Below are 72,089 nucleotides of genomic sequence, written 5' to 3'. Positions count from 1 at the left end.
TTGCCATCTTATTCTTTGGGTCTGGTCTTACTGTGTATTTAGGAACCCAGTTCAACATCTCAGAAGGATTAGACAGTCTTTTTCTCTTTTCTAAACCATTGTGACATCATTATTTAACTGTGATATACCCAATATAAAAGAAAAAAAAAAAGATGTATTGGAGTAATTGCATTGTAGACCTTCAGTTTGATGGTCAGTCTAATACTTCTCCCACACTTTCTTTTGGATTCTCCCAAATACTGAGCTAACTCTGGCAATGTAGCAGCCAGGTGATGCTGTGGATAGAACACTGGCCTTGGATTCAGGAGGACAGGAGTTTGAATCCAGCCTCAGACACTTGACTCTTACTAGTTGTGTGACCTTGGGCAAATTCCTTAACCCCAATTGCCTCACAGCCATGACCATCTATAGTCATCCTGATCCATATCTGGCCACTGGACCCAGATAATTCTGTCATGGCATCATCTCCTTGATATCATGTTCTTCTTTGAGAATAAAGAACAAATAGTATTATTGCTATTTATATAATTATTTTTAAAATTTATATAATTCTTTTAATGTAATTTATATATACTTTATACATTTACAAACATTTTATATATTTGTATATATGCATATATTTTTATAAATATGTATATATTTCATATACATTTATATATTATATATATTTATATATTTATTATCATGTCCTAGATTTAAATAAAAGACCAAGTCAACTCAAATTTCAATAGATGGTCCTTGAATGTCATACAGATATTGGATAAAAATGAATTAAATGGCAATACTTTCTATCACATATAAGTTGATGCTTTTTTATTTGTTTTTGCATCAATTCATTCAAGTAATAGGTTAACTTAAAATGTGTTGTGGAAATTGAAACATTATTATTGTTTGCATTTTGTATATAAATAAACAATTTTAGTAGGAATTGAAATTACTTGATCCCTGTAACAAAGGTGAAATAAAAAATTCAGTTCCTATCCATGCTACCTTCCAACAGGAAATATTACATTTCCTTCTTTTAATGAAATGACAATTTGTAACACTTTGAAGACGACAGTATCTTCTTTCTATAATCCCATTACTATTCATGGTAAGGCTCTCTGAATATTAAAAATAGTAATACTCCCTTGTTACATCTACCTGGGCAAGTGCTCCTTTAGCAGTGTATCAGATAAACTCATGCATTGTTATCAATATTTAAATGAATATATTTTCTGCTTTCTCAATAACTAATCCTTAACTACAAGTTAGAAAAATATTGTAATTTTCAGTATTAGTTGTCTAAAGCAAAATGATCTATTAATATTTCTAGGCACTATCAAAAAGATTATGAATTGACAGAAATAAATTAATGTCAGCATTTCATTTTTATTAACTGGTAGATATATACTTTGGCATGGCAAATCTACTCAGTGATAATGAAAACCTATCCTGATTATATTAACAATTACCTACTGATCATGTATTTTGTGAAAGATGTTAAAGTCATAAGGAGAATTAAGACAGTATTTCCACTCTCAGTGTTTTTATAATCTATTGGCATTAAAATAAAAATGAATGGAATATTAGTTATTAAGGTATGTTATGAATCAGCAGTAAAGAATGTAAATTTCATAGAAATTCAGACAAAGATGAGATCACCTGGTTTGGGGAGATAAGGAAAAGTTATAAATTCTCAGAACATGGGCAATTTGAACTGATTTGGAAGAGAAGGATTCACACAAAGTATGTACATTTCTACCTTCTAAGTGTCAACTAGAATATCACACATACATGATTGTATACGAGGTATCAGCAAAATTATACATATATATGTGTGTGTGTGTGCGTGTGTGTATACATATGTTTGAATGTGTGTTTCTGTGACTTTGCGTATACAAATTCATATGTATACATATATAATATGTACATATTATATATGTATATATATTTGCTTTGGTATATATATTCATTCATATGTGATAATATATGAATATGCATGTGGATAATGTTGATTTTAGTAATTATGAATGATTTATTCACATATGCAAACTTGCAAAGTCAATGAACAGCTAATATATATCCACATATATGCTATCTGAAAATTTATTCAGCATACTATCTATGTATTTAACCCAGTCATGGGTAAAATTTGTAAATAATCCAGGTTTAAGAGGAGACTCTTAGAAAATGTACATAATTATAGACCTTTTGCCAAATTACCATCGAATCGTTTATAAATGGTCAGTTAGAAAGTTAGATCTATTCAATATTTCTTTTTTTTTTTTTTTTGTAAGGCAAACAGGGTTAAGTGGCTTGCCCAAGGCCACACAGCTAGGTAATTATTAAGTGTCCGAGACTGGATTTGAACCCAGGTACTCCTGACTCCAAGGCCAGTGCTTTATCCACTATACCACCTAGTAGGCCTATTCAATATTTCTTAATCCATATTTAATCCTTATAAATGTGTAGGTATATTTCATGAAAACCTTTGTCAATGGCTAAGATTTGAAACTAAATGTGAATTAGTGATAACTCAAAGGTGATTATTTTTGGTTAATAAAGTAGAGATTTGTCTTAAGGTAGAGAGTTTATACTTTTCATCTTTAAGGATATTATCAGGAGCACAGAGTAGAATTTGGGTGGATGATAAAATTGGGCATTATTTTTTTCAAGTGATTCTGGGTCCCCTCTCATGGAGGCCTCTATTTAGAGACTAGATGACTGTAACTTTTGTTTAGAGCATGGGGATGGTTAACTACTGAAATCTGCAACAATCAGTTTTGTTACTCTATGATCTAATTCTACCAATTTATTTTTCAAAGGCAGAAACAAGAACACAGCTTTGAATTCACTATCTTCACAAATTGAAAAGAAAGACATGTCAGGAAAAAATTTCACTGTCATGGAATTTATTCTTCTTGGATTTTCAGACCTTCCTAATCTCCAGGGATTTCTCTTTGGTGTCTTTTTGATCATTTACATGAGCATCCTGTTAGGAAATGGTCTTATCATTATTGTAACCAAGGTTGATACAGCTCTTCAAACAACTATGTATTTTTTTCTTGGAAATTTTTCCTTTGTGGAAATCTGCTACACTTCTGTCACTCTTCCAAGAATGTTGATGGATCTTTTGACACAGAATAGGCATATTTCTATGGCAGCTTGTGCTGTCCAGCTTTGTTTCTTTCTTATTCTTGTTGTAACAGAATGCTTACTCCTGGCTGTAATGGCTTATGACCGCTATGTGGCCATCTGTAAGCCTCTGTACTATCCAGTCATCATGAACCAAAAGTTATGTGTCCAGCTAGTCTTTGGCTCCTGGATCACTGGGATCCCAGTGGTGATAGGGCAGACCTATCAGATTTTTTCTCTGCCATTCTGTGGTTCTAATAAACTCAACCATGTTTTCTGTGACATGCCCCCAGTAGTGAAGTTGACCTGTGGAAACACATTTGTAAATCAATTCTCAGTCTATGCTGATGCTGTTATCTTTGCTTTGATTCCCTTTCTTTTGATAGTTATGTCCTATGTCAAAATTGTCATGACCATCCTAAAGCTGTCATCAACCAGTGGAAAATATAAGGTATTCTCCACTTGCTCTTCTCACCTTATAGTTGTCATCTTATTTTTTGGTTCTGGTCTTATTGTGTATTTCAGACCCAAATCCAGTAACTCAGAAGGATCTGACAAAGTTTTTTCTCTGTTCTACACCATTGTGACACCAATGTTTAACCCTGTAATATACACATTAAGAAACAAAGATGTGATTGGAGCATTGAGGAAAATAACACTCAAATGGAAAGAATCTTGAAACAAATCAATGAAATTATGAATCCTAGTTTCTTCTTTATTTTGTAAAACAATTCACATAGGAATCTAAGTCCAATCTTCTCATTTGAATACCTTGGACAGTCTCATTATTGTCTTCTTGTATCTCAAAATGCTTGCATTAGTTTAATATGTAGAATGATGTCTTCTATGATTATTTAACTTAAAAGATAAAGTTAGAAAATCTTTGATGAAAGATATCAACACAGAATTATCTGTAATGATATTGTTATTTCTATAGCACTCACAAAATTCAGATTTGAATTTTTTTTTAAAAGGGGAATAACTGAAATCATTGCCTTTTGTCAATCTCCAATGATAAATATGCTTTTTTAAATTTAAGTATTATATTTTATACTACTCATTTCTGAATATAAATAACATTTTGCTCACCAAATAAACCTTCATTTCAAAATATCTAACAGCAACAAATAGAATATGACCACATCATTTCACCAAAAATGCAACACTAAAAGGTCAGTATTGTGGGGAAAAAAGTTTGATGTATTTCCTTTTTTCTTCAAAGTCAGGATAGTCCATTAAAAATACATATACTAAGATTGATTGTGTTGTCCTTTTTTGAGTATATTATTGTCATTATATATCTTCTTACCTGATTCTGCTTACTGTACTCTGATCTAATTGTTTATATTCCAGAATTTCTTCAAATTATTCATATGATGGATTGCTTTATATTAATACAGAAATGCTGCTATTATTGTTTTGGAATAATAACGATGTAATAAGGACAGATTATAGATGATGATGATGATGATGATGATGATGATGACGTCAATAGATAGCTAGATAACTAAGATAATATAGAAAAATAGCTAAATAAAATATTTGAAATAGTTATTACACCACAGGAAATGGTGAAAAATATTGGGTAGCTAGATGCTATGGTACATAGAGTGTTGGCCATAGACTCAGGAAGATTTTCTTTCCATACATACACACAAACATCTACTGATTATTAAAAATAGCCCTGCCTTACTATTCAACACAAGGATGTTAGGTATGAGGCGTGTGATGACTTTTAAAGTAGTTTATCCCATATCAAACAAATGTTCACTAACAAATTAAATATCTGAGTGCAAGGTTTCAAATTACATAACCATTATCTTTTGATTATTCTGTTTCCTCTAGGTTTATTTTTCCTCTCATGGTTCACTCTTTTGTGATCAAAGGGATTGTTCTCAGATTATGCAATAATGAATGAAGTCGTATAGTATCCGGAAATTACTCTCACTCTTTCCTTTAGCAAATGAAAATAATAAAAAAAAAAAACTTTGACTCTTTGACTCTGTGATGTACTTCATGAAATATTATCTAATGCATTTTACTGACTTCCTGCACTAGAGGTCTGTTGAATGAATTGCTTAAAGGCAATTATATCGATAATCTCACCATGTTCTCCAAGCTGTCTTGTTTGTAGTTGATGAGATAATAGAATATTAGATTTATAACTGGAAAGAACCTCAGAAACCATTTGGTATGTGTATTATTTATTCGAGAGATTGGTGACCCATAGAAGCTATGACTGACTCAGTTCACACAGGAAATAATTTCAAAAGGTCAATTTAGATTCAGTTCTGAAGGCAAATTGAGCTCTGTTTTCCAAAATGAATGCTATTTTTAATATATGAAATATATTAATATACAAATCATCAATATTTAATATTAAAATTTAAAATATCTATTTTAAAATTTAAAAATACATAAAAACAAAGGGCATAATTACTCCACCTTTTGTAATGATAGATCGATAGGTAGATAGATAGATAGGCTTGGAATGTAAATTTCATAAAACTTCAAGTAGTAGAATCCTATTTTCGTGACTGAGATATCATTATTTTTTAAAAATTTATCAAAATACACTGCAAGCTGCTCATATTATGATAAAATAAAGCTTTTTTTCCAAGATCATTTTCCTTGCCAGTGGTCAATTTTTTATTATTAAAAATTTTATCATTAAAAATGGAAGCATCCATTTTTAGAATTTTCTTTATTATCCCTTATCTGCTGAGAACTCTCCTTGTATATTAAAAATATTTCTTGGAAAATGCTGATCTTGACAAAAAAAAGAACTTTTCATACTTGGAACTGTAGGTAAGAAATTCATTCTTAGAATTGTAAGTATCAAATTTCTTTGACTTCAATGGAGATTAACAAAAATAAAGTCTTTGATGGTATTCCTATATGCCAATTCTTTCATTGCAAGGAATGGGAAAACTGAAACATCTTTCAAATTCATTAAAAAAAGAATCAGACTCTAAATAAAAGTTCATTGGTTTAAATATAATCATTATTGCAAGGAATACAACTTCAAATATAACATATTAACAGTTCAAATTATTTGCTATCATTTGATACTACCATATATGTTATTTTTTTCAATTTTATGTTGGCCTCATTCTCAAAATTAAAACTTTCTCTCATTGAGTTCCTCTTCATTCTTTATTTCTATGCAGTCCTAACTACCAACAGATCAGAATATCTTCCTTTGAATAATCTTCAAACAAATATTAGCTTATGCATCCGATGTAGTACAAATATGGGACACCAGCATTCAATTTCTACCAAGAGCCATTAGCACCTCTTCATGAATATTTAGTTTTAGAGATTTGTATGAGCTATTGATACTATGCTTTTCCCCAAAGTGTTGAAGCAGTTACAACTGAGGAAGATCTTGCATTCCTGACGCTGATTCCACCTCTATATTCATCAAATTCTGTTTTCTTTTATGCTACCACATAATTCTATAATATGATTCTCTCTACCTTACTCCAGACATAAATTTTAGTGAATGACTAAATTGTCATTGATGACTCATATTGTGACATCTCCTATTTCCACTGACATATCACTTGATTTTTACCATTTAAGTCTAATGCTCATGAAAAGGGACATATGCCTTATGGATGCCATAGTAAGAGATTCTCACAATATTCATGTCCAGAAGCAAGATACCAAGGCTTTGCTTGGGTTAATTATTGCAGACCATAACATGCATGTTTATTACCTGAACTTTCTTCAACCAATTCCATCATTAATTTTTTTATATGGAGAGATTTCACAAAACCTTTACTGATAATTTGAATGAAGATTCAAATATAACATTTTGTACTCAAATCTATTGCTTATTTCATAACAAAGAACCATTTTGCCTCACAGATCTTTATATCTATTTAAGCTATTCTTTGTTAAAATGTATATACTTTAACAATAGTTAAAACAAAGAACAGAGAGTACTCAAATCATCTGTGAGGTAAGGAAATAACAAATATTGAATTGGTGGATCTAATGATGAGCAACTAAAGCTACACATTCCATGACATTTGGACCATTCAAAATGAACCTAAAGAGCTGTGGAATGTTATAGCAAAAGTTCTGACTTGTCAAGCAAGTCAATTCCTAAGAGAACTTTAGCAAAATTTGGAGCCTTATGGAATACTCTTGAATTAATACTCACTGCCTCAAAGCTGAACTTTAGGTTGATAAAGGATTGGTTTAAAATGTTTTAAACATGCACAGAAAGATATATGCTTTGTTAAAGTTTATATTGTATATAATATATTTTAACAATTGTCTTTGAGATTTAAAAAAGCATTAAAAGATACATATTTTTTGCAAATAACTTGGCCAATAGCAAGATATCCTTATTAAGTAACATTTTCTCCCTTTCTCCTAAATTGATTTTATATAATATTTGTGTATGAGAAAGTTTCTAAGCAACAATATTCTCTGCTGAATATGCAATCCTAGTCATTCCAATGTTCTCCTTTAGAATTATGTATCTATTTCTTGGGAAACATGTCCCTCAAGTGAATGCTGCTCCCTTCCCATCACTGTTTTGAAACTGATAGGATTTTTGTTTAATTACTTAGCCTCTGTTTATTTTTCAGTATTTATATATAAATATTTTATTTGTTTTCCAATTATACACAATAATAATTTCAGTATATATATATATATATATATATATATATATATATATATATAATTGGAAGATTTTGAATTTTACAATTTTTCCCCAATCCTCCCATCCTTCCCCTCTCCCCCACAGAAGGCAATCTGATCATCTTTACATTGTTTCCATGCTATGCATTGATTAAACTTCAATGTATTGAGAGAAAAAAAGGATATCCTTGAGGATGAAATAAAATAGTAGATTAGGCAAATTTTGTAGTACATAAGACAACATTTAAAAAAATGAAAGTAAACTTTCTTTGTTCTTTCTCTGTATAAAGATGACATAATCCACCCCAGATGCCCTTAAATTATCCCTGATTACTGCACTGATAGAATGAGCAAGTCCATTAAGGTTTGTTCATCACACCCATTTTACTCTTAGTGCACAATGTTCTTCTGGTTCTGCTCATTTCACTCAGCATGGGTTCAATACAACTCTTTCCAGCCTTCTTTGAAATTCTATGCCATCTGATTTTAATAGAAAAATAGTGTTCCATAACATACATATACCACAGTTTGTTCAACCATTCCCCAATTGGTGGACATCACTTGATTTCCAAATCTTTGCCACCACAAATAGAGTTGCTCTGAATATTTTTGTATAGGTGATGATTTACCCTTTTTCAAAATCTCTTCAGAGTATAGATTCAGTAGTGATATTGTTGGATCAAAGGGTATGCACAATTTTATTGTCCTTTGGGCATCCAAATTGCTATTCAGAAAGGCTGCATCAGCTCCATCAAAAATGTATTAGTGTCCCAGATTTCCCATGGCCCTTCCAACAATTTATCATTGTCCTTTCTGGTCATACTGGCCAATCTGAAAGGTGTGGGGTGGTACTTCAGTGATGCTTTAATTTGCATTTCTCTAATCAGTAATGATTTAGAATAGTTTTTCATATGATTTTAGATTTACTCATCTGCAAATTGTCTTTGCATAGACTTTGATTATTTGTCAATTAGGGAATGTTTTCTTTTTTTCCTAAATTTGATTCAGTTCTCTATATATTTTAGAAATGAGTCATTTGCCAGAAATGCTAGTTGTAAAATTTTTTCCCAATTTACTACATTTCTTTTGATCTTGGTTACAATGGTTTTGTTTGTGCAAAACCTTTTTAAATTAATACAATCAAAATTATCCAATTTTTATGTCATTCTCTAATTCTTCCTTGGTCATAAATTCCTCCCTTTTCCATAGAGATAATAGGTAAACTATTCCATGTTCTCATAGTTTTCTTATAATATTGTCTTTTATGTCTAAATGCTACACCTATATTGATCTTATCTTGTTATAGGGTATGAGATGTTCATCTAATCCTCATTTCTACCATATTCTCATTCAATTTTCCTAACATTTTTTTATCTAAGAGTGAGTTCCTGTCCCAGAAGCTGGACTCTTTTTTTTTTCTTATCAAATAGCAGATTGCTATAATCATTTCCTGTTGTTTCTTTCACAACTCATCTATTTCACTGATCCACTGCTCTATTCCTTACCCATTTCCAGAGAGTTTTGATGACTGATAACCTGGTAAGCCATCATCTTTTGCACTTTTTTCATGAAATCCTTTTATATTCTTGACTTTTTGGTCCTCCATATGAATTGTTACAATTTTTTCTAGTTTATTAAAATAATTTTTTAAAATTTATAATTAAAAGAGTAGTTTAGGTAGAATTACCACTTTCATTATCTTAGTTTTATATATATCCTTGAGCAGTTAACATTTGCCTATCTATATATATATATAAAATATATTATATATATAATTTTATTTGCTTGAAAAGTGTTTTATAACTGTTTTCTGAGTGTTTTGCATGTAGTCTTCCATGCATTTTATGTTATCTGAAATTTTAAATGAAATTTCTCTTTCTAGCTCTTGTTGCTATATCTTGGTAGTAATATGCAGAAATGTTGTGGATTTATATCAATTTATTTCATATCCTGTAACTCTGCTAAAGTTACTAATTTTTTCCAGTATTTTTAGATGATTTTTTAGGGTTCTCTAGGTATACTAACATGTCATCTTCAAAGGGTGTTTTGTTTCTTCCTTCCCAAAATCTTAATTCTTTCAATTTATTTTTCTTCTCTTATAGCTGAAGCTAACATTTGTAATACAATATTGAATAGTAATGGTGATAATGGGCAACCTACCCCCTCCCCTTAATGTTACTGAGAATGCCTCTAGCTTATCCCCTTTGCATTAAAGGCTTGTTTATGCTTTCAGATAGATCCTGCTTATCATTCTAAGGAACAGTCCATTTATTCCTACACTCTCTAGTGTTTTAGTAGGAATGGGTGCTGTATTTTTGTCATATTTGTCAGATTTTTTCAGGATTTACTGAGATAATCTTATGATTTCTATTAGGTTCATTATTGACATAGTCAATTTTACTGACAGTTTTCGTAATATTGAACTAACCCTGCCTTCCTGGAAGTTTGATCATAACGTATTATCCTAGTGATAACTTACTGTAATCACATTGCTAAAATTTCATTTAAGATTTTTCTATCCATATTCTTTAGAGAAATTGATCTATAATCTTCTTTTTCTGTCTTGACTCTTCCTGGTTTAGGTATCAGCACAATATTCGTGACATAGAAGAAATTAGGCAGAGTGTCATCTTCACCTATGTTTCCAAAGAATTTATATAGAATTGGAGCCACTTGTTCCTTAAATGTTTGATAGAATTCACTTGTGAATCCATCTGGCCCTGGACATATTTTCTTAGGGAATTCATTAATGTTGAGCTGTTCTGATGAATGAGAGAGGAATATAGTGTATGATAGTACTTTCCAACTCAGAGATGACAGGTACTCTAAGACTATGTGAAAGATTGTTGTTCCAAGGAATTGAATATAATCATTCAGTAGTTCCATTATTTTTAACAAGAACTGGTCAAGAAATAGCATTCAACCCACGTTAAAGTGTTTTTTCACAATAATCTTGTGAGGCAAGCAACTAGTCACTTGATAATGATTAAATTGCAAAGTATTTACAAGAACCTGAAAAATGCTCAACACACCTTATTAATATAAGAAATACAAAAAAAAACCCTTGAGGTTGCACTTAGAGAAAAAATGCGACCATTTTGGAGGGACTGTGAAAGATAGTCAAACATGTATAATGTTAGTGGTTATGCAAATTGATATTTGAACTATTTGAAATTATGCAAATTAAATTGTTAAGATGTCCATAAGTTTTGAATCAGAGTCTCCACTACTGTGCTTATAATACAAGGAAGCTATGGAAAAGCAAAGAAAGTCCTCCTATTCTTAAAAAATAATTTCACAACACTTTTTTGATAACTAAGTATTAGAAACAAAAGAGATGATCATCAATTGAGAAAAGATCAAACAAATTACCTTCAAAAATGGAATGGAATAACATATGCTTTAATCAGTGAATGTGATGAAAGATGGAAAGGTTTACAAGAACTAATGCCGAATGAAATTAATCGACAACAACAACAAAAAACTATCCACAGTCTGTTTCCTAAAGAAATCATAAAAAGGGCAAAAGAGGGCATCTGTACAAAAGTAGTTATATTAAGTTATGATATATGACTATCATAATATATAATGCTAAACAAAATGATGATCAGGAAAATTTCAAAAAAAGTCCTGTAAAGATTTAAATGGAAAGTTGCTGAGTACAATAAGCAGAACTAGGAGAACCCTGCTCATTTTAGCAGTAACATTGCAAAATGAAGAACTATGGTATACTTAGCTTAGCTTCTCTCAGCAATATAGTGAGCCAAAACAATTCCAAAAGACTCAAATTCTAATCAAATGCAGAGAAGAATTATGGAGTCTGAATTCATATCAAATATATTATTTTTAATTTTTTCTCGTGATTTTTCCTATGGTTCTGATTATTATTTCATATTGTGGCTGAAGTATAAATATGTTTAATAAGATTCCACATAGATAGTTTAACAATGTGTTGGTGAAATAAATGTAATTATAGCAGTAAAAAAAACATGATGGGAGAAAGGAAAATAGAATTTGGAGAGGAAAAGAGAAAGAATAAAATTAGGGGCTGGTAGAAGGAAAGGCACATAAAAACCTAGAACAGTGCTGACTGCCAAATAGAAGGAAAAAGTAAAACCAAAACATAGCCTTGTTCTATGATCAATGGATCAAATAAGGAAGATCAATAGTATTTAACCTTAATTTATCCAATAATTTCTCATTTTTTAAAGTTCAATCAACAATTATTTATTATGCTTCTATTTTTCCAAGCATTGTTTGAGTATAAGGAAAACATAGAAAAGTTTTAAAAAAACTCCTACAGTCAAAGAGGTCACAGTTTAATAAGGGCCATGATGAATAAATATGTACACAGCAAAATTGAAAATTAATGGGAAACAATGTCACGGGAAATTCATAAGGATTTAGGAAAATTAGGAAAAACTTCCTGCAGAAACTGGCACTTGCAAAATTCTGTTCACTGATTGGGGAAAAAAATGGAAATAACATTTTGACAATCCTCTCTTTTTCTCTATAGCATTTATTTGTGGAATGAATCACTAAATATGATCCATTTCCTATGCTTAGGTGTAGTCCACTGGAGGAATTTGAATTATGAAAAGACAAATCACTAAAGTAAAAAAGGACATGGAGTTGTTGGTATATGGTCAATGGCTTCAGATTAGTTAATGATGGTCTTTGGAGAACACTTTGGAATTCTTCAGCTTATTTCTCCTGGATGATATCCTTCTCATTGATCAGTGTGACTTGAATAGCACTGACTAGTTGAGATGTGCCAAAATTATTTGCCAGTAATTATGCTTCAAGGCATTTCAGATACTTTGGATTCTTGGTATCAGCCTAAAACTGAATTTCATCTGTCTCCTTACTGATTCAAGAATCCTGCATCATTTTCAGCTTTTCTTAAAATCTAATGAGATAGATAACATGGAAACAAAATTATACAAAGCAGGATAGATAGACAATAAATTGGAAATAAATAAAAGAGGGAAGAAATTAGAATTAATAGAGGTTGGGAAGGCTTCCAAAGAAAATGGGAAATTTAAAAAAAAAGTTCCGGGAGGTAAGTAAATGCAGTAGAGGAAGGAAAGAATCTCAGTTCTAGGGGCTAGGCAGAGAAAAAGGCCATTCTCAAAGGGATGGAGTATCAGTATGAAAGGAACAAAGAAAATATATTAGGATGAAAAGAACAAAAAGTGTGGAAACATAGGATGTTCCTTGATTATGAAAAACTGACAGTCAAATAGCATTTTGTATTTGTTCCTTGACGCAAGAGGAAGCCACTTGAGTTTATTGAGTAGGGGTGTGAGTGACATATTATGACCTATGTTATAGGAAAAAAAAATCACTTTAATGGGGGCAGCTAGGTGGTGCAGTAGATAGAGCACCAGCCCTGGAGTCAGGAGTACCTGAGTTCAAATCTGGCCTCAGACACTTAATAATTACCAACTGTGTAGCTTTGGGCAAGCCACTTATCCCCATTTGCCTTGCAACAACCTAATAAAAATCACTTTAATGACTCAATGAAGGGTAGATTAGAATAGTGAGAGAGAGGATTCAAGAAGATTCTGCTATTGCAATAATCCTGTAATGACATTGATGGTGCAGTTGTGAAATGATCCACTCATTCTGGAGAACAATTTGTATCTATGCACAAAGTGAATATATATAATAAATGGCTATAAAATTGTGCATACCCTTTGAGCCAGCAATATAACTGCTAGATCTGTACCCCAAAGATATTAGAAAAAAGAGCGAAAAGATCTCCACATACATTGTGATAGTAAAGAACTGAAAATGCTTTTTTTTTGGTTTGTTTTGTTGTTATTTTTTAGGTTGTTGCAAGGCAAATGGGGTTTAGTGACTTGCCCAAGACCACACAGCTAGGTAATTATTAAGTGTCTGAGACCGAATTTGAACCCAGGTACTCCTGACTCCAGGGCCGGTGCTTTATCCACTACACCACCTAGCCGCCCAAGAACTGAAAATTGAAAATATATTCTTTATCAGGCAATGACTGAAAAGTTGTGGTATATAAAAGTATTGTAATGCTATTTTAATTGGTATTTTATTTTATTTTTCAGTTTCATCATATGAAAGTTTTTTAAACATTTATCCACAGTCATATACATATTCATTCCTTCCACCCTCCCTTTCCACTCCCCCACCCCTCAGCAGCATACAGTTTAGTACACATTTGTGTTTAACATTTTTATGGAGTAGTTATTTTTGGAATGAGGAATTAGTTTTAAGGGAGAAGAAAAACTGTGAGGTAGGAAATAAGAACATAAGAGAATTTTTGAAAAATTTAAGGTAGTGGTCATTCATGTTCTCTAGGCTTTTGTTTTCTTTTGTTTTTCTTCCTCTGGATAGCATTGTCCATAGAATGTAGTCCTAGTTCTCTGAATTTCTGAGAGGAGTTGCATTCATCCAGGTAAATCAACTCATGATTTTTTTAATTAATCTGTACAATGTTCTCTTGGTTCTGCTCCCTTTACTCAGCATTAGTTCCTGTAATTCATTCCAAGCTTCTCTAGAGTCCAACCATTAATAGTTTCTTTTAGAACAATAGTACTCAATATCATTTATATATCATAACTTGTTCAGCCATTACCCAACTCATGGGCATCCCCTCAGTTTTCAATTCTTTGCCACTACAGAAAAACTGCTATGAAATATTTTGGAATATGTGAGAGTTTTTACCATTTTTTAATGGTTTCATCAGGATATAGGCCTAAAATTGTTATTTCTGGGTCAAAGAGAATGACCAGTTTTATTGATCTTTAGGAAAAGTTCCATCTTGCTCTACAGATTGGTTGGATTAGATCATAACTCCACCAACATTGCATTAATGTAGCAAATCTTCCACAACCTTTCCAATATTAATTGTTTCCCCTTGCTGTCATCTTAACCAGTCTGACAGATGTGAAAGGAACTTCATAGTTTTCTTTTTTTTTTTGGTTTATTTATTTTATATAATTACAATAATTTTTTTGCGAGAGTAAACATAAACCCCCTTTTCCCAAAAAAGAGGAGAAACCTCAGGAATAGTGAGAGAGAAAAAAATGTACTCCAGTCTGTGTTCAGATTCTAATGATTCTGCATCTGGGATGAATTGCCTTCTTTATCATCAACAACGAAGTTGCTTCAATATTTTCCCCCATACATTCTATTTTTTTGCAAGGCAATGGGGTTAAGTGGCTTGCCCAAGGCCATACAGCTAGGTAATTATTAAGTTTCTGAGGCCAGATTTGAACTCAAGTACTCCTGACTCCAGGGCGGATGCTCTATCCACTGGGCAACCAAGCTGCCCCACCATAGTTTGTATTACAAGCTGTATTTTCCTCCATTCTATTCCTTCCCACTCTCATTTATTCTATTATCTCTCTCCTTTCACACTGTCCCTTTTCAAAAATGTGTTGTATCTGAGTACCCTCTCCCACAATCTTCCCTCACCCATTCCCCCCTTCACTCCCCCCATACTCCCTCATCCCATCCCTTTCCTCCCATTTTTCTCTAGAATAAGATGGATTTCTTATACCCTATCATGTGTGTGTGTTATTCCCTCTCTGAACCATTTCTGATGAGAATGAAGGCTCACTCATTCCCCTCACCTTCCCACTTAAAAAGCTTTTTCTTGACTCTTATATGAAATATCTTAGCCCCTTCTTCCTCTCCTTTCTCTTCCTCCCAGTACTTTCCTTTATCACCAATTAACTCCATCTTTTTACCATAATGTATCATTATGTTCAACTCCTTCATGTGTCTTGTCTATCTATGCTCCTTCTAACTGCTCTTATAAATGAGAAAGTTCATGCAAGTTATCACTATCTTCTTCCCATGCAGGAATACAAACCATTCAACATCATTAAGTTCCACATAGTTAGTCTTTCTGATCTGCCCTTTCTATGGTTTACCTGAGTCCTGTAATTGGAGATCAAACTTTCTGTTCAGCTTTTGAGGGAAGTTTGAAAATATCTTGTTTCATTGAAAGTCCATCTTTTCCCATGAAACAGGATGTTCAGTTTTGCTGGGTAGTTGATTCTCGGTTTTAAACGAAGTTCTTCTGCCTTCCAGAATATCATAGTCCATGACCTAAAAGCCCTTAATATAGATGCTGCCAGATCCTGTGTCAGAACCTGACTTTAGAGTGATGGTACTTGAATTGTTTGTTTATGACAGCTTTTTTCCCTGACTGTATTTTTCTCTTTGACTTGGGGAATCTTGGAATTTGGCTATAATATTCCTGGAAGCTTTTCTTTTGGCATCTCTTTAAGGAGGTAATTGGTGCATTCCCTCAATTTCTATATTACACTTGCTTCTAGGATCTCAGGGTAATTTTTCTGTATTATTTATTGAAAATAAAGTCTGGCCTCTTTTATTGGGCCTGACTTTCAGGTAGCCCAATAATATTTAAATTATCTCTTCTGGACCTGTTTCCAAGGTCAGTTTTTTTTCCAGTGAGATATTTCACATTTTCTTTTAATTTTAATTTGGAATGGTTTTATTTATTCTTGATTTCTCACAAAGTTAACAGCTTCCTTTAGTTCCCTTCTATATTTGAAGGAGTTATTTTCTTCAGAAAGCTTTTCATCTCCTTTTCCAGCTGGCCTATTCTGTTTTTAAGTTATTCTTCTCCTCATTTGCCTTTTGTGTTTTTTTTTCATTTGGCCTAAACTGGTTTTTAACTTTATTTTCTTCAGCAGTTTTTTGTATTTTTTTCAATAAGCTGCTTATTTGTCTTTTATGATTTATCTGCATCACTCTCATTTTTCCTCCCAATTTTTCCTCTACCTCCCTCAATTGCTCTTCAAAGGCTTTTTGGAGCTCATCCATAGCCTGAACCTATTTTCTATTTCTTTTAGAGTTTTACAGAAGCTTCAGTTTTGTCATCTTCTGAATTTTCCATGGGACCAAAGTAATTATCTGTGGTCAGATTCTTCCTTTTACTTTTGTTTTCTCATTACCTCAAGTCTATGACTGATTTACTGCACTTCCAAGGATTTAGGAGGGTTTTGGGACAACCCCTATTGATCTTAATTCCTCCAAGGTCTTATGAGAGGCTTTGACTGCTCTCTTGTCTGTGCTTTGGTATATGGATGACCACAGGCCCTTGCCTCTGTCCTGAAACTGTGAGGAGGATCCCTACTCCACTATGATGATATGGGAGCCAAAACTGCAAACTGGATTTTGTTGTGTAAAAATATATGAGTCCTGCCCCAGGGAGAATAGAGAGGCCTCTGCAGTCTCTCCAGGCTCTGGAAGTGCAGGCTGGCTTCTCCCCCACTGCAGGTTCTCTCCACAGGACTGCTCTGAGGCTGGTGGTCACTCTGCACTAAGTCTGGTGAGGCAGAGTTCTTTCACCACTGCTTCAAGCTGTTCCCTGTGATCCCTGGGCAGGGAGGTCTGGAAACTACCCGCCCCCCCAGGCCAGAGACCAAGGCTCTCCCTCCAAGGATCTAGGCACTCAGCCACCCGTGGCTGCAACTTTTTCCAGCCCCTGGTCCTGGTAAAACAGATTTTTCCTAAGGAAATTCTAAGTTGTTTTGGATATGGAAATTGTATGACTCTGTTCCCGAGGGTTCTGCCCCTCTAAATTTTGGCTAGAGTCATAATTTGATGGCTTTTGGAATTTTGGGGGGAATGAGTTTTTGGGAATTCTGGGAATTCCTGTCCTCTTGCCTCTGCCCCCATAGTTTTCTTTAAATTGCAGTTCTCTAATTAGTATTCATTTGAAGTATTTTTTCAAATGATCAGATATATATATATATATATATATATATATATATATATATATATATATACACAGACAGACATATCTTTAATTTATTCTTTTGAAAACTGTCTGTTCACATTTCACATTATTTGACCATTGAATGATTTGTGACTTTATATATTTCATTCAGTTCTCTACATCTTTTAGAAATGAGACCTTTATCAGAACACCCTAACTATGAAAATTGTTTCCCACTTTTCTGTTTTCTTTCTAATTTTGGCAGCATTGGTTTGATTTGTGCAAAAATTTTTCAATTTACTATTTTCAAAATCATCCATTGTGTAAAATATTTATTCTGTTTCTTGCTTGGTCATAAATTTCTCCTCACTCCAAAGATCAGACAGATAAAGCATTTCTCTTTTTTAATTTTTTTTGCAAGGCAGATGTGGTTAAGTGGCTTGCCCAAGGCCACACAGCTAGGTAATAATTAAGTGTCTGAGACCGGATTTGAACCCAGGTACTCCTGACTCCAGGGCTGGTGTTTTATCCACTGCGCCACCTAGCTGCCCTGATAAAGCATTTCTTGATCTTTTAATTTTTCTATGGTATCGTCCTTCATGTCTAACTTCTATAGCCTTTTTGTTCTTATTTTAGTGTAGGTAATGAGATCTAAAAAAATTTGTACTTAGTTTTTGCCATATTATTGTATATAAGAAATTATAAGCAGATGAATATCAGAAAAAAAATCACGGAAAGACTTGGATGAAGGGATACTTCATGAAATGAGCCAATCAGGAGGATCCTGTACCCGTAATAGCAATATTGTGTGTTGATCAACTATGATAAGTTATAGCTCTTTACAGAAAAATAGTGATCAATGACAATTACAAAAGACTTTCGATGGAAAATTCCCTCCCCATCCAGATAGAAAACTATTTTTACTTTTTAAAAACATTTTTCTTTCCTGTGGTTTTTCCATTTTGTTCTGATTTGTCTTTTATAAAAAATATGGAAATAGTATATATATACTTATAAATATACTCATATATATGCATGTATAAAAATTAATCTAGTTATTAGTTGTTGAAGATTTGTCCTAGTGTAGTGACCATTTCAAGTAACTAATTGTATGAATTTGAGAGATCTTGCAAAGGTAAAATCATGAGATGCAGTGAAAATTAGAATATGACTCTTAGGTACGAGTTTGATGAAGTGGGAGGATGGTGTTGTCCTTTACAATAAAACATTGAAAAGCTTTATGTAATAAAGAATAGTGATTTCTATTTTGGACTTAATGAGTTTGTCTACTGGATATCCAAGTAAAAATCAATAGTGTCAAAACCTGCAAAGATGTTAAAGAGAATTCGGTTTGAGAAAATCTCTTTGGTGTCTAACAGTTATTAGTTGCTTTGACAAGAGAGGTTTGGTGAAGGGTGAGACTGAAGAGGGAAAACTGTGTGGTAGATGGTGAGGAATGGAATTTGAATGATGACCTACAGGAACTCAAATCATTGGATGCAAAAATGATGACCAGTATAAGACATCTCTTTACTGAGGAGGTACCAGCATTCTTTTATCATCAAAGGAACATAAAATGAGAAGATGGTTAGCCTAAAGACATGGAGAAGTTTATTTTTCTTTATACCACAATCATTTATATAATATCTCTAGCAAGTTATTTTAATGTAACTATATCCATTTGTTGATAGATTCATATACTTTATTTTTTATTAATCAATTTATTTATTTATTTTCAGCCATATGTACATGTATATTTTTAAGTTACAAAAATTCCTTCCATCCTCCCTCCCCACCCCCATCCCTTCAAGAGTGAACTGTTGGGTGAGCATTGTTTATACATATATTTAATAAATATGCGTACATATTAGTCATTTTTGGTATGAGGAATTAGGAATAAGGGAAGTGATACATAAGAATTAATTTAATAAAGTGTTTATCAGATTCTGAAAGGTTGGTTATCCTTTTTTGGTTTTGTTTTGTTTTTCTTCCTCTGGATGGGAATAACATGATCCATATTCCATCCAAAATATCAACACTAAGATTACACATATTGCCAGCACCAGAGGTGAGAACTCAGGTTAAATCCATGTTGTTCCTGCAGGCTGACAAAATAGAACTTGAAAAACTCATGAGATTATCTTTCTTCTTGGTACATACCTGATGAAATTTATGAAATACTCTTATTCATTCATTCACTATTGCATCTGTCTTTTTCTTTGGAAATCAGAACAAGGGTTCTTGAAAAGATTTCCTTTTTATTTACATGGCACTGAGTTTTATCTTGTACTTTTAAATTCAACATATTAATGAAAAAATTATAAAATTGCCTCTATGAAGATAACAAACTGATTTTTTTTTTTCTAAACTATGACAATGCCATCATTTCAAACAGAGTCATCTCATAAATGTTCTTGAGATACTTTGGGAATGTCCTGTGGGGGAGAGTTTCAAGGGTTCATGTGCTTTCCAATTTGTGTGAATGGTATGAATATGTCAGAACAGTGAAGTTACTAAGTTCTAAATAGTTTATTCATGAAGATGAAAGTAAAATAAAAGATCTGGTTATTTCCAAGAAGCTTATAAATCCGATCTAAAAGTATCTTCATATGATTTCTTAATTCATTTAATTGTATTCTTTGCTAAACTATTTTACTTATATCTTCAAAGTAGTATTATAACATCACCTATTTACTGCTCTACAAAAGATAAACTAGGCAAAATATTCTCTGAATTCCTCCTCTAATTTTCAATATTTCATCTAAAGAAATGTCTAAAATGAACTAAAAAACATATCAAGGGATGATTAAGGAATTCTAGCATACATGAAAGGTATGACAAAAATTAATCTGTTAAATAATATTTTTTAATCATGAACAATTCCAATAAATAATAGAAAATATAATCAGACCAAACAAAATACAAGAATATTTGATATAAGTTTAAAGTAGAACTCAATGATATTCAAATATCCCTAAAACTTTATTTAAATAGTAAAAGAGATAATGGAATAAATATAAGCAGATATTTGGATGGTCCTACTTTTTTTTCTTTCTGATAATAATATTAGAAGAGATATTAACAATTAGAAGAAGAATTCAGAGAACTTGTGTCCATTTTGCGATAGGTAATTACAATCTCTCATTGACTTCAGGTTGAAGTTGGAGTCATTATCTTAGAAACTATTATTAGTATTGTCATCATTTATTTGACTTTTGTAGACACAACATGACTCTAGTCTAGAATGGGGCTGTCAAAATTGTGGCCCCACAGGACAATTTTCTGTGTTTAATTGTGATTTTATTAAATGATTTAGTAAAGAAAGTTGAAAGAACACAGATCTCTCACTAAAATGGCATATCAATACATATCAAATACACTCTCTATTGCTTCCATAAAAACTTTTAAATGGAAAGTTGAACTACTCTGGTCTAGATTATTGAGGTGATATTTTCAGTGACCTCATGCTTCTTTTGGAAGCAATCAAGATTAAGGGGTTTGCTCAGGTTCAAATAGCTATTGAGATTGTATATGAATTTAGGAATTCCTGCAATTTAGGATGGAGCTCTCTTTAAAGAACTACCTAGCTGCCCCAACCTCACATGTTTGGTGTAAAGGGAGTTCCTTATTAGGCATGTTTGAAAAGAATAAAAGTAACTTCAATGATAATAATAATATGTTTGTTCTTTAATTATGCATAAAAATACTTTATAGCAAGAAGGGATTGAGTGGCAGAATGCTTATTGATTCATAACTAGAAGGAAATGATAAAACTTTGAAAGGCAAACAAAAGAAAATTAAAAAGGAGGTAAGAACCTGAAAATGGTTCAGGTTAAATGATATGCAGAAAATATTTTATTTGCTTTTTTTACCGTACATATTTAGAAAACAGCTTTCTCATTGCCTCAGTGAAGTCCTTGTTTCTCAGACTGTATATCATGGGATTAACCATTGGTGTCACAATGAGATAGAATAGAGAGAAGATCTTATCTGTTCTTCCTGAGTAATTGTACATGGATTGCATATATGCAATGACACCAGAACCATAGTATAAACATACAACTATAAGGTGAGATGAACAAGTCGAGAAGGCCTTGGATCTGCCAGTGATTGATGAGAGCTTCAGAATTGTGCTGAGGATTCTGATGTAAGAATAAAGTATCAACAGAAAAGGAATAAAAGCAAACAAGAAACAATCAAAAAAAATAAAGAACTCAATCCCAGAGGTGTCTCCACAGGCCAACTTCATTATTGGGGGCATGTCACAAAAAACGTGATTGAGTATGTTTGAACCACAGAAGGGCACAGAGAAAACCTGGTATGTCTGCCCTATTATGATTGGAATTCCAGTGACCCAGGAGCCAATCACCATCCGGACACACATCTTGTGGTTCATGATTAGAGGATAGTAGAGGGGCTTACAGATCGCCATATAGCGATCATAGGCCATCACTGAGAGAAGGAAACTCTCTGCGACTGCCAGATTAAGAAAGAAACATAATTGTACAGCACATGACAGTAAAGTGATTTGTCTTTTCTGGCTCCAAAGATTCCTAAGCATTCTTGGGAGAGTGACTGATGTGTAACAAATTTCCACAAAAGAGAAGTTTCCAAGGAAGAAATACATGGGTGTTTGGAGAGCTCGGTCCATGTTGATGATTACAATGATAAGGCCATTACCTAAAAGTATGCATATATAGATCACTAAAATAATACCAAAGAGAAACCCTTGCAAGTTGGGAAGGTCAGAAAATCCCAAGAGAATAAATTCTTTATAGCTACTAATGTTTTTGCCTGTCATTTTTCCTGAATATTCCATTTTTAAGATTATTAATTCAAAATAAGAAGTTCACTTTTTTCTCACTCAGACTTAGTTTCTGACTCTGAAATAAGAAGTAGAAAGATTAAATTAGATAATGACTAAGATAACTTTGAAATCTTTTATTTTTGAAATAGCAATTTAGTATGAGCATGTCAGGTTGTGAAATCACATATAAATACTGCACAATTTGTAATAATTTTTCATCCTAGCTTTTTCTACCTTCCTAGCTTTCATTCAATTGGATTTTTTTTCTAAATTCAAAATAATATTTTTTTTCAGATTTCTAGTTTTCTGTACTGATAATCTATCATTTGTATTTAAGGATTCTTCATATTTTGAATATGTAATATTCTATGTTTATCATTCCTTCTAAAAGTTCTTGTTTTCATATTTTGAGTTATAAGATCATTTCAATATCTGAATTATGCAACTCTATCACGGTGCTCTTTGTTACTAAGGAAGAGTAAGACCAACTCTTATCCGGAAGCATTCATTTTTCTTACCTTACTCTCAATAAGGATTTTTAGAGATAGAAAGTGATGTGGAAAGCATAATATTTTTAACCCTGAAATTTTTAACCCTGCAAAATGATTTAGAAATTAAAAATAAACATTACATAATTACATCATTTCACTCAATTTAGCTTGTGTTTTATTGATGTACTCATGTTATTTAACCAAATGATTTTGCTTTTGATCTGATAATCTATATGCATTGTAAGTAGATTTCTAGCAGATTAAAGTTTTTTTCTGACACATTTTGAATTTAGAGAATGTTCTGTCTCTCAGTGTCTAGTTTTTTTGTATCTTTGGAATGCACTGTGCCTGGGGAGCTGATTATAGACCTCTAATGTGGTAAAATGAGTCGAGATACAGGCATTTGATACAGTCTTATAAAAGTGACTATGGGATATAATTCAAGCCTACCAGAAAAATCTATGATAAGAAACACAATAGTCATTCACAAAAACATACTAAAGAGAAGTAGGTACAGAACAGGGAACATCAACTCTGCTGAATCTGTGTGTCAGAAAGTGATCTGGCACAACCGCACATCACACCAAATCATTTGAGAATAAAAAAGAAAGATGCTTCAAGGATTCCTGACAAACTGGCAATTTATAATTATAAACTGCAACTGTGTCAAGGCAAGACTTGTTTGTAAAATCCTTGCTTTGAAGTAATACATTAAAGAAATACATTGAAAAATGGATTGCATTTTTCTACATTTTCTAAATTTTTGTGTTGTAGGTAGCTCCTCACTTGCTGTATTGCTATAGATGGTCAATCATCTTATTTAAGAATTATATTAACCAAAATTTTAATATCCACAAGGAAATATGGGACTGAGAAGGTAATTTGGCTGAATTTCCCCATACAGGAATAATCCTTTAGAAATACTTTCTTCAACTATGGAGTCTAAATGCAGACAAAAGTTTACTATTTTTTTTATCCTCTTCAGGTTTTTCTTTTTGTGCTCTCATGTTTTTTTTCCCAGTTTTTTCTGATTCTTCTTTCACAACATGATTACTATGGAAACATGCTTAACATAGTGATATATTTAGAAGGTATATTAAATTGCTCTCTTTCAGGGAAATGGGTAAGGGAAGAGAGAGAGAGGGAGAAAAATTTGAAACTCAAAACCTTACATTAATGATTGGTAAAAACTTTGCTTGTAGTTGGAAAAATAAGTAAATACATTTTAAAAAAAATAAATACTTCACATTAAAAATTATATAACTCTTTATAAATCTAAACAAGGAATGATTCATCAAAGTAAATCTCCTTTATATCTCAAATGCATTAATTCATGCCATGTTTACTCATTTATGAGAAGTAAAATATTTTGACAAAATATGAGTAATGGTAGAATAGTGAACTACAGATAAAGTACAGAAGTAGAGATAGAGACACCAACAGACAGAAACAAAGAGAGACAGGGAGACTTAGAGACAGACTGAGCAGACAAAACGAGACAGAGAAATTGATAGAAAGAGTGAGTGAGAGAGGCAGATAGACAAAGAGATACAGAGAGCATTGTTATTTTCCAGATGATTTCCTGTCCATTTTCTCAGGTAATGTGGTTTCAAATTTTATTTAAAAAACTAGGTTTACATCATAAAACTTCTCTTCACCAGGAGATTGCTGGTAGAATTCCCCATGAAAGTCTCCTTTGACCTTACTGAATCATAGTCTCTGAATATTTTTTTTTAATTTTCCAGGGCCAGGGTGCTCTGAAATCAACTATTCAAAATAAGCTATATGCAAAAGACATAGATATGCCAGATATATATATATATATATATATATATATATATATATATATATATATATATACATATATATATGTATGTATATATATATATGTATATAGATATACATATACATATATATATAAATATAATATAGTTTACTTACATTTTTCTGTTGATATAAATTCATATCTAGGTGATTTCTTTCATTAATTCACCTGTCATTTATACAATGCTTCAGGGTTTTTAGAAGACATTCCTTCTCACATTCAATTATATTCTTAGAAAACATTTATTATATTGCTATTGCCATGTGTGATCTGTTTTTATAGAGGAGGAAACTGAAACTTAAACATTACAAATATTTCATCTATGGTCAAAGTACTAATTAGTTTCAAATTTCCAAAAACCCCATTTTCTTTTCACATTCAATATTGTTTCCATACTAAATTGGGACCTATTCTTTAATCTTTAATTATTTAAGAAAAATTATCATTTATATAACAGAAGTCAAACTGCTATTAAAAAATCTTTATTGAATTGAATACAGGCAGGGTTCTTAAATAGAAAGAATTCTCAACCCACTCTACTCTCTGGAGAAAAATTCTCTCCCTGGCCACATTTCCCTTTTTAATGAGGAATCAGGTGTTCTGTATGGAAGTACAGTCCTGGAAGCATTCCTTAAATGTAAAGTGTGGAATATTGGAAAGAGATATGGGATTAAATTCAAGTGACCATTGGAGTGGGTTTGGCTCTGTGATTTCAAACTGAGTAAATAACACTGAAGCATGAAGTAATGAGTAAAGTATTCTATTTCTCTTTTGATTTTGATACTTGAAAGTCTTGAGATTCAAATTTTACCCTGCCCTCCCTTTGCCCTCCCTGAGTTGTTAAGCAATCAAATATAGATTATACAGTGAGATTCATGTAAAACACATATGGCCTTGTTATTTTTGCAAGAAGACTGAGAGAAAAGGGAAAAAATGAAGCAATGAAAGTGAATAATGAGCTGCTCCAGTCTGTATTCAGTAATATTAGTTCTTTCTCTTTATGTGAATTGTATGCTTCACTATTAGTTTTGGGGATTGTCTTGGATCACTTTATTGCCAAGAATAGCTAAGTCATTCACAATTCTTCATTCAACAAAGACTCTTGTCTTTCATTATTGATGGAGCTCAAAATGACATCATTATGTTTGAGACAAATGAGAGTGTGTCCGACTGTGGCTGATCAGACCCAATATGAGCTCAGAATGCTTTACCACAAGTGAGGCACTAATAATCCATTTGAGCACCTACTCTAAATTTATGAATGCCACATTTCTTTTGAGCCACTTCAATTCTGCATTCCTTATAGAGCGCAGCACCCTCACTGACGATGGTATGTGATCCTGGGCAGTCCTGTGCCAGTGTCTCTCATGCGGTACAATCAATAAAACCTTGCCATGCTGTACAATAAATGAAACCTTCAAGGTGTCTGGGTATCATTTCTTCTGACCCCTTTGTGAATGCTTGCCCTGCATGAGTTCTTCATAAAAGAGTTTTTTGACAAGAGTTCTTCTGGCATTCTAAGAATGTGTCCAGCCCATCATAGTTTCACTTTCTGCAGTAACATGGGAATGCTAGACAGTTTAGCCTAGTATATAGTATCTTCTCTTCCCAGGTGATCTTCAGAATCTTCCTAAGACAATTGAAATGGAAGCAATTCAGTTTCCTGACATGGCGTTGGTAGACCGTCCAGGTGTCACAGGCATATAGCAATGAACTCAGCACAAAGGCTTTGTAGACCTTCACTTTTTTAGTCAATCTAACATCTCGGCTCTCCCCTAATTTATTTCCAAGCCTCCAAAATACTTAAGTAGATCGGCAATGCAAGTGTCAACCTCATTCAGCAATATTGACATTCTCCTTGCCCTGCTCATTTTACTTTGCATCACTTTGTTTTTATCTTTCCTGGTAATATTGAAATCAACCTGCCATCATTGTTCACAGCACAATAATATTCCATTAATATTATATACCACCAATTGATTAACCATTCCCCGTTTGATTGATATCTTGTTTCTTTCCAGCACAAAGAAAATATTTCTATAAATATTGTTTTTTGGTAAAAATAGGTCCTTTCCCCGTCTTTGAATGTCATTGACATATTAATTTAGCAGTCATATTGCTGGATCAAAGGGTTTGCTCAAGTTTTATGGCCTTTTGGACATAGGTGCTAAATGCTCTTCAAAAAGCAGGGATCAGTTCACAACTCCATCAGCAAAGCATTAGTGTGCGTGTTTTATCACATCACTTCCAACGTCAAACATTTTTCTTTTTTTGTCACATTAGAAAAGTTTTTTTTGATATCTCAAAATTATTCTATTTGCATTTTTCCTTATAATAGTGATTTAGAGCAGTTTTCATCTGAGAATAGTTAGTCCTGATTACTTAGTCTGACAACTGACTGTTTATATTCTTTGTCTATTTATCAATTAGGGAATGATTTGAATTTTTTAGTGAGTTTGATTCAGTTCTCTATATATTTGAGATAGGAGGTTTTTGTCAGAGATAATTTTTAGAAATGTTTCGCCAATTTACTATTTTCCTTAAAATTGTGACTAGAGTGGTTTTATAAATGTGAAAGCTTTTAAAATTTTACTATCAAAATGATGTTTTTGCAATATAAAACCATCTATGTCTTTCTTGGATCTAAATTATTTTTTTCTTTAAATCTGAGACATCAACCTTTCCATTTTCTATTAATTTGCTTAATATCTTTCTCTTTAGGTGCAAATCAAAGATTTTTTAACCTTATCTTATTAAATGATGTGAGATGTTGGTCTACATCTCATTACTGAAACATTGTTTTCTAGCATTTCTAGCATTTTTTATTAAATAATAAGTTTTTCCTACAAAAGCAGGGGTGTTTTGATTTGTCTTATGCTAGAAAAATATGGCCATTTACTTCCATGTATTTTTGAGCCTAATTTATTCCACTCATTCACCAATCTATTTTTTATCCAGTACAAAAAATGTTTTGTTACTACTTATGAAACATTTTGAAATCTGAAATGGCTAGATGTCATTCTTTCTACAATAATGCCATTCTACAATAATAGTTGAGTTTTTTCATTTCTGATGAATTTTTGTATTAGTTTTTCTAGGTCTATAAAGTAAATTGAGATTGTATGATTGGTATAGCATTGGACAAATAAAAACCTTAGGTAGAATTTTCATTTTTTTATTGTTTTGGGGGTGGCTAGGTGGCGTAGTGGATAAAGCACCGGCCCTGGAGTCAGGAGTACCTGGGTTCAAATTTGGTCTCAGACACTTAATAATTACCTAGCTGTGTGGCCTTGGGCAAGTCACTTAACCCTGTTTGCCTTGCAAAAAAAAAAGACGCTATTGTTTTGGCTTGGCCTACCCATGAGTATTAAAATTTTTTCATGTTGTTTCAATCTGACTTTATGACAAAAGATTTTTATTATACTTTTGTTCATAAAATTCTCTTGCTCTGTAGTTTCCCAAATATTTTGTATTGCCTAAAGGTTTTTTTTTAATGTAATTTCTCTTTATACTTCTTGGTGCCAGTCTTTATATGTATGGAAATGTTGTTGATCTATGTGTTTATTTTGCATCCTGCAACTTTTTTGCTAAAGCTGTTAGTAAATATGTTCAATAACTAAATGAATCTGCTAAAATTATTATTATTATTATTATTATTATTACTTGGGGGGTTGTGGGGCAAATGGGGTTGGGTGTCTTGCCCAGTGCCACACAGCTGCATGATTGTTGGGTGTCTGAGGCCAGATTTGAACACAGGTGCTCCTGACTCCAGTAACTGGTGCTCTGTCCACTGTGCCATCTGATTGCTCCTATTCTTCTCCTTCTTCTTCTCCTCCTTCTTCTCCTTCTCCTACTTCTTCTTCTTCTTCCTCTTCTTCTTCTTCTCCTTCTTCTTCTCCTTCTTCTTTTTTTTCTTCTTCTTCTTCTTCTTCTTCTTCTTCTTAGTAGTAGTAGTAGTAGTAGTAGTAGTAGTAGTAGTAGTAGTAATTTTTTTGTTTTGGCAAGGCAACGGGGTTGAGGTCACTTGCCCAGGGTCACACAGCTGGGTGATTTTTGGGTGTCTAGGGCCAGATTTGAGATCAGGTCCAACTGACTCTAGGGTCAGTACTCCGTCCACTGGGCCACCTAGATGCCATTATTATTATTATCATTATTATTATTATTATTATTATTATTATGTTTAATGTTAATTTTCCCTCTTTCTTTACTTTATTACTCATGAAAGTCTATATTATATTGGGGAAGGGGTATTTTAATAATGTATAAAAAGTATCATTTTTACAAAAATAAAATAAATATAATTTAAAAACGAATACTTTCCTCTAAAAAAAGTGAAAAAAACAATTCAGTCTTGGTGGAAAAATATTTTGATGAGATCCAGGAATTTTATTTAAAATCCTAGCACAACTTCTGTGTGAACTTACCACCAGTGATTATACTTCTTTTGCACTGCTTTGGGAATAGTTATCATGTCCCTTCTTCCTATTTGAAACTCACATTTAAACTTTCTTTTTTTTTTCTTTCCCATATTATATTTCAGGGTTCTAGAGGGGAGGAACTGTCTTTGCTTTTCTTTTGCTTTGCTTTGCTTTGCTCTATTTTTTTTTTTTTTGGCGTTTTTGTATTTTGATCCCCAGCAAATAGTGTGGGGATAAACATAAATGTTTATTGATTGATATGTCTCACTTTTTTCTTCTCTTCAGGAAGCATGCGGGAGAAAGGTAGTTCAACTCTGACCACAGAGACTTGAATCTTATTAGCTATGTGACCCCTTGGGCAAGTCACTTAACCTGCATTATCTGGTCTCCAAGGCTATCTCCAGTCATATCAATTTATATCTGGCCACTGGCCACTGATGACTGTGGAAGAGAAAGTGAGACTGGTGACAAAGCACAGCACCCCTTTACTCACAAACAATGCATGTGATTGTCATGGTATCACCCCCCCCCCCCTGGTGATAGACATTATATGTCAGAATAATGAAATGTAAATTTCATCACAGCCATATTGACCATTAAAACTTCAAAAATATCAAAACTGAAATTGGAGATTTAAAAGTTAGTAATAGAAGTGAACATTTCAAGAACTTGACTTGCAGAAACACTAGCTTCATTGTTACGTAAGTTGTAAATTATTTCAGTTTGGGCAATTCAAATATCTATTTCGTTTTTTTCTTTACTCTGAGAGGCAATAGATCTTTAACACTAGACAATCAAATGTTCTGTGATATTTTAATAGGAAATGCATTCAATGATGTTCATAAATCTCAAAATTCTATATAAATGCAAATGATATTGTTATAAAATTTTGAAAGATATTCATAAAAGAAAGAAGTGATAAAGGTAAGATCACATTATTTTTGTTATTCAATTATCAGTGCTTTTGAACACTTTCTGAAACACAATTTCTTAGTACTTTTTATATGGAATTCTCAATAAACTGCTTAACAGTAAAACATTCTGTGATTCTCCTTAAGTTAATGATTCTATACAAGGAAGGTGAATACAAAAGATACAAATCTCTGGGACCTAAAATCAGCTTTCCTGGCTCAGATAACATTTTCAGTTTTCTATCCAGGAATTTTCCTTGGTTTTTCCTTGATCAGTTATATGAGTATCCTGTTAGGAAATGGCCTTATCATTATCATAACCAAGGTTGACACAGCTCTTCAAACACCTTTGTATCTTTTTCTTGGAAATTTTTCCATTGAGGAAATCCATGACACATCTGTCACTCACCCAAGAGTGCTTATGGATTTCTTGACACAGAAGACACATATTTCTGTTGTGGCTTGTGCTGTTCTGCTATATTTCCTTCTTATTCTTGTTGTAGGTGGAAATGTTTTTTTGTTTAATTTTTTATTTCTTGCATTGATGATGATAATGATATTGATGATGATGATGAGTGTTCTTTCTGAAAGAATAACATGACAAACACACAAATTAAATTTGAGGGGGCATTTAGATGGTGCAGTGCATAGAGCACTGGTCCTGGAGTTAGGAGTATCTGAGTTCAAATCTGACCTCAGGCACTTAATAATTACCTAGCTGTGTGGCCTTGAGCAAGCCACTTAACCCCATTGCTTAGCAAAAAAATAAAATAAAATAAACAAACAAATTAGATTTAAGAGATGGAGCTATATGAAGTCATCAACCTCACTTTGTCCTCCAGAGCTATCTGGGAGTGTCCAGATATGAATCGTGGTGACTGGTTATGGTTCTGGATGTGAGACAATCTGTACTAAGTGATTTGTTCAAAATCATGTAGTTTGTAAGTGTCAAGTTTCTGAGTCTGGATTTAAACTCCCATTGTTCTGACTCCAAAGCCAGTATTCCATCAGCTGTCCATCAACTGTCCTAGGTGGCATAGAGGATAGAGCACTGACCTTGGAGTTAGGACAAGGGAAGCTCAAATACAGCCTTGGACATTTACTGTGTGACCTTAGAAAAGTTACTTAACCCCAAGTGCCTCATATTCAAGATCATCTCCAGTCATCGTGATTCATATGTGATCATTAGACCCAGATGGCTCTGAAGGATGAAGTAGGTCTGTTTTATATTGATATAAAAATGTTGCTTTGAATATTTTGATATACTATAAATGATATATAGATAGATTATAGTTATTGATGATGATGTTAATTAATAGCTAGATAGCTCGAAAGATAGGCAAATATATTACTTTATATTATATTATTTACAAATATATATTTTTATATTTATATTATAATTAAATATATTATTTTAAAGTATCTATTATGTCACAGCTAGTTAGAAAATTATTGCGTAGCTAGTTAATATGGTAAATAGAGTACTGGACCTAGATTCAGGAACCTGGGGGATATCTAAAATGATCCCATCTTATACAATGCAAGGATGCTAGTTATGAGGTATTTTATAACAACTTGGAAGTAATATAATCCATATCAAACAATTGTTCAGCATCAATTTCATTATGTGAATAAGATGTCAGATTACATAACGATTGTAATTTGATTATTCTGTTTCCTCTAGGTTTATTTTTCCTCTCCTGGTTCATCCCTGTGTGATGAGAGGGGTTGTTCTTAGACTGTGCAATAATGAATGAAGTCCTAGTGTATCCTGAAATTCCTCTTGCTCTTTCCTATAGATATAAAGGGAAAATATTGACTTTATTTCTGTGATATATTTTCATGAAACATTTTCTAATGTATTTTGCTTACTTTCTGCATTGGAGGTCTGTTGTATGTATCAGTTAAAGGTCATTATATTGAGACTGCCATCATGTTTGCTAGATTGTCTTGTTGATTGTTGGTGAGATAGTAAGATATTAGATTTATACTTAGATTGAATTTCATAAATCATCTAGTGTGGATGCGTTAGTTAATTGAGGAACTAATGATTCATAGAAGTTGTGATTTATTCAATTCACCAGGTAAGAAGTAATAATAGTATATAATTAGTGATATTGTGCAGGTAATAAGTTCAGAAAGTCAATTTGGAGTCATTTATGAATGCAAATCCAGCACTGTTTGTCAAATGTCATATTGGATTTTCTGTTAATATATAATGTAAATGTTTGATATTTAAACATCATACTTGCTCCCCGTTTGGATTATATATGAATAAAATATTTGGAATTTAAATGTCTAATACTAGACTCCTTTTAGTGACTGAATTGCCATTTCCTTTTTAAAAAAAATGAAGAGGAGATAATAGAGACTGCTTATACTAAGATACTACAACAATTGTAAACCTTATCTCAATGTCATTTTCCTTGCCAGTGGTCAATTATTTAATAATAAACAGAACTTTTTGTATTACTTAGTTTATATTGATTATTAAAACTTATCTATGGAAACATCTCTTTCTAGTACTTTCTTTAATATTTCATAACTGCTAATATCTTTTTTATATCTCAAAAATGTTTCATGGATATTGCTAATCTTAATAAAGAAAAAGAACTTTTCATCCTACCTTTTTTCTTGGAACTGTAGGCACCTTTGCCTTCAATGGAGGTTATAAATTTAAATACTGTCATGTTATTCCTTTCTGTCAATCCTTTCTTTTCAAGGAATGGGAAAACCAAAACATCTTTCAAATTCATTGAGAAAAGAATCAGAGTCTAAATCAAAGTTGATTGGCATAATTAAAATCATTATTGCAACCATAACAACTGCAAATGCAACATATTAGTCTAGTCCAGATTCCTTGCTATTATTTGATGGTTGCAAACTCATTCTATTTTCCTTTTTTTTACCTCATTCTCATTTTTAAATCTTTCTCTCATTAAAGCCCTCTTCATTTTACATATTTGTGCAGTTCTACCACCAGCCCAAAATATCTTGTTTTTAAAACTCTTCATTCAGATGTTAGCTCATATTTCTGATTTCATAAATTTTTGGGACACCAGGAGAGGAAACACTTGCCATCAAGAGATATAAGTAACTCTTCATGAAGATACAGTTTTAGAGATTTGTATGAACTTGTGATATTATGATTTTTCCCCTATCGTGAAGCAGTTTTATATATCTGAGGAAGAACTTTCATTCCTAACTCTGAATTCCATTCTATATTCATCATATTATTCTTTCTTTAATGTTAACATGGTGCTTTAATACATATCTCTCAACCAGATTCCAGGAAAAAAATTAGGAAATGATGAAATCATTCCTAAATCATATTGTCACTTCTCCTATAGATTATGGATTCAGCCACTATTTGATTTTACTACTTAAGTCTAATGCTCATGAAAAATGCTATATGCCTTTTGGATGTTTTAATAAGAGATTCTCACAATATTCATGCCCAAAAGCAAGATAAGCAAGACTTTTGCTTTGGTTGATACCTGCAGAGAGTATTATACATACTCATTCACTGAACCTTCTTCAACTCATTCTATCATTCAATTTATTATATGAAGAGAAATATCAAATAAATAGCTACAATTTAAGTGCAGATTCAAACATAGTATTATACTGTTCTCAGATCTATTGCTTTTGTCCCAACAAAGGAACATTCTACTTCATAGATCTTTATATGTATTTGAATAGTTCTTATGAAGGAGAGAAGAGTATCTTGCTTGATGGCATTTTTCACCACATATATACCTGGTGCTATTAGACTACAATAGTTCCAAGGAATTTTATATAATCACTAAGTGTTTTAATTATTTATAACAATTGGCCAAGAAATTGTACTTCACTCATATCACACAACCCATGAGGCAAGTAATTTTTTGATAATCTCCAATTCACAAAGAATTCACAAGAACCTGAAAAAAATGCTCAAGAGAAACAAAAGTGAAAAAAAAAAAGGTGGTGTTTCACATTCTGCAATTAGGGAAAAATGCATCAATGATTGAGAGGTTGTGGAAAGATAGTCATACTCGAATATTTAGTGGATCCGTGAAATGATGCAATAATGTGGAAATATGTAAATAAAGTCACTAAGGTGGCTATAACTTTTGCGTCAGAGACTTCATGATTTATTCCTATAACACAAGGAGGCCATGAAAAGGAAAATAAAGTCCTCCCATACTTAAAATATTTTTTCAGCCTAAGGATACAAAACAAAAGAAAGGACAATTGGCAAATGACTAAACAAGTTAACATCATGAATGTAATTGAATTTTGCTGTGCTTTAATTATGATGTGTGCAATGAATACTGAGAAATGAGGAATGATTTACAAGAATTGATGCCAAATGAAACAAAAGGAGGCAAAAAAAAGTAATAAAACGCTTTCCACAGTCTATATACCAAAGAGCTAATAGAAAGGGCAAAGGACTCATGTTCACAAAAGAATTTATAGTATCTTATGGCATTCAAATGTATACTAACACTATTATTCTATATAAAATGAAGAATAGGAAGATTTCAGAAAAAGGACTTCCATGAACTGATACTGATTGTATAAGCAAACCAGGAGAATATTCTTTATTTTAACAGCAACATTGTACAATGAACATCTTTGATATACTTAGCTCATATTAGCAATAAAATGCTTATTCCATAAGGCTTATGCTGAAAAATTATATTCAAGTATAGAAAAAATATTATAGAATCTATATGTATTTCAAGGCATACTGTTTTCAGTTTCCCACCCTTTTTTCTTTTTTTTCATTTTTTCCCTATATCTCATTATTATTGCATAACATGACTGAAGTGAAGATATGTTTAATAAGATTTCATATATATAACAAAAAATAAGGTGGTGGTAATATGTATATATACATATATATGTATATATATATGTATATACACACACACATATATATATATGTATATATATATATATATATATATATATACATATATGTATATATGTATGTATATATAGCTGTAAAAACCAGGAGGGCAGAAAAAAAAATAGAAAGAGGAGGGGGAAGGAGAAAGAATAAAGTAGGAATTGATGGAAGGACAGGCAGGTACGTAGAATCTGGAACAATGCTTACTGCCAAATAGTAGGAAAATGTGAACTAAAATATTTCCTGGTTGTCTGATTAATGAAATGAATAAGAAGCTCCATGAAGTCCAAAAAGAATGCTTGCATAATAAAAGGTCGGAGTTTGAATAACCAGTATTGTCTGGTAGAATTTGGGTTTAATTTAACAAATGAGTTCAGATATTGTTATATTTTTTGCTTTTGTTTTTGCAAGGCCACCTAGCTGCCTCCCATATATTTATAAATATATTTTTGAAATATATGAATAAATATCAGTAAATCAGAAATTATTTTCTAAATTTCCATTTTTTCTAAGTATTTTTAAATATAAGGAATTAATAGATAACTTACAAAAATCTGCACTCTAGGAACTCACAGTTTAACAGAAGAAATGATGAATACATAGAAAAATTGAACATAAATGGAAAACAATGTTATAGGGGAGTCATTAAGCTTCAGAAGGATGAGGAAAGGTTTCCTGCAGAAACGGGAATTTAGCAAGAGTCTATTCACTGATTGGGGAAAAATAAAAATGCCATTTGAACAATTTTCTTTTATCTCTCTAGCATGTAGCTGTGGAATAAATCACTAAATAAGATTCATCCCTGAGGCTTTGAAATAAACCACTGGAGGAATTTGAACTGAACTGTGAAAAGGTGAAACACAAAAGTAACAAGAAATACCAAAGGAGATAATTTTAAATCCCAGATATCCTCATAAATCTTTTTATGATCTTGGGGAATTTTTAGCAATTCTGAGTCTCCTTTTGTACTCTGAAGTTAGAGTTTTACATGACATTATGTCACTAGACCAGTCTAGCTCTAAATTCCATGATATTTTTTCAAAGTAGTTTTGCATTCATTAAAATTTGAATGTGTTTAATGGTAGGGATGCATTGATAAATTTGTAATAATCAGCTTTCAAAAATGAACATGTGACAAACTTTTCTTGGAGTTATTGGTATGTGGTCAGTGATTTCAGTTTGACTAATGATGATCTTCTGATCCTCTGAGGACATTGGAAATCTTCACTTTATTTCTCCAAGATAATATCCTTCTCAGTCATCAATATGGCTTGAACAGTACTGAGTAGTTGAGATGTGTTCTTTACCCTATAAATAAGCTTCAAGGCATTGTAAACATGCTTTGAATTCTTTCTATCAGAAAAAAAAAAGAAATTCATCTGCATTCTTATCAAGAATCCTGCATTTCTGTTAAGGTTTGCTTGTCATCTAATGAGACAGAAAAGTCAAGGAGGTAAGCAAGTGCAGCAGAAGAGGGAATAGTATCAGGACTAAGGGACAGCCAGAGAAAATGCCCTTCTCAAAGTGATGGAAATTTTAGTTCATGAAACAGTCATAAGACCATTGTCAAAGTAAGACAGAATATATATTCGGCTGAAAAGTCTAAAGAAGTCTAGAAAGATGGGGGAGTTCTAAATTAAGAAAGATTGACAGGGAAGCAGAGATTTGTACTTGTTCCTGGAGGCAAGAAGAAGCCATGTGTTATTTGAGTAGTGTTGTGGGCGATATGCTCTGACCTATGCTGTAGGAAAAATAACTTTAGTAGGTTGGATGGAGGGTATTTTAGACTGGAGAGAGTTGATGCAGGAAGACTACACTATTGCGCTAAACCTGGCATGACACTGTTAATGGAATTGTGAGATTACCCGAGAATTTTGGAGTACAATTTGCAAATAAGCCCAATGGACATATGTGTGTGTATGTATGCATGCATATATGTATATAAACACAGACTATATATATATATATATATATATATATATATATATATATATATATTATTTCAATGGGCTATAAAATTTTACATTTTGTCCTTTGATCCAGTAATACAACTACTAGGTCTGTATACCAAAGATATAACAAATGGAAAAGCACCCAGCATGCATTTTGGTAGTAAAGAATTGAAAACTGAAAAAGGCAGCCATCAACTGGGAAATGTGTGAGCAAATTGTGGAATACAAATATAATGGAATACTACCGTTCTATAAGAAAGGATAATCAGGTCAATTTCAGATAATAACCATGGCTAGACTCGGATGAAGTGATGCTTAGTTAAGTGAGCAAAATCAGTAGAATATGTATCCATAACATTAACACTGTATGAGGATCAACTATGATCGACTTAGTTCTTCACAGTAAAACTGTGATCAATGACTACCATAAAAAGCTTGAGATGGAAAATACCATCCACATCCAGAGAGAAAACTATTTTCACTTTTATTTTAACGGGGTTTTTTGCTTTTTTTCTTTTTCTCTGACTCTTTTTTCACAAAAATGCAAATATGGAAATATACATATATGTATGTATATATATACATATATATGTATATATACATATATATGTATATATACGTATCTATATCTATATCTATATCTATATCTATATATATATATATGTATATATATACCTGTTTCATAATTACAAGCTGGGCAAATATAAGCCAATTTGTAAAGGCATGAAGCATTGATAATAGATTGCATATAATGAATGAAATTAAGTAGAGAACTGTGATATCATTCAGGTAAAAAAAGTCTGGGGGACCAGGAGGATGGTGTTGTTCTTTTGCAGAAATATGTAGAACAGATAATCTGGAATGAAAAATAATTGTTCCTATCTCCCCAATATTGAATTAAAGATGTCTACTGGACATCCAAGTAAAGATCAACAGTCTCAAAGTCTGTAAAGATGTGAAAGAGCATTAGGTTTGAGAAAAGGGTCTTTGGTGATTAAGAATTGTTAGTAACTTTGAAGAGAGAAGTATTGGGGCAATGTGGGAGTGAAAGGGAAATGAAATAGGCATTTATGTAATTGGAGATAAGCAATGGTAATTGAATGATTATCCAGAGAAGTTCAGAATCACTGGGATGTGAAGATAATGATCAGTATAAGAATGTGCTTTACTAAGGGTTTTCCATAATTCTTCTACTGTTAAAGAAAGACAAAGGAGCATGTGAGAATTCTAAAAACATAGGCTTCATTTTCTTTGTACCAGAATTCTCCACATCTCATTTGGAATTTTATTCTGCCAAAAGGACTTAAGAGTTGCTTATGCTGGGACAGATGAAAGTGATTGATTTGAGGCAAATGAAAGTCCCAGACTGATCTCCAATAGCCTTTCCATCTGTCACTGTTGCCAGGAAGAGATGAAAGGCACAAAGGTGTGAATTCAATTCTAACCAGGAACTCTGAATTTTAGCTGACAGATGTTATATGATAGTAATATTATTATTATTGTCCTTAATTCTCAAAAAATCCATGACATCAGGAAGGTGATTCTATGACATGCAAATGAATTGAATTTGAGTGAAGGGAAGTTGTGCTAACTGCAATTTATTTTTCTCTTCCAGAGTCATCTGTTTCCATTATCCAGATAAAAATCTGGAAGACTGGAGATGTAAACAGATGTAAGTTAATCAGGGTTAAGTGAATTGCACAGGGTAATTCACTAAATGTCAGGTGTTTGAGGTCACATTTGAACTCAGGTCCTCCTGATCCCAGGGTCAGTGCTCTGTGCACTGTGCCCTCTAGCTGCTCCACCTTCATAGATTTTATTTTTTGTTTTTTAAAATTTATTTTCATCCATTTTTATATGTATATTTCCAAGTTACAAAGTTTCCCTCCACCCTCCCTTCCTATCCACCTCCCCTCAGTTGGTAAGCATTTTATGTATATATTTTGTTAAACATCTTTACAAATTTGTAGTTTTTGAGGAATGAGTATCAATAGAAAAATATATAGGAGATAATATTTATAATATATATTCATCAAATTCTATAGGGGTGGATTTTTCCGCTGTATTTTGTTTTTCTTCCTCTGGTTGGAGATAATATAATCCATAAATTGCTAAATATGGTTGTTCTAGCTCTCTGGACTGCCAAGAAGGGTTGTTTAAGGTTGTTTATCTCAGAATGTTGATGTGTAATTGTTCTCTTTGTTCTACTCTCTTCACTCAGTGTCAAATCCTGTAAGTTATTGCATATACTCTAGTGTCTGACCATTTACTGTGTCTCATCTGGGTTAATCTAACAGGTGAGATGATACTCATTGTTTTTTTAATTTTCATTTCTCCAATCAATAGTAATTTGGAATTATTTTCATATGCTTGTAAATAGTGTTAATTTCTTCATTTAAAAACTTTGTTCATATCTATTGACCATTTTTCATTTGGGAATCACTTCTGATCTTATACTTTTTGATTTCATTCTCTCTATTTTTTAGAAATGAGACTTTTATCAGAACTCCTGGTTGTTAAGATTGATTTTCCCATTTCCTGCTTTTCTTCTAATTTTGACAACATTGATTTTATTAGTGCAAACACTTTTTAATTAAATATAGTCAAAATCATTCATTTTGTATTTTATGAGGTGCTCTAATTCTTGTTTGGTCATAAATGTATCCCTTCTCCACAGATCAGATAGAGAGGATATTTTTTAGTCTATAAATTTATCTATCCTCTCAATCTTTATGTCTCTATCTTGTACCTATTTTGACCTTATTTTAGTGTAGGGTATGAAATGTGGATCTATGCCTAGTTTTTACCCCTACTATTTTCCAGTTTTCCCAATAAGTTTTGTCAAATAGTGAGTTCTTATCCCAGAGGCTGATATCTTTGCATTTGTCAAACAGTCGTTTGCTGTAGTCATTTACTGCGTTTTCTTTTGAATCTATCTTAATCCACTGTTCCGTTTACTCTCGTTTTTAACCAATACCAGGTAGTTTTCATGACTGCCACTTTATAGTATAGTTTTACATCTGGTAGAGCTAGGCTACATTCCTTTTCCTTATTTTTCATCAGTTCCCTTGCTATTCTTGCCATTTGGATACTCCAGATGAATTTTGTTACTATTTTTTCTTAGCTAGGTGAAGTATTTATTTGATAGTTTGATTGGAATGGTACCTCAAAGATTTTATAAAATCTCTCTCTATCTGTCTCTGTCTCTGTTTCTCTCTCTACATTCATAAATAGACAGATTGAGAGATACACATATATCTAAACATATATAAGTATATGTGTATACACACATAAACTTTTATACAATATCTCTAACTAGATATATTGATAAAGCTATATACATTTGTTGATAGATCCATATTTTTGATATTTCTATGTATTTATCCTTCTAAAAGGAATGCCATCACTAGGCTTAGGTATATTGTCAATGCCAGAAGTGAGAAGTCAAGTCAAATCCATGTTGTCTCTGAAGACTGAGGAAATTCTTGGCATATTCATGATGCAATTTATGAAGCACTCTACTCAACAATTGGGGAATGGTTAAACAAGTTATGGTACATGAATACTATAGAATATTATTGTTCTATCAGAAACCATAAATGGTCAGACTCTAGAGAAGCATGGAATGAGTAACAGGATCTGATACTGAGTAAACAGGGCAGAACAAAGAGAACAATATATACATTGACAACAACATTGTGAGATAATCAACCTTGAGGGAAGCAGCTCCTCTCAGCATTTCAGAGAGCTAGGACAATCATATTAGACAAGCTATGGACAATGTCATCCACATCCAGAGGAAGAAGAAAAACAAAGCTAAACCAAAAAACCCTTCAGAATCTGATGAACACTTTATAAAATTGATTTCTTATGTATCTTATCTATCTCCTGTAATTTTAATTCCCCATATTGAAAATGACTAATCTGTAAAGGTGTTTGTCAAAAATATGGATGTACAATGCTAACCTGAGGTGAGGGGCTGAGAAGGGAAAGGGAAAGGGAAAGGAAATTTTGTAAAATAAAAATATACATATGGCTGAAAAAATTAATTAATTAATTGAAATATTATGATATATTCTAAATCATTTACTCATTATTGTTTCTGTCATTTCCTTTGGAACAAAGAGTGAGGGATCTTAAAAACAACTGTATTCTACTTTGCTTGTCACTGAGTTTTATTTTGTTCTTTTAATTTCAACTATTATACTAACCACTTTAAAATCGCCATTAACAAAATGGTACACTTAGTTTTTAAAGAAATATTTTAGCTTCACTTTGAAAGAGAAGCATCACATAACAGTTCTAGAGATACTTTGGGAAAGTCCCTTCTGGGAATGACTTCAAGGTTTCGTGTTATTTTCAGATATGTGAGAGTGATCTCAAGGTGACAGAAGGGTGAAAGTATCAAGTTCCAAACAGTTTGCCTTTAGAGATGAAAGTCAAGTACAAACCTGGTTACTTCCAAAATGTTTATGAATTTGAACTAAAAATGTCCTTAAATGATTTCTTAATATGTTTTATTGTATTCTTTGCTAGTCTCTGATCAACCTGCATCTATAATTTCAGAACAATTTTTTTTTAGTATTTTGCAAGGCAAATGGATATAACTGATTTGGCACACAGCTAAGTAAGTATTATTGAGTGTCTGAGGCTAGATTTGAACTCAGGTATTCCTGACTCCAGGGTCAGTGCTCTATGCACTGGGACACTTAGCCACCCCTCAAAACAGTATTTTAAAATAATCTACCCAGGGCTTTGTAAAATAAAAACAAATTAGATATACATGTTTGGTGTATTCTTCCTTTAATTTTCAATATTTCAGCTAAACTATTTGCAAAAATAAACTGAAAACAGATCAACGTGTTTTAATTAAAGGATTGCTAGACTACTCAAGATGTATGGTAAAAGTTCATCAGTATATAATGGTATCTTAAATCAGGAAAAGATGGAAGAAATAATGGAAAAATAATTAGAAAAAAGGAGACCAAAACAAATACAAGAATATTGGGCAAATGTTTAAAGTATAACTCATTGATATTCAAATATACCTGAAATTTATTAAAATAGAAAAGGAGATAAATATGAAAGAATTATAAATTCAGAATTTTGGCAGTAACACTTTTTCTGAAAATGAAATTAGTTACAATTTTGAAAGTTTGATGAAGAATATAGAGACCTTGAATAAATGTTGGCATAATTAAATATAATATCTCAATTGCCTGAGGTTGCAGTAGTAATCCCTGATCTTGAAAATGTTATTATTACCATCTTTTATGTGCCTTTTGTAAATACCACATGGATTTTTCTCTAGATTACTGAAATGATAGTTTCAGGGTGACCTCACATTGCTTTTGGAATCCATTAAGATTAAGTAACTTTCTCAGGATCACACAGCTATTAATTGTATGAGACTGAATATGAAGTTAGGTGCTCCTTCCATTAAGACTACTGCTCTGTTCAATGTATCTCCTAGCTGCCCCAATCTTACATGCTTGCTCAAAAGGTATAGCCTTATAAATAGTGTTTGAAAAGAACAAAAGCAACTAAAATGATAACAATAATATTTGTTCTTTGGTTATGTATAAAAATACTGTATAGCAAAAAAGACATTAGGAGGAAGAATGCCTAAAGATTTTTAATTACAAGGAAATGATAACAGTTTGAAAGGCATACGAGAGAGAGGAAAAGGGGAAGGAAAACCTTGGAAAAAAACCTCAGGATAAATGATATGTATGCTAAAATATTTTATTTTTTTCATATATATGTAGAAAATAGTTTTCTCATTGTCACAATAAAGTCCTTGTTCCTCAGACTATATATCAGGGGATTGACCATTGGTGTCACAATCATGTAGAAAAGAGAGATGATCTTATCTGTTCCAAGAGATGAACTGGACAAAGATTGAAAATAAGCAATGAAGCCAGAACCATAAAATAAACATACGACTGTAAGATGGGATGAGCAAGTAGAGAAGGCCTTAGATCTCCCAGTGATAGATGGGAGCTTCAGAATAGTTTGGAGAATTCTGGTGTAAGAAAAAAGTATCAACAGAAAAGGAATCAAAGCAAATAGGAAACAATCAACAAAAATAAAGAATTCAGTCCTAAAGGTATCCCCACAGGCCAACTTCATCAATGGGGGCATGTCACAAAAAAAGTGATCAAGTTTGTTTGAACCACAGAAAGGCACAGAGAAAACCTGGTATGTCTGAACTATAATGACTGGAATTCCAGTGACCCAGGATCCAATCACCATCTGGACACACATCTTGTGGTTCATGATTAGAGGATAGTAGAGGGGCTTACAGATTGCTATATAGCGATCATAGGCCATCACTGCCAGGAGGAAACTCTCTGTGACTACCAGTATAAGAAAGAAACACAATTGTACAGCACATGATAGTAAAGAGATATGTCTTTTCTGGTTCCAAAGATTCTTGAGCATTCGTGGGAGAGTGACTGATGTGTAACAAATTTCCACAAAAGAGAAATTTCCAAGGAAATAATACATGGGTGTTTGGAGAGCTCGTTCCACATTGGTGATTACAATGATGAGACCATTACCTAGAAGTATACATATATAGATAACTAAAATAATAACAAAGAGAACTCTTTGGAAGTTGTGAAGTTCAGAAAATCCCAAGAGAATAAATTCTTTTATGAAAGTAATATTTTTGTCTGTCAATTTTCCTGTATATTCCATCATTAAAATTAGTAATTTGCAACAAAGCGTTCACTTTTTTCTCTTAGACCTGGTTTCTGACTCTGAAATGAAAAGTGGACAGATTAGATTAGGTAACGATTCAGATGATTTTGAAATTTTTCTTTACTTTTAAATAGTCAAGCAGGTTAAATATTTCATGTTATGAAATCATACTGAGATATTGTATACTTTTTGTCCCTTTTTTGTCCTACCTTCCCTTCCAATTCTACTTCTCAATGTTTTATATCTACTTTGTTTATCTATATTTGAAATATTTCTTTCAAATTCCTCATTTTTAATACTGATAATCTATTATTTAAAGAGTCGTTATATCCTGAATATGTTCTATTTGGTGTTTATTATTTCTTCTATGTGAGATCATGTTTTCATATTTTGAGTTATAAGATTATTTCTATGTCTGAAATATCTGACTCTATCAGTGTGTTTATTTTTTCTTGCTTTGTGCTCAATTAGAATATTGGAAGCTAGAATTGGTATAGAAATCATAATTTTAACACTTCAAAACATTTCTATGCAAAATGTTTTAGAATCTAGAAATGAATATTAGAACATTATATCACTTTCTATTCAATTCATTCAGTAGTTTATTCATTTAAATACTCATGAATGTTTAGCCAAATACTTTTGGTTTTGATCTGATTATCTCTGTGCATTGTAAATACATTTTTGAAGATTAAAATATTTTCTGGCACATTTTAAATTTCAGGTAAACCAGAGAACTCACTTTCTACCAATGTCAAGTTATTGGAATTTGTCATTGGATGGCCTTGTGCCTGTTTAAGCCCGGGTCGTGACCATCTGCTTGAAGCACTAGAATGTGATAGAATGAGTCTAGATGCAGATTAGATAGTTTTTTTGAAAATGTCAATGTCTATAGCAGAAATATCTGTGATATAAAAGAAAATAGTCATTCACAGAATAGTAATAAGGAGAAGCAGGTACAAAGCAAAGCACATCAACTCTGTTGAATCTATGTTAGAGAATCTTCTAGCACTACCCCACATTTCGCAAAGTAATTTGAAGAGAAAAAGAAAAAAATATGCCTCAGTGATCTCTAAAAAGCTGAGAGTGTTTAATTGTAAATTGAAATTGTCTCAAGGCAAAACACAGGCAATATTTTAAAAATTGATTAAATTTTTCTTTGGATAGCAAGCATTTTCGTTGTAGGATGTTGCTCACTTGGTTTATAGCTATAGATGGTTAATCATCTTATTTGAGAAATGGGTTGACCCAAAATTTTAATATCTAAAGGTAAAGATGAGATTGAGCAGGCAATCTACCTGAATTTTCCCATACATGAAAAGCCCTTTAGAAATACTTTCTTCAACTATAGAACCTCAATATAGACCAAAGCTTACTATTTTCTTTTTTTTAATTTTCTTTTTGTTCTGATTCTTCCTTTGCAACATGATTAATATGGAAATGTGCTTAAGTTAGTTATACCTGTATTAGCTACATTAGCTTGCTCTCAAAAGTATGGGGAAGGAAAGTGAGAGAGGGAGAAAAATGTGAAACTCATAATCTAACAAAAGTGTAGTTAGAAAAATAACTTAATACATTTTTAAAAAAAGAAAAACTTCCTTCACATTAAAAATAGTCTATTTCTTTATAAATGTAAGCAAATAGTGATTAACCAAAGTAAATCTCTTTATTTATATTTCAAATGCGTTATTCATACACTGTTTAATCATTATGATCATTAAAATATTTTGAGAATTAGAATAATGGCAGTATACTCAGTTATAGGCAGAAAGAGACAGAGGTAGAGATAGAAACACAGAGACAGAGAGAATCAGAGAGAAGCAGGGAGATATAGATAAAGACTGAGAGATAGAGAGACAAAATGGAGAAACTGAGAGACCCAGATAAAGAGGGAGAGGGACTGAAAGAAGCAGACAGATAGATAGTCATACACAAAGAGTTTTGTTCTTTTCCAAATGATTTCCTCACTGTGTTTTTATTTTAGCTAGAACATTTTCGAATTGCATGAAAAAGTTAATTCACTTCATCTTCTCTGGAGTAGGAGATTGGTGCTAGAATTTCATATGAAAGTCTACATTGTCTTTAATAAAACATGATCTGAATTTTCTCATGTCAAAATAAACTCTATTCAAATATTCAGGTTAGATATGTAGAATATAGTTTACTTACATTTTTCTGTTGAGATAAAATCATATTCAGGTGACTTCTTTCATTAATTACACTGCCATTTATATAGTGCTTTGGAGTTTTTAAAACATTCTTTCTCGCATTCAATTGTATTCTTATAAATCTTTTATAATGGCTACAGCCATAACTTACCTGATTTTATAGTGGAGGAAACTGAAATTTAAATATTACCAATTATATGTGCAAGAAACAAATGCTAATAAATTTTTGATTTGAAGAACCCAATTCTTAATTCGTACTCAGTAATGTTCCCACAGTATCAGAGGTTCAATCCTTGAATCTTTAATAATTTTGAAAAAAATTTGTCGTTTATATCACAGAACCCAAAGTGCTTTAAAATATGTTGATTGTCTTGCATGCAGGCTTGGTACTTAAATAGACTGGATTCTCAAACAACTCTAATCTCTGGAGATGATTTCTCTCCCTGATCATACTTCCCTTTATAATGAGGAGACACATGTTCTGTATGTAAGACCAACACTTTAAACATTCATTAAAAATAAGTGTAAAAAATTAGAAAGAACTTTGGACTAAAATTCAGGAAACCAGTGATGAAAAAGAAATGCAAAGGAAGGTGTTCCAGCTCTCCCAAATCTAAATCTAATCAATATCACATCCCATAACCCATTCCATGCTTCTCAACAGTCTGACTGTTTACAATTTCGAACTGAATATTATTTTAACCATGCCCCAATTAATGAACATCCCCTCAATTTCTATTTTTTTTTTGCATCTACCAAAAGAGTAACTATGAATCTTTTTCGCAACATGTAGGACTTTTCGCAATTTTTTATGATTTCTCCTGAATATAGCTCTAGTATTGGAATTCTTGAGTCAAAGCATATAATCAGTTTTATTGCTCTTTGTGCATGGTTCCATTTTGCTTTGCAGAATGGTTTAATCAGTTCACAACTCCACCAGTAATGCATGAATGTCCTGATTCTCTGACATCATTGATCATTTTCCCTTCTTTGTCATACAGGCCAATGATGTTCTACCTCAGAGATGTTTTAATTTTCATATTTCTAATCAATGATTTGGAGCATTTTTTCCATATAATTATATACAGCTTTATTTTATTCATTTGAAAAATGTCTCTGAACACTTAGCAGTTGTGGAATGATTTTCAACCTTATAAATTTTTGCAGTTCTCTCTATATATTTTAGACATGAGACCTTTATCAGAACTCCTAGTTGTGAAGATTGTTTCCAAGCTTTCTACTTTCCTTCTAATTTTGAAAGCATTGATTGTTGTTACTCCAAAACCTTTTTAATTTAACATATTCAAAATCATCTATCTTGCAATTTATAGTGTATTCCATTTCTCATTTGTTCATTAATTTGTCCCCCCATCCTGGCCTATTAATTTATCAATGGTGTCATTCATTTAATCTAGATATTGTACCTGGTTTTGGCCATATTATTTTCCAGTTTTCACAACAATTTTTGTCAAAGAGTGTGATCTTATCCCAGAAGTTGTGTCTTTGAGTTTGTTGAATAGCAGATTGCTGAAGTCATCTACTGCGCTTTCTTTTGAACCTATTCTAAACCTTTGTTCCATTACTCTGTTTCTTAACCATTACCAGGCAGTTTTCATTAGTGCCACTTTATAGTATAGTTTTAGATCCTGTAAAGCTAGGCAATCTTTCCTTAAACTTTTTTTTTCATGACTTCCCTTGATATTCTTGACATTTTCTTCCTCCAGAAGAATTTTGTTAATTTTTTTCTAGTTCCCTTAAACAATTATTTGGTAGTTTGATTGATATGGCATTGAATGAATAATTTCATTTGAGCAGAATTGTCATTTTTATTACATTAGCTTGAACTAATCGTGAGCAATTGACATTTTACCAATTGTTTAGATCTGACTTTGGGTGAGAAGTGCTTTATAATTGTGTTCATACATTTTTGGGATTGTCTTGGTAGGTATTTAATGTCTAGTTACTTTAAATAGAATTTCTTTATCTAACTCTTGCTCCTGGAATTTGTTGTTCATATATGGAAATCCTGATGATTTATTTATATATTTTATATATGGGTTTATTTTATATCCTGGTACTTTGCTGAATTTGTTAATTGTTTCAAAGAGATTTTAGATGAATCTTCTTGGGTTCTCTAAGTATATCATCATATCATCTTCAAAGAGTGATAGGTGAGATAAAAATTTGTAGTAGAAGGAAGAGAAATTCAGTTTTGTTTCATTGCTTTTATCTCTGACATTGAAAAAAATGAACTTCAAATGGAAATGAACACAACTTATATTAATAGGGAAAAGGAGAGGGAAAAAAAAGGATTTTTGAGCACTGACTATGAGAAAAGCACTGTACTATCTTATTTAGGAATAATTTCACTTGATCTAAAGTACTTAAGTTCTTCCTGTGTGATCTTTGTAAAGTCAACTAATTCTCAGTTCATCTTACTTAAATATGAGAAGTGTGGAACAAATGGATTTTAGGGTACGTAACTCTTGAGCTAGAAAAAAATGTGGTAGTGAAGAAGAAGAAGAAGAAGAAGAAGAAGAAGGAGGAGGAGGAGGAGGAGGAGGAGGAGGAGGAGGAGGAGGAGGAGGAGGAGGAGAAGAAGAAGAAGAAGAAGAACAAGAAGAAGGAGGAGGAGGAGGAAGATTTCAAAGAGGATGAGGAACATAAGAATGAGACTTTTATATTTCCTTTCTCGTTCTTGATCTAGAATAATGTGTTGAAAAAGAAGAACAACAGCACTAAAAAGAAGAAGGCAGAGATAGAGGAGAAGGAGGAGCACAAGGATAAGGACAAGATGAGTTGGAGAATAAAATGATGATGAGAAACAGAATAATGACAAAATTCTTCATCAGGATGTAGCTTTGCTATAGTGACTTAATATCTTTTATAAGGCAGATGGGTGGAACAGTAGATAGATAGAGCACTGGCCTTAGAAACAGAAGGAAAGAAGTTTGAATTCATCCTCAGAAACAACATTAACTAACTGTGTGACATTGGGAAAGAAAAATTTTTTAAGAAACCTTTTATTTTGAGTTTTACGTTTCCCCTCCATTCTTGCTTCCCCCCCGCACAGAAGGCTTTCTGTTAGTCTTTAAATTGGTTCCATTTATGCATTGATCTCATGATTACAGAGAAATCATATCCCAAAGGAAGAAAAATAAAACATGAGATAGTAAAATTACGTAATAATATGGTTTTTATTCTAATTTGATCATAATAGTCTGTGGTCTTTGTTCAAAGTTCATACTTCTTTCTCTGGATACAGATATTATTCTCCATTGCAGATAGCCCAATATTGCCCTTGGTTGTTGTAATAAAGGGATTAGCAAGTCCATCAAGGTTGATCATCACCCCCATGTTGCTGTTAGGGTATACAATGTTTTTCTGGCTCTGTTCATCTCACTCAGCATTAGTTCATGCAAATCTGTCCAGGCTTCCCTGAATTTCCATCCCTCTTGTTTCTAATACAACCATAGTGTTCCATGACATAAATAAATAAATATACATACATACATACATATATATATATATATATATATATATATATATATATATATATATATGTATATACCACAGACATTCTGCAATTGAAGGACATTCAATTAATTTCCAATTTTTTGCCATCACAAACAGGGCTCTATAAATATTTTTGTAAAAATGATGTATTTTCCCTTTTTCATAATCTCTTCAGGATATAGACCCAGTAGTGGTATTGCTGGGTCAAAGGGTATACACATTTTTGTTGCCTTTTGGACATAATTCCACATTGGTCTCCAGAAAGGTTGGATAAGTTCATGGTGCCACCAACAATATATTAGTGTCCCAGATTTCCCACATCCCTTCCAACATTGACCACTGTGCTTTCTGGTCATATTGGCCCGTCTGAGAAGTGTGAAGTGGTATCTCAGACATGCTTTAATTTGCATTTCTCTAATAAGAAATGATTTGGAGCAACTTTTCATATGACTGGATTTCTTTGTTTTCCTCATCTGTAAATTGCCTTTGCATATCCTTTGACCACTTGTCAATTGGAGAATGGCATTTTTTTTGAAAATATGACTCAAGATGTGGCTAGGTGGTGCAGTGGATAAAGCACTGGCCCTGGAGTCAGGAGTACCTAGGTTCAAATCTATTCTCAGGTGTTTAATAATTACCTAGCTGTGTTGCCTTGGGCAAGCCACTTAAACCCATTTCCCTTGCAAAAACCTAATAAAAAAATATTATGACTCAGCTCTCTGTATATTTTAGAAATGAGTCTTTTGTCAGAAATACTAGTTGCCAAAATTGTTTCCCAATCTATTACATTTCTTTTCATCTTGGTTACAGTGATTTTGTCTGTGCAAAAGCTTTGAAATTTAATGTAGTCAAAATTATCTGGTTTTGAAAGATGTTCTCTATTTCTTCCTTGGTCATAGACTGATTCCCTTTCCATAGATCTGACATGTCAACTAGTCCTTGATCTTCTAGTTTGCTTATAATGCTGTTATGTCTAAATCCTGTATCCATTAGGATCTTATCTTGGTATAGGGTGTGAGGTGTTGGTCTGATCTAAGTTTCTTCTATACTAACTTCTAATTTTCACAACAGTTTTTATCCCAATGGCTGGACTCTTTGGGTTTATCAAAGAGCAATTTATTATAATGATTTCCTGCTATAGCACCCAGTCTATTCCACTAAGCAACAACTCTATTCTTAGCCCATACCTGATAGCTTTAATGACTAATGCCTTTTTATATAATTTTAGATATGGTAAGGCTAAGCTGCCTTCTTTTTCACTTTTTTAAAATTGAATTCCTGGAAATTCTTGAGTTTTTATTTCTCCATATCAATTTGCTTCCAACTTTTTCTAACTCAGTAATTTTTTTTTTGTAATATTGATTGATAGTGCACTAAACAGGTAGTTTAATTTTGGTAGAATTTTCACTATTATATTAGCTTGACCTATCCATGAACAGTTGATGTTTGCCCAAGTATTTAAATGTGATTTTCTTTGTGTGAGAAGAGTTTTGTAACTGTTTCCAAAAAGTTTTTGAGTCTGCATTGGTAGGTAGGCTCCCAGGTATTAAATTTTTTTCTGAGATTACTTTGAATGGATTTCTCTTTCAAGCTCTTCCTGCTATATTTTGCTAGTCATATATAGGAATGTTGAGTATTTATGAGGGTTTATTTTATATCCTGACACTTTGCTAAAGTTGATAATTATTTCTAAGAGTTTTTTGGATGATTTCTTGGGATTCTCTAGGTATACCAACATGTCATCTGCAAAGAATGAGAGTTTTGTTTTTTTCCTTTCCAATTCTAATTCCTTTAACTTCTTTTTCTTTTCTAATAGCTGAAGCTAACATTTCTAATACGATATTGAATAGTAGATGTGGTAATGGGCATCCTTGTCTCACCCCTGATCTTGTTGGGAGTGCCTCTAGCCTCTTCCCATTGAATATAATTCTCGTTGATAGTTTCAGATAGATATTACTTATTATTCTAAGGAACAGTGCATTTATTCCTACACTCCCTAGTGTTTTTAGTAGGAATGGGTGCTGTATTTTGTCAAAAGCTTTTTTCGGCAACTTTTGATATGTTCATATAATTTCTGATAGGTTTGTTGTTGATATAATTGATTATACTAAGTTTTCCTAAAAATTATCCAACCCTGCATTCCTGGAATGAATCCTACTTGGTCAAAACGTATTATCTAAGTGATAACTTGTTGTAATCATTTTGCTAAGATTTTATTTAAGATAATTGCATCTATATTCATCAAGGAGTTAGTTCTATAATTTTCTTTCTCTTTGATCACTCTTCTTGGTTTAGGTGTCAATACCATACTGGTATCATAGAAAGAGTTAGGCAGAGTTATGTCTTCATCTATTTTTCCAAAGAGTTTATATATTGTAGGATTCTGGTTTTCAATCTACTCTGCTATTCACTTACATTTAAAGGAGAGTTTATACCATTTTCATTTTTTGTTATGATTACTAATTCTTTATTTTCCTCCATGCTGTTTTCCTTCTGTTTGTATTTTCCCCTCTTTTCCCTTTATTCATATTCCCCACTGTTTTGTTTCTAAATAGCACCACCTTCAGTGCATTTGCTCTCTTATATCAAACCCACCCCTTTTTTTTTCCCTATCCCTTTTCCCCTTCTTCCCTTTCTTCTGTTAGTTCCCCTTTTTATCCCCCTCCTGGTCCTCCTTCTGTTTTTCTCCTTTTTAATGCTTGAAAGATAAGATAAGATTGTTAACTTGATTAGTTGTGTCTAAGGTAACTTTAAGCCAACTCTGATGAGATGAAGATTCAGGTGTTTCTCACTTCCTCCCTTCTTTCCCTCACTTACAATAGGTCTTTTGGACCTCTTAATGCAATGAAATTTATCCCATTTATTCTCCCTCCAACCTCACTTTACCTTATTACCCCCCCCCCCTTTTAAGGAGGTATTGTTTTTAATCATTCAGTCTGATTTACAGAAAAGTTATGAGTGTCCATCACTTCTAGTTATGTATATTCTCTCTAATAGAGTTACAATTCTCAAGAGTTATGAGACTCTTTCTCCCAAGTGGATATATATCCAGTTTCATCTTATTGTATCGCAATTTGTTTTGTTTTTTTAACCTTTTCATGTGTCTCTTGAGCCTCCTGTTTGAAGTCCAAATTTTCTATTTAGCTCTGGTCTTTCCATCAGGAAATCTTGGAAGTCACCCAGTTCATTAAATGTCCATCTTTTTCATGGAAGAGAAGATTCAATTTTGCCAGGTAGTGGATTCTTGGCTTCATTCAATCCTCCCTTGCTCTTTAGAATATCTCATTCCAGGCCCTTTAATTCCTTAAGGTTGATGTGGCCATGTCCTGCATAATCCTTACTGTGTCTCCTTGATGTTTACATTTATTCTTTCTGTCTGCTTATAGGATTTTTTCTTTCATCTGATAGTCTTGTAATTTGGCTACAACATTCCTTGGTCATTTCATTTTAGGATATCTTTCTGGAGGGGATTAATTTATTCTTTCAGGAGTTATTTTGCTCCCTGGTTTCATGATATAAGGTCAATTTTCCATCACTAAATCAAGTAATATTAAGTCCAGACTTCTTTTACTCTTCAGTGTTTTCAGGAAGGCCAATAAGTCTCACATTCTACTTTCTTGATCTATTCTCGAGGTCAGTAGTTTTGCTGATGACATATTTTACATTTTTTCTATTTTTTTTCTCTTTTGGTTTTGTTCAACACAATCTTGTTGTCTCATGAGGTCATTAATTTCTGCTGATTACATTTTTTTTAGAAAAGATGTTCCTCAGTTATCTTTTGCAACTCCTTTTCCAGTTGAAACATTCTTTTTTTGAAGAACTTTTCTTTTTGCCCAAAAGTAATTTTGAGAGAATCATTTCCTTTTTGCATTTGCCCAACTGATGATCTGAGTTATTCTCATTTTGTATTTGTCCAATTGTATTTTCCAAGGATTTGTTTTCTTGTTGCATGATGTTAATTTTATCTTACAATGTGTTAATTTTCTCTTGAGTTTCTTTTCCCAATTTTCCAATTGATTTTTATACTCCTTCCTGATTTCTTCAAGGAATCCTTTCTGGACTAAAGACCAATTCATATTGTCCTCACTAGTGCTAGATCTTTCTGGGTTGGCATCTGTCTCTTCTAAGTATTTCTCCATGGGATCCCTTTTTCTCTGGCCTTTTTTCATCTTGCATTGGGGGAGGGAGCTGGCTCTCAGAATGTTGCTTTTGAAGATCCTAGAGGTTTCCTTTACTTGGTTTAGTAATTCCAAGGGTCTGCCAGTATGGGTCACTGGTTGCTTTCTCTGGAGTTAGGTCCTCAGCAGCAGGTTCTGAGTTGACCTTGAACGCTGGGCTGGGCACTGAGAAAGGGAGTTAATCTTTTTCTTTTGAGCCAACTCTGTTGCCCTGAGGGTGGTGGGGGCTTGTTTACAGTTTGTTCTGGGCAAAGTAGGGATTTCAGAACCCTTCCCAGCTGGTTGTTCTCCAGGTCTCTTCTGGGACTGTGCTGGAACTCACCCCCCAGTAACTCCTCCCCCTCCCCATCCCTCCACCCCCACCCCTGCCAAAGACTTCACAGCTAAAGTTGGATCTCACAACTGCCACTCACTGAAGTTTCTTATGGCTGAGTTGGCCCTCTGGCTTCCCCCAACTGCTGTCCCCATACTGATCCTCTGCTCTCATCTCCCAGTTCACCCATGATCCTCTGAGACAGATTTTCTTGGTTGGTGTTCTCCTAGCTTATCTTTCTGAGTTTTATTGATTGAATTTCTATTAAGAGGTTTCTGGAGGGGAAAGAGAGAGCGCCTATCACAGTGCCTGTCTTCTCTCTGCCATATTGACTGGAAGTCTCAGGAAAGTCACTTTAGCCTGTTTGTCTCCTATCCAAGGTCATCTCCAATTGTCCTGATTCATAACTGGGCCCTGGACTCAGATGGCTGGAGGAGATATTGAGGCTGCTGCTTTAACACAGCAGCCCTTCACTCAAATCTAATTTATGTATTTGCCATGGCATCACCTCCCTTATGTTGTGGTCTTCTTTGAGAATGAAGGACAGATATTATTAATGTCTTTTATTGGCGGGAATCCTCAGATGAGTGGCGAACAGGAATCTTTTGGACAACAGTTTCTTCAATTTGTGAAAAGCACTCATTTCACTTATTCAAATATTCTTGTAGATGAATTTTGAAAATTTGGAAAATAGAATTCAAAATTTTTTGACTGAACAAATGAAAATGGAAACCAAAAAATGTTTGGATGACAATTTTAAAGGCTTTGTCTGATAGACATTTATAAAGATTTGATTTATCATTTTATCAATGAAGTAAGTGATTACATATTTATCAAATTAACTAATTTTATAAAGTTGGGAGAAAACAGTATCACTAATTCACTGTATATCAGTCACAATTTTAAAAAAGTCAACATTATTTTATTCATGTTTAGAAATAAGGAATCATTCTTGGTTTTTCATAATCAAGACATTGCTAACTTTTCTTTATTAAATTCCATTTATATAACTATCATCATGACCCAGCTTTCTTAAAAAAATACAGAGACCACCTCAAATTTCAGTAGATGGTCATTGAATGTCATGCAGATTTTAGATAAAAAATTATTTAAATGGCAATATTTTATATTGTATGTAGGTCTATTATTTTCCATTTGTTTTTCATAAATTATCTCAGGTAATAGGTGATTTGAAAATATATTGTTGAAATTGTGACATTTTTTATTATTTGCCTTTATATATAAGAAAGCAAAGATTGAAATCACTTGATCCCTGTCATAAAGATAAAGTCAGGTATATAATTCAGGTCCTATTTAATCCTACCTTCCAACAGCCAATGTTGTTTTCCTTCTTTTTATGGATTAAATTTCATAACATTTTGAAGAGGTCACTATTTCCTTTCTAAACTCCCATTATTCTTCTCTATAATTCATTAAGCATATTAAACATAGTAATAACTCCTAATTATATATTCTTTTCAAGTCCTCCTTTAGCAGTGTCTTAGATAAGCTTACACTTCCAGAGCAAATCATCATCATTGTCATCACCATCATTATTATTATCTTTTCATTCAGTAATTAATCCTTGACTATTTACTTAGGAAAAATATTATGAATTATTTTTTGCATTAGAAACCTAAAGGAGATTAATGTACTATTATTCCTAGACATTCTCAAAAAATAATGCATTAACACAGATAAATTAATCTCAATATTTGGAGATTCAAATAATAATTGGTAGATTGATTCGTTGGTTGGTTGGTTGGTTGGTTCTCATCCTTTATTATTGAAGAAAACAAATTACAATGTTTCTGACTTTGGCTTCCCAATCCTAATTCTTTCAATTCATTTTTCTTCTCTTATTGCTGAAGCTAATTTTTCTAATACAATATTGAATACTAATGGTGATAATGGGCAGCCTCCTCACCCCATTGTTATTAAGAATGCCTCTAGCTTATCCCCTTGGCATTAAAGTCTTGTTGATGGTTTCAGATAGATCCTGCTTATCATTCTAAGGAAACGTCCATTCATTCTTACACTCTCTAGTGTTTTTAGGAGGAATGGATGATGTATTTTGTCAAAGATTTTTTTCAGCATTTATTGAGATAATCATACGATTTCTATTAGGTTCATTATTGATATAGTCAATTATATAGCCAATATATATATATATATATATATATATATATATATAACTATATATTATATATAGTTATATATTTCATTATTGATATAGTCAATTATATTGACAGTTTTCCTAATATTGAAATATTGAATATTAAAATAATCCTGCATTCCTGGAAGCTAGTGATAACTTGTTGTAATCACTTTGCTAAGATTTCATTTGAGATTTTTCTATCCATGTTCTTTAGAGAAATTGATCTATAATCTTCTTTTTCTGTTTTGACTCTTCCTGGTTTAGATATCACCATGATATTGGTGACATAGAAGAAATTAGGCAGAGTGTCATCTTCACCTATGTTTCCAAAGAATTTATATAGAATTAGAACTACTTGTTCCTTAAATGTTTGATAGAATTCACTTGTGAATCCATCTAGCCCTGGAGATACTTTCTTAGGGATTTCATTAATGTTGAGCTGTTCTGAAGAGTATAGTGTATGATGGTACTTTCCAACTCAAAGATGACTGGTACTTGAAGACTATATAAAGGACTGTTGTTCCAATAAATTGAATATAATCACTCAGTACTATTTATAAGAAAAACTGGTCAAGACATAGCACTCAACCCACGTTAAAGTGTTTTTTTCACAATACTCTTGTGAGGCAAGCAACTAATCACTTCATAATGTCTAAATTGCAAAGTATTTACAAGAACTTGAAAAATGCTCAGAAAACATTATTATTAAGAAAAATACAAAAAAACCCTGAGGTTTCACTTAACTTTGTGCAATTAGAGGAAAAATGCAACCATGTTGGAGGGACTGTGAAAGATAGTCATACATGTATATTGTTAGTGGATCTGTAAATTGATATAACTATTTTAAATTATGCAAATTAAATTATTAAGATGTCCATAAGTTTTGAATCAGAGTCTGCACTACTGTACTTAAAATATAAGGAAGCCATGGAAAAGCAGAGACAGCCCTCCTATTCTTGAAAAAATACTTTTACAACACTTTTTTGAAAGCTAAGTATTGAAAACAAAATAGAGAATCATCAATTGAGAAAAGATCAAACAAATCACCTTCAAAAATGTAATGGAATAGCATATGCTTTAATCAATGAGTGTGTTGAAAGGTGGAAAGATTTACAAGAGCTAATGCTGAATGAAATTAATGGAGAGAAGAAAACAATGAAAAAAACATCTCTCCGCAGTCTATATCCCAAAGAAATCATAAAAAGGGCAAAACGAGGGCATGTGTACAAAGGTATTTATATAAAGTTATGGTATATGACTATCATAATATATAATGCTATACAAAATGGTGAACAGGGATATTTCACAACTGCACCAACAATGTCATTACAGGAGTATTGCAATAGCAGAGTCTTCTAGAATCAATTCTCTCACTGGTCTAATCTACCATTCATTGAGCCATTAAAGTGATTTTTCCTCATATTTTGGATTCTTGCTATCAGCCTAAAACTGAATTTTATCTGTCTCCTTACTGAGTCAAGAATCCTGCATCATTTGCAGCTTTTCTTAAAATCTAATGAGACAGATAACATGCAAACAAAATTATACAAAGTAGGATAGATTGACAATAAATTGGAAATACATTAGAGAGGGAAGAAATTAGAATTAAGAGAGATTGGGGAGGCTTCCAAAGAAAATGGGAAATTAAAAAAAAAGGTCAGGGAGGTAAGAAAATGCAGTAGAGGAAGGAAAGAATCTCAGGTAGGGGACAGGCAGAGAAAAAGGCCATTCTCAAAGGGATGGATATTTTGTTCATGAAACAGTCAGGAGGTCAGTATCAAAGGAACAAAGAATACATATTAGGACAAAATGAATGAATAGTCTGAGGATGATCCTAGATTATGAAAAACTTACAGTCAAATAGCATTTTGTATTTGCTCCTGGAGGCAAGAGGAAGCCCTTAAGTTTATTGAGTAGGGGTGTGAGTGACATGTTCTGACCTATTTTATAGGAAAAAATCACTTTAATGACTCAATGAACGGTAGATTAGACTAGTGAGAGAAATGATTGAAAAAGACTCTGCTATTGCAAAACTCCTGTAATAACATTGTTGGTGCAGTTGGGAAATGATCCACTCATTCTGGAGAGCAATTTGGAACTATGCTTAAAGGACATATATATATATATATATATATATATATATATATACACATATATTTGTGCATACCCTTTGATCCAGCAATATAACTGCTTCATCTGTACCCCAAAGATATGAGAAAAAGAATGAAAAGAACTGCATATGCATTGTGATAGTAAAGAACTGAAAATTGCAAAGACATTCACTAATCAGACAATGATTGAAAAGTTGTGGCATATAAAAGTAATGTAATGCTATTTTCATTAAATATTTCCTTTTTTCCATTTTCATGATATGAAAGTTTTTTAAACATTCATCTGCAGTCATATGAATATTGATAAGTTATACAATTTCCTTCCACCCTCCCTTCCCATTCCCCTACCCTTCAAAAGCATGCAGTTTAGTGAACATTGTACATATGCATTTGTGTTTAACCTTTTTACAGAGTAGTTATTTTTGGAATGAGAAATTAGTTTTAAGGGAGAAGAAAAAGTGTGAGACAGGAAATAAGAACATAATAAGAACACAATAAGAACATAAGAACAAAAACTGAATATAGTGGTCATTCATGTTCTCTAGGCTTTCGTTTTGTTTTGTTTTTCTTCCTCTAGATGTTTTGTTGCATTTTTCTTCCTCTAGATAGCATTGTCCATAGAATGTAATCCTAGTTCTCTGAATTTCTGAGAGGATTTGCATTCATCAAAATCAACTTATGATTTTTTTTATTAATGTATACAATGTTCTCTTGATTCTGCTCCCTTCACTCAACATCAGTTCTATAATTCGTTCCAAGCTTCTCGAGTCTGTCTGTTAATAGTTTCTTTTAGAAAAATAGAACTCAATATCATTCATAGCCATTACCTAACTGATGGGCATCCCCTCAATTTCCAATTCTTTGCCATTACAAAAAGAACTCCCGAGAAAGATGAGAAACCTCAAGAATAGTGAGAGAGAAAAAATGTACTTCAGTCTGTGTTCAGATTCTAATGGCTCTGCCTCTGGGATGAATTGCCTTATTTATCATAAGTACACTAAAGAAGTAGCTTCAATATTTTCCCCACACTTTCTATTACTAGCTGTATTTTCCTCCATTCTATTCCTTCCCACTCTCATCTTTTCTATTTTCTCTCTCCTTTCACCCTGTCCCTGTTCAAAAATGCGTTGTATCTGAGTACCCTCTACTACAATTTTCCCTCTTCTATCACCCATTCCCCTCTTCACTCCCCCCATACCCCCTTATTCCATTCCGTTTCTCTCATTTTTCTCTAGGGTAAGATAAATTTCTATACCCTATTGTGTTTATGTTATTTCCCCTCTGAGCCATTTCTGATGAGAATGAAGGCTCAATTATTCCCCTCGCCTTCCCCTGTTCCATTCCATTGACAAAGCTTTTTCTTGAGTCTTATGTGAACTTTCTTAGCCAATTCTCCTCTCCTTTTTCTTCTGCCCAGTACTTTTCTTTAACACCCATTAATTCTATCTTTTTTACTATAATGTACCATTATGTTCAGCTCCTTCCTGTGTCTTGTCTATAGGTGTTCCTTTTAACTGCTCTTATAAATGAGAAAGTTCATATGAGTTATCAGTATCTTCTTCCGATGCAGGGATACAAACCATTCAACATGATTAAGTTCCTCATAGTTAGTCTTTAGTTTGTCTGCCCTTTCTATGGTTCACCTGAGTCCTGTATTTAGAGATCAAACTTTCTGTTCGACTTTGGTTACTTCAATAGGAAAGTTTGAAAATCCCTTGTTTCATTGAAAGTTCATCATTCCCCCAGAAACAGAATGTACAGTTTGTTGCGTAGTTGATTCTTTGTTGTAAACCAGGTTCTTTTGCCTTTCAGAAAATCATAGTCCATGCCCTAAGAGTTCTTAATGTAGATGCTGCCAGATCCTGTGTTAACCTGACTATAGAGTCATGGTAGTTGAATTGTTTGTTTCTGGCAGCTTTTTCTTACTGTATTTTCTCTTTGACTAGGGGAATTTTGGAATCTGGCTATAGTATTCTTGGAAGTTTTTCTTTTGGGATCTCTTTTAGGAGGTAATTGGTGCATTCCCTCAATTTCTATATTACCCTCTGCTGCTAGGATCTCAGGGTGATTTTGCTGTATTATTTCTTGAAAAATAAAGTCTAGGCTCTTTTCTTGGTCCTGACTTTCAGGTAGCCTAATAATATTTGCATTATCTCTTCTGGATCTGTTTCCAAGTTCAGTTGCTTTTTTTCCCAGTGAGATAATTCACATTTTCTTTATATTTTAATTTTTTTTTGGAATAATTTTATTTCTTCTTGATTTCTCACAAAGTCAGCAACTTCCTTTAGTTCCCTTCTGCATTTGAAGTAGTTATTTTCTTCAGAGAACTTTTTTATCTTCTTTTCCTGCTGGCCTATTCTGTTTTTAAGTCATTTTTTCCCTCATTTGCCTTTTGTGTATTTTTTTCCCATTTGGCCTAAACTGGTTTTTAACATTATTTTTTTCAGTATATTTTTGTATTTCTTTCACCAACCTGCTTATCTGACTTTTATGATTTATCTGCATCACTCTCATTTTTCCTCCAAATTTTATCTCTACTTCCCTTAATTGCTTTTCAAAGTCTTTTTGGAGCTCATCCATAGCCTGAGCCCATTTTCTATTTCTCTTAGAGGTTTGCAGAAACTTCAGTTTTGTCATCTTCTGAATCTCCCATGGGACCAAAGTAATTATCTGTGGTCAGATTCTTCTTTTTTCTTGTGTTTTCTTGTTTCCTCAGCCTATGACTGATTTACTGCACTTCCAAGACTTTGGGAGGGTTTTGGAACAACTAATATGCATATTAATCCATCCAAAGTCTTATGAGAGGTTTTGACTGCTCTCTTGTCTGTGCTTTGGTATGTAGATGACCACAGGCCCTTGCCTCTGCTCTGAAGCTGTGAGGAGGAACACTACTCCACTATGGTGGCACGGGAACCCAAACTGCAGCCTGGTTTTTGTTGTGGACAAACATCTGAGTCCTGCCCCAGGGAGAGCAGAGAGAGACCTCTGCAGTCTCCCTGTGCCCCGGAGGTGCAGGTTCTCTCCACAGGGCTGCTCTGAGGCTGGTGGTCACTTGGCACTTAGTCTGGTCAGGCAGAGTTCTCTCACCACTGCTTCAAGCTGTTACCTGTGATCCATGGGCATGGAGGTTGGGAAACTACCCCGCTCCAGGCCATAGATCAAGGCTCCCTCTCCAAGGATCTAGGCACTCAACCAACTGTGGCTGCAACTTTTTCCAGCCCCTGGTTCTGGTAAAACAGATCTTTATGAAGGAAATTCTAAGTTGTCTTAGACAGGGAAATTTTATGACTCTATGTTTCTGAGGGTCCTGCCCCTCTAAATTTTGGTTAGAGTCATAATTTGCTGCCTTTTGGAGATTTTGGGGGAATGAGTTTCTGGGAACTCATGGCTTTGTACTGCCCTCTTGCCTCCACCCCCATGTTTTCTTTAGTTTGCATTTCTCTAATTAGTATTAATTTGAAGCATTTTTTCAAATCATCATATATATATATATATATATATATGTAAGTATTTATATATACATATATATACACACATACATACATACATACATACATATCTTTAATTTCTTCTTTTGACAACTGTCCATATTCTTTGACCATTTATCAATTTGGGAATGACTTGTGACCTTATAAATTTCGTGCAGTTCTGTATATCTTTTAGAAATGAGACCTTTATCAGAGCCCCTAACTATGAAAATTATTTTCCACTTTTCTGTTTTCTTTCTAATTTTGCAAGCATTGGTTTGATCAGTGCAAAAATTTCTCAATTTACTAATGTCAAAATCATTCATTTTGCAATTTATATTATACTCTATTTCTTGCTTAATCATAAATTTCTCCTCACTTCAAAGATCTGACAGATAAAACATTTATTGATGTTTTAATTTTTCTATGATATTCTACTTTATGTCTAAAATAGAAACCCATTTTGAGCTTATTTTAGTATATGTAATGAGAAGTGAGTCTATACCTAGTTTTTATCATATTGTTGTATATAAGCAATTATAAGCAGAGGGATATCAGAAAAAATGAAGTAAAGACTTTGATGAAGTGATACTTCATGAAAGGAGCCAATCAGGAGGATACTGTACCTGTAATAGCAATATTGTGTGTTGATGAACTATGATAGGTATAGCTCTTTACTGAAATATAATGATCAATGACAAATACAAAACAATTTTGATAGAAAATTTCATCCCCATTTAGGTAGAAAACTATTTTTTTCTTTTGAGAAACAATTTTCTTTCTTGTAGTTTTTCCATTTTGTTCTGATTCGTCTTTTATAAAAATATATAGAATTATTTTTATATATAAACATATAAATACACACACATATATATGAAGGTATTAAAATTAATCTAGTCATTAGTTGATGAAGATTTGTCCTAGAGTAGTGACCATTTCAAGTAACTGATTGTACAAATTTGAGAGATCTTGCAAAGGTAAAATCATGAGATGCAGTGAAAATTAGAATATGACTCAGGTACAAGTTTGATGAAGTGGGGGGATGGTGTTGTCCTTTACAATAATACATTCAAAAGCTTTATGGAATAAAGGATAGTGATTTCTATTTTGAACCTAATGAGATTACAATGTCTACTGGATATCCAAGTAAAAATCAATAGTGTCAAATCTTGCAAAGAAGTTGAAGAGAATTAGGTTTGAGAAAATCTCTTTGCTATTAGTTGCTTTGACAAGAGAGTTTTGGCAAAGGGTGCTACTGAAGAGGGAAAACTGTGTGGTAGATGGTGAGGAATGGGATTTGAATGATGACCTAAAGGAGTTCCAAGTCACTGGGTGAAAAAATGATGACCAGTATAAGACAGCTCTTTACTGAGGAGATACCATCATTCTTCTGTCATCAAAGGAACATAAAATGGGGAGATGGATATCCTAAAGACATGGGCAAGTTTATTTTTCTTTAAAACAGAATCCTTTATATGATATCTCTAGCAAGTTAGTTTAATGTAACTATACCCATTTGTTGATAGATTCATATTCTTTATTTTTAATTAATTAATTAATTAATTAATTTTCATCCATATGTACATGTATATTTTTAAGTTACAAATTTTCCTTCCATCCTCCCTTCCCCCCCATCCCTTCAAGGACAAACTGTTGGGTTAGTATTGTTTATACATATTTTTGATAAACATGCTTGCATATTAATCATTTTCAGTATGAGGAAATAGGAGTAAGGGAATTGATACATAAGAGGTATTTTTATAAATTGTTTATCAGATTCAGAAAGGTTCCTTATCCTTTTTTTGCCAGCACTAGAGGGGAGAGCTCACGTTAGATCCATGTTGTTGCTGAAGGCTGACAAAAATAGAACTTTAAAAAGTCAGGAGATTCTCTTTCTTCTTGGTTCATACCTGATGAAATTTATGAAATATTCTTATTCATTCATTCACTATTGCATCTATCTTTTTCTTTGCAAATCAGAACAAGGGTTTTTCAAAAGACTTCCATTTTATTTACAGGGCACTGAGTTTTATCTTGTACTTTTTAAATTCAACATATTATAGAGATAATTATAAAATTGCCTCTATGAACATGATAAACTATTTTTTTTCTAAACTATAACAATGCCATCATTTCAAACAGAGTCATCTCATAACTGTTCTTGAGATACTTTGGGAAAGTCCTTTCTGGGAGAGTTTAAAGGTTCATGTGCTTTCCAATTTGTGTGAATGGTATGAATGTGTCAGAAGGGTGAGGTTGCTAAGTTCCAAATAGTTTACTCATGAAGATGAAAGTAAAATAAAAGATCTGGTTACTTCAAAGGAGCTTATAAATCTGATCTAAAAATGTCCTCACATGATTTCTTATTACATTTAATTATATTCTTTGCTAAACTATTTTATCTATAGGTTCAAAGTAGTATTATAAAATCACCTATTCACTGCCCTGTAAAACATAAACTAGGTAAATACATTCTCTGATTTCTTCCTCTAATTTTCAATATTTCATCCAAAGAAATTTAAAAAATAAACTGAAAAACATATCAAGGGATGATTAAGAATTGCTAACATACACAAGAGGTATGACAAAAATGAATCTGTTAAATAATATTTTTTTAATCAGGAACAATTCCAATAAATAATAGAAAATATAATGAGACTAAACAAAATACAAAAATATTTGGCATAAATGTAAATTACAACTCAATGAAATTCAAGTATCCCTAAAACTTTATTTAAATAGTAAAAGAGATAATTAATTAAGTATATTCAGAAATTTGGGTGGTCTTATGTTTTTCTTTCAGATAATAGGATTAGGTGAGATATTAACGATTAGAGGTAGAATTCAGACAACTTGCATCCATTTTGCCATAGGTAAGTACAATCTCACAGTGGCTTCAGGTTGCAGTTGTAGTCATTGTCTTAGAAAGTATTATTAGTATTGCCATCATTTATTTGAGTTTTGTAGACACCACCTGACTTTAGGCTAGAATGGGGCTGTCCAAACTGTGGCCCCACAGGACAATTTTATGTGACTACCTTATTAAATGCTTAGTAAATGAAGTTGAACAACCATAGATCTCTCAGTAAAATGCTAAATCAAAATATGTTGTCTATTGCTTCAATAAAAACTTTTAACTGGAAAGTTGAAGAACTCTAGTCTAGATTATTGAGGTCATATTTTCAGAGTGACCTCATGCTTCTTTTGGAAGCAATCAAGAATAAGCGATTTGCTCAGGGTGAAAGAGCTATTAAATGTCTGAGATTGTACATGAATGTAGGAACTCCTGCCATTAAGGCTGGAGCTCTACTCAAAGAGCTACCTAGCTGCCTGACCTCACATGTTTGGTGGAAGGGGAGTCCCTTATAAGTACAATTTGAAAAGAACAAAAGCAACTGTAATAATAATAATAATAATAATAATATGCTTGTTCTTTGATTATGCATAAAAATACTTTATAGTGAGAAGGGATTGGGTTGAAGAATGATTATTGATTTATACTAGAAGTAAAGGATAATAGTTTCAAAAGCAAACAAAAGAGGCACCAAAAGAAAGTAAGAACTTGAAAATGGATCAGGTTAAATGATATGCATGAAAAATATTTTATTTTTATTTACCGTACATATTTAGAAAACAGCTTTCTCGTTGCCTCAGTGAAGTCCTTGTTTCTCAGACTGTATATCATGGGATTAACCATTGGGGTCACAATGATGTAGAATAGAGAGAAGATCTTATCTCTTCTTCCTGAGTAATTGTACATGGATTGCAGGTATGAAATGACACCAGAACCATAGTATAACCAGACAACTATAAGGTGAGATGAACAAGTCGAGAAGGCCTTGGATCTGCCAGAGATTGATGAGAGCTTCAGAATTGTGCTGAGGATTCTGATGTAAGAATAAAGTATCAACAGAAAAGGAATCAAACCAAACATGAAACAATCAAAAAAAATAAAGAACTCAATCCCAGAGGTGTTTCCACAGGCCAACTTCATTATTTGGGGAGTGTCACAAAAAACATGATTGAGTATGTTTGAACCACAGAAGGGCACAGAGAAAACCTGGCATGTCTGCCCTATTATGATTGGAATTCCAGTGACCCAGGAGCCAATCACCATCTGGACACACATCTTGTGGTTCATGATTAGAGGATAGTAGAGAGGCTTACAGATTGCTATATAGCGATCATAGGCCATCACTGAGAGAAGGAAACTCTCTGCGACTGCCAGAATAAGAAAGAAACATAGTTGTACAGCACATGATAGTAATGAGATATGTCTTTTCTGGGTCCAAAGGTTCCTAAGCATTCTTGGTAGAGTGACTGATGTGTAACAGATTTCCACAAAAGAGAAGTTTCCAAGGAAGAAATACATGGGTGTTTGGAGAGCTCGGTCCATGTTGATGATTACAATGATAAGGCCATTACCTAAAATTATGCATATATAGATCACTAAAATAATACCAAAGAGAAACCCTTGCAAGTTGGGAAGGTCAGAAAATCCCAAGAGAATAAATTCTTTAAAGCTACTAATGTTTTTGCCTGTCATTTTTCCTGAATATTCCATTTTTAAGATTATTAATTCAAAATAAGCAGTTCACTTTTTTCTCACTCAGACTTAGTTTCTGACTCTGAAATAAGAAGTAGAAAGATTAAATTAGATAATGACTAAGATAACTTTGAAATCTTTTATTTTTGAAATAGCAATTTAGTATGAGCATGTCATGTTGTGAAATCACATATAAATACTGCACAATTTGTAATAATTTTTCGTCCTAGCCTTCCTTCCAATTCTATCATTCAATTTGCTGTTTTTTTCTAAATTCAAAATAATATTTTTTTCAGATTTCTAGTTTTCTGTACTGATAATCTATCATTTGTATTTAAGGATTCTTCATATTTTGAATATGTAATATTCTATGTTTATTATTCCTTCTAAATACTCTTGTATTCATATTTTGAGTTATAAGATCATTTCTATATCTGAATTAGACAACTCTATCAGGGTGCTCTTTGTTACTAAGGAAGCGTAAGACCAACTCTTATCCTGAACCCTTACTCTCAATAAGAATATTTTAGAAGCTAGAAAGTGATGTGGAAAGCATAATATTTTTAACCCTGAAAAAAGGTTTTTGCTGTAAAATGTTTTAGAAATTAAAAATAAACATTAGATAATTATATCATTTCACTCAATTTATCCTGTTTTTTATTGATGTAAATACTCATGTTTTTGACCAAAAGATTTTGTTTTTGATCTGATAATCTATATGCATTGTAAATAAATTTTTAGCAGATTAAAGTTTTTTTCTGGAACATTTTGAATTTTAGAGAACTCTATCTCTCAATGTCTAGTTCTTTTGTATCTTTGGAATGCACTGTGCCTGGGGAGCTGATTATAGAACTCTAATGTGATAGAATGAGTCTAGATCCAGGCATTTGATACAGTCTAATAAAAGTGACTATGGGATATAATTCAGGTCTATACCACAAATATCTATGATAAGAAACACAATAGTCATTCACGAAATCATAATGAGGCGAAGTAGGTACAGAACAAAGAACATCAACTCTGCAGAATCTGTGTGTCAGAAAGTCATTTGGCACCACCCCACATTACACTGAATTATTTGAGCTTAAAAAAGAAAGAAGCTTCAGGGATCCCTGACAAACTGGCAATATTTAATTATTAACTGCAAGTGTGTCAAGGCAAGACTTGTTTGTAAAATCCTTGCTTTAAAGTAATACATTAAAAAATGGATTGCATTTTTCTACATTTTCTGAACTTTTCTGTTGTAGGGAGCTCCTCACTTGGTGTATTGCTATAGGTGGTCAATCATCTTATTTAAGAATTATGTTAACCAAAAATTTTAATATCCACAAGGAAATATGGGACTGAGAAGGTAATCTGGCTGAATTTCCCCATACAGGAAAAGTCCTTTAGAAATACTTTCTTCAACTATGGAGTCTGAATGCAGACAAAAGTTTACTAATTTTTTATGCTCTTCAGGTTTTTTGGGGGGGCTTTCTTGTTTTTTTCCCCATTTTTTTCTGATTCTTCTTTCACAACCTGATTACTATGGAAATATGCTTAACATAGTTATATAGGTAGAAAGTATATTACATTGCTCTCTTTCAGGGAAATGGGGAAGGGAAGAGAGTGGGGGGGAGAAAATGTGAAACTCAAAACCTTACATAAATAATTGGTAAAAACTCTTTGCTTGCAATTGGAAAAATAAGTAAATATATTTAAAAAAAGAAATACTTCACATTAAAAATAATATAACTCTTTATAAATCTAAACAAAGAATGATTCATCAAAGTAAATCTCCTTTACATCTCAAATGCATTAATTCATGTCATGTTTACTCATTTATGTTAAGTAAAATATTGTGATAATATATGAATAATGGTAGAATAGTCAACTACAGATAAAATACAGATGTAGAGAGAGATAGAGACACCAAAAGCCAGAAACAAAGAGAGACAGGGAGGCTTAGAGACAGACTGAGCAGACAAAATGAGAGAAATAAATTGATAGAGTGAGTGAGAGAAGCAGATAGACAATGAAATATAGAGAGCATTGTTCTTTTCCAGATGATTTCCTGTCCATTTTTTCAGGTCATGTGATTTCAAATTTGATTTTTAAAAAAAAAGTAGTTTTACATCATAAACCTTCTCTTCACCAGGAGAGTGCTGATAGAATTCCCCATGAAAGTCTCCTTTGACCTCCCTGAATCATAGTCTCTGAATATTTTTTTTTAATTTTCCAGGGCCAGGGTGCTCTGAAATCAACTATTCAAAATAAGCTATGTTCAAAAGCCAGAGATATGCCAGATTTATATATGTATATATGTGCATATATATAATATATATATATATATATATATATAATATTTAGTTTACTTACATTTTTCTGTTGAGATAAATTCATATCCAGGTGATTTCTTTCATTAATTCACCTGTCATTTATAAAATGCTTCAGGGTTTTTAGAAGACATTCCTACTCACATTCAATTCTATTCTTATAAAACTTTTATTTTATTTCTATTGCCATATGTGATCTGATTTTATAGAGGAGGACACGGAAACTTAAACATTAGAAATAATTCATCTATGATCAAGCTACTTATTAGTATCTAATTTCCAAAAAACTTCATTTTCTTTTCAAATTCAATATTGTTTCCATACTAAATTGGGACCTATTCTTTAATCCTTAATTTTTTAAGAAAAATTATCATTTATATAAGAGAAGTCAAACTGCTATTGAAAAAAAGAATCTTTATTTAATTGAATACAAGCAGAGTTCTTAAATAGAAAGAATCCTCAACCCACTCTAGTCTCTGGAGAAAATTTCTCTCCCTGGCCACATTTCCCTTTTTAATGAGGAGTCAGGTTTTCTGTATGGAAGTCCAGCCCTGGAAGCATTCCTTAAACGTAAAGTGTGGAATATTTGAAAGAGATATGGGATTAAAGTGAGGAGACCATTGTAGTGGGTTTGGCTCTGTGATTTCAAACTGAGCAAATAACACTGAAGCATGAAGTAACGAGTAAAGTATTCTATTTCTCTTTTGATTTTGATACTTGAAAGTCTTGAGATTCAAATTTTACCCTGCCCTCCCTTTGCCCTCCCTGAGTTGTTAAGCAATCAAATATAGATTATACATTGAGATTCATGTAAAACACATATGGACTTGTTATTTTTGCAAGAAGACTGAGAGAAAAGGGAAAAAATGAAGCAATGAAAGTGAATAATGAGCTGCTCCAGTCTGTATTCAGTAATATTAGTTCTTTCTCTTTATGTGAATTGTATGCTTCACTATTAGTTTTGGGAATTGTCTTGGATCACTTTATTGCCAAGAATAGCTAAGTCATTCACAATTCTTCATTCAACAAAGACTCTTGTCTTTCATTATTGATGGAGCTCAAAATGACATCATTATGTTTGAGACAAATGAGAGTGTGTCCGACTGTGGCTGATCAGACCCAATATGAGCTCAGAATGCTTTACCACAAGTGAGGCACTAATAATCCATTTGAGCACCTACTCTAAATTTATGAATGCCACATTTCTTTTGAGCCACTTCAATTCTTCATTCCTTATAGAGAGCAGCACCCTCACTGACGATGGCATGTGATCCTGGGCAGTCCTGTGCCAGTGTCTCTCATGCGGTGCAATCAATAAGACCTTGCCATGCTGTACAATAAATGAAACCTTCAGGGTGTCTTGGTATCATTTCTTCTGACCCTTTTGTGAATTATTGCCCTGTATGAGTTCTTCATAAAGAATTTTTATGGTAAGAGTGCATCTGGCATTCTAAGAATGTGTCCAGCGCATCATAATTTCACTTTCTGCAGTAACATGGGAATGCTAGACAGTTTAGCCTAGTGTATAGTATCTTCTCTTCCCAAGTGATCTTCAGAATCTTCCTAAAACAATTTAAATGGAAGCAATTCAGTTTCCTGTCATGGCGTTGGTAGACTGTCCAGGTGTCACAGGCATATAGCAATGAACTCAGCACAAAGGCTTTGTAGACCTTCTCTTTCTTAGTCAATCTAATATCTCTGCTCTTCCATAATTTCTTTCCAAGCCTCCAAAATACTGAACTAGCACTGGCAATGTGAGTGTCAACCTCATTCAGCAATATTGACAGTGTGTTCAGCATTCTCCTTGCCCTGCTCAATTTACTTTGCATCACTTTGTGTTGATCTTTCCAGGTATTATTGAAATCCACCTGTTATCATTGTTGACAGCACAATAATATTCCATTAATATTACGTACCACAAATTGATTAACCATTCCCCAATTTTTTGATATCCTGTTGCTTTCCAGCACAAAGAAAGTAATTCTATAAATATAGTTTTTGGTAAAAATAGGTCCTTTCCCCGTCTTTGAATGTCATTGACATATTAACTTAGCAGTCATATTGCTGGATCAAAGGGTTTGCTCAAGTTTTATGACATTTTGGACATAGTTGCTAAATGCGCTTCAAAAAAGGAGAGATTAGTTCACAACTCCATCAGCAAAGCATTAGTGTCCCTGTTTTATCACATCACTTCCAACATCAAACATTTTTCTTTTTTTGTCACATTAGAAAAGTTTTTTTGATAGCTCAAAATTGTTCCATTTGCATTTTTTCCTCATAATAGTGATTTAGAGCAGTTTTCATCTGAGAACAGTTAGTCTTGATTACTTAGTACAACAACTGACTGTTCATATCCTTTGTCTATTTATCAATTAGGGAATGATTTGAATTTTTTAGTAAGTTTGATTCAGTTCTCTATATATTTGTGATATGAGGTTTTTGTCAGAGTTAATTTTTAGAAATGTTTCTACATTTTTCTATTTTCCTTAAAATTGCGACTACAGTGGTTTTATAAATGTGAGTGCTTTTAAAATTTTATTAACTATCAAAATGTTCTATTTTTGCAATATACAACCATCTATGTCTTTCTTGGATCTAAATTATTCTTATATTTTTAAATGTGAGAGATTAAGCATTCCATTCTCTATTAATTTGCTTAATATCTTACGCTTTAGGTGTAAATCAAAGACTTTTTTAACCTTATCTTATTAAATGATGTGAGATGTTGGTCTGTGTCTCATTACTGAAACACTGTTTTCTAGCATTTCTAGCATTTTTGTTAAATAATAAGTTTTTTCCTACAAAAGCAGGTGTGTTTTGATTTGTCTTATGCTAGAAAATTATGGCCATTTTCTTTCGTGTATTTTGAGCCTAATCTATTCCACTCATTCACCAATCTATTTTTATCCAGTACAAAAGTGTTTTGATAATTACTACTTATCAGACAGTTTGAAATCTGAAATGACTAGATGTCATTCTTTCATATGTATATATATATATATATAATATATAAATATATATATATTCAATTTATTACAGTAAGAGTCGACCTTTTTCCTCTCTGATGAATTTTTGTATTAGTTTTTCTAGATCTAGAAAGTTAATTGAGATGATATGATTGGTATAGCATTGGATAAATAAAAAGCTTTAGGTAGAATTATTTTTTTTTATTGTTTTGGCTTGGCCTACCCATGAATATTAAAATTTTTCATGTTGTTTCAATCTGACTTTGTGACAAAAGATTTTTATTATACTTTTGTTCATAAAATTCTCTTGCTCTGTAGTTTCCCAAATATTTTGTATTGCCTAATGTTTTTTTAATGGAATTTCTCTTTATACTTCTTGGTGCCAGAATTTATAAGTAACGTATGGAAATGTTGTTGATTTATGTGTTTATTTTGCATCCTGTAAATTTTTTGCTAAAGCTATTAGTAAATATGTTAAATAGCTATATGAATCTTCTAAAATTATTATTATTATTATTATTATTATTATTATTACTATTATTACTATTTGGGGGGGTGCGGGGCAAACAGGGTTGGGTGTCTTGCCCAGTGCCACACAGCTGGGTGATTGTTGGGTGTCTGAGGGTAGATTTGAACCCAGGTGCTCCTGACTCCAGGAATTGCTGCTCTGTCCACTGCACCATCTGGCTGCTCCTCTTCTTCTTCTTCTTCTTCTCCTTCTTCTTCATGTTCTTCTAATTATAATAAATTATTTATTTATTTATGTATTTATATATGTATGTATGTATTTTTTTTTTGTTTTGGCAAGGCAATGGGGTTGAGTTCGCTTGCCTAGG

General features: G+C 32.6%; 3 protein-coding genes across 3 annotated transcripts; 1 reads left to right on the top strand and 2 right to left on the bottom strand.

Annotated features, from left to right (window-relative positions):
* Nucleotides 1-2,863: 2,863 nt before the first annotated feature.
* LOC141519602 (olfactory receptor 10AG1-like) lies at nucleotides 2,864-3,796 on the top strand. The gene has a single exon (XM_074231798.1). The coding sequence runs from the start codon at nucleotides 2,864-2,866 to the stop codon at nucleotides 3,794-3,796; it is 933 nt and encodes a 310-aa protein (XP_074087899.1).
* A 17,581-nt stretch (nucleotides 3,797-21,377) lies between these two features.
* LOC141519601 (olfactory receptor 10AG1-like) lies at nucleotides 21,378-22,310 on the bottom strand. Its single transcript, XM_074231797.1, has one exon. The coding sequence runs from the start codon at nucleotides 22,308-22,310 to the stop codon at nucleotides 21,378-21,380; it is 933 nt and encodes a 310-aa protein (XP_074087898.1).
* Nucleotides 22,311-42,564: 20,254 nt separating this feature from the next.
* On the bottom strand, nucleotides 42,565-43,512 carry LOC141519600 (olfactory receptor 10AG1-like). The gene has a single exon (XM_074231796.1). The coding sequence runs from the start codon at nucleotides 43,510-43,512 to the stop codon at nucleotides 42,565-42,567; it is 948 nt and encodes a 315-aa protein (XP_074087897.1).
* Nucleotides 43,513-72,089: the final 28,577 nt, after the last annotated feature.

Source organism: Macrotis lagotis, chromosome 3 (assembly GCF_037893015.1).
Source record: "Macrotis lagotis isolate mMagLag1 chromosome 3, bilby.v1.9.chrom.fasta, whole genome shotgun sequence".
Lineage (NCBI taxonomy): Eukaryota > Metazoa > Chordata > Mammalia > Peramelemorphia > Peramelidae > Macrotis > Macrotis lagotis.
Note: the sequence above shows the minus strand (reverse complement) of the source record. Positions and strands in the feature narration are given on the sequence as shown.

Coding starts and splice junctions, on each gene's coding strand:
- LOC141519602 (XM_074231798.1), top strand. CDS start 2,864: ATGTCAGGAAAAAATTTCACTGTCATGGAATTTATTCTTCTTGGATTT.
- LOC141519601 (XM_074231797.1), bottom strand. CDS start 22,310: ATGACAGGCAAAAACATTAGTAGCTATAAAGAATTTATTCTCTTGGGA.
- LOC141519600 (XM_074231796.1), bottom strand. CDS start 43,512: ATGGAATATACAGGAAAATTGACAGACAAAAATATTACTTTCATAAAA.